Genomic DNA, 72089 nt, shown 5'->3' with positions numbered 1-72089 from the left:
CTGAGCATCTGTAGCTTTCTCTGACTTTGTTTCAGATTTCCAGCTTCTGCAATATTTTGCTTTTATGCAATTCTTAGAACCTCACAGGAAGAAGAATATTAAGACCATGAAAAAGGCACATTGAAGATTATTGAAATGATGCCTAGAATGAAAAATTGTGACTGTGAAGAAAGATTTGAAATGGTAGAATTTTTATTCTGGAATGGAGGGAGAAAGGAGCATCTTACAAAGAATTCAAGATGATCAAACACAAACAGTGAACAATTGTTTCCAATTGAAAGATTGGTAACACAATGGCATGGACTCAAGGAACTTGAGAAAAAGAGAGAAATTAGAAGATTATAATGGTCTCTTTGTAGATGTAAAATCTACAGTGGCAGAAGAGGAAGATCCCAAAGATAAAGACTTAATTTATTGGTATCGGCCTGGAAAAGCTTCTTCAGTCCTTCTGTTGCCAACCTTCCAGGATTCTCCTAGAGTCTCTAGAAATTGAAGTTTAATCTCCAGGAAACTTTACGTAATTCACCTCCTGACACTCCAATCTACAAGGCACAAGTCAGGAGTATAATGGAATACTTTCCACTTCCCTTGATGGGTACAGCTCCAACAACCTTTTAAGAAACTTGACACCATTCAGGACAATGCCATCCACTTCACTTAACAGACAGCTAAAACATTGAATTTGAAATTAGGTTCTTGCACATTAACTGCTTAATATAATTCAAATTTTTCATTTTTTTCCCACTATGCGCCACTCTTTTTTTGTAGATATATTGCATCACAAGAATGAATCCCAAGTTATTCCCAAATTTCCAGAAGGCTCACTTCTCCTTAGCGTTCCAGATTGCAACTTCTAAAGTTACAGAGTCATAGAATCATACAGACCCTTTGGTCCAACCAGTCCATGCCGGCTATAATCCCAAACTAAACTATTCCCATCTGCCTGTGCTTGGCCCATATCCCTCCAAACATTTCTTATTCATGTACTTATCTAAATGTTTTTAAAATGTTGTAACAAGAGCCACAACCAGCACCTCCTCTGAAAGTTCATTCCACACATAAGCCACTCTCTGTAAAACAAAAAATTGCCTCTCATTTCTATTTTAGTTTTTCTCCTCTCACCTTAAAAATATGCCGCCTGGTCTTGAATTCACTCATCCTAGGAAAGAGAAACTTGACATTCACCTTATCCATGCCCCTCATTATTTTATAAACTTCTATAAGGTCACTCCTCAATCTCCTACGCTCCAGTGAGAAATGCCTCAGCCTATCCAGCCTCTCCTTATAACTCAAACCATCCATTCCTGGCAACATCCTGGTAAATATCTTCTGAAACCTCCCCAGCTTAATAAAATCGTTTCTACACAGGGTGACTGGAACTGGACACAATACTCCAGAAGAGGCCTCACCAGTGTTCTGTATAATCTCAAAATATTGTGCCTTCTCCATGCTTCAGGCTCACTGCCTTTATTCCTGATGAAGGACTTTTGCCTGAAACGTTGATTTCGCTGCTCGTTGGATGCTGCCTGAACTGCTGTGCTCTTCCAGCACCACTAATCCTGTATTTGCTTTCCAGCATCTGCAGTTATTGTTTTTACCTTTATCCTTAATCAGTCCTTGCCTTTCTAAATGTATGTACACCCTGTCCCTCAGGATTACCTCCAACATCTTGCCCACCACCGACGTCAGGCTCACTAGTCTATAGTTCCCTGGCTTGTCCTTACTACCCTTCTGAAAGAGTGGCACCACGTTAAGCAATCCATCTTCCAGCACCTCACCTGCGACTATCGATGATACAGATATCTCAGCAAGAGGACCAGCAATCACTTCTCTAGCTTCCCACAGAGTTCGAGGGTACACCTGATCAGGTCCTGGGGATTTATCCACCTTTATGCGTTTCAAGACATCCAGCACTTCCTCCTCTGTAATATGGACATTTTGCAAGATGTCACCATCTATTTCGCTACTTTCTATATCTTCCATATACTTTGCACAGTAAATACTGATGCAAAATACCTGTTTAGTATCTGCCAGCACTTGGTCCATTTCCCACTGAACCCTTCCTATTCATATACCCATTTGGATGCCTTTTAAATGTTGCAATTGTACCAGCCTTCACCACTTCCTCTGGCAGCTCATTCCATACAAGCACCACACTCTATGTGAAAACGTTGCCCCTTAGATCCCTTTTTTATCTTACCCCTTTCAATCTAAACCTATGCCCTCTAGTTCTGGACTCCCCCCACCCCAGGGAAAAGACTTTGTCTCTTTATCATATCCATGTTCCTCATGATTTTATAAATGTCTATAAGGTCACCCCTCAGCCTCCGGCGCTCCAGGGGAAACAGCCCCAGCCTGTTCAGCCTCTCCCTGTAGCTCAAATCCTACAACCCTGGCAACGTCCTTGTAAATCTTTTCTGAACCCTTTCAAGTTTCACAACATCTTTTCGATAGGAAGGAGACCAGAATTGCACACAATATTCCAACAGTGGCCTAACCAATGTCCTGTACAGCCACAACATGACCTCCCAACTACTGTACTCAATACTCTGACCAATAAAGGAAAGCATACTAAACGCCTTCTTCACTATCCTATCTACCTGCGACTCCACTTTCAAGGAGCTATGAACCTGCACTCCAAGGTCTCTTTGTTCAGCAACACTCCCTAGGACCTTACCATTAAGTGTATAAGTCCTGCTAATATTTGCTTTCCCAAAATGCAGCACCTCGCATTTATCTGAATTAAACTCCATCTGCCAGTACTCAGCCCATTGGCCCATCTGATCAAGATCCCATTGTAGTCTGAGGTAACCTTCTTCGCTGTCCACTACACCTCCAATTTTGGTGTCATCTGCAAACTTACTAACTATGCCTCCTATGCTCGCATCCAGATCATTTATGTAAATGACAAAAAGTAGAGGACCCAGCACCGATCCTTGTGGCACTCCACTGGTCCCAGGCCTCCAGTCTGAAAAGCAACCCTCCACCACCACCCTCTGCCTTCTACCTTCGAGCCAGTTCTGTATCCAAATGGATAGTTCTCCCTGCATCCTATGAGATCTAACCTTGCTAAGTAGTCTCCTATGGGGAACCTTGTTGACCGTTGTAAATAAGTCCAGACAGATCATGAGACATGATTTCCCATGCGGAAAGCCATGTTGACTATTCCAAAATCAGTCCTTGCTTTTTCAAATACATGTAAATCCTGTCCCTCAGGATTCCCTCCAACAACTTGCCAACCACCGATATCAGGCTCACTAATCTATAGTACCCTGGCTTATCCTTACCACCTTTCTTAAATCGTGGCACCACGTCTGCCAATCTCCGGTTTTCTGGCACTTCACCTGTGACTATTGACGATACAAATATCTCAGCAAGGGGCCCTGCAATCACTTCTCTAGCTTCCCACAGAGTTCTAGGGTATACCTGATCAGTCCTGGGGATTTATCCACTTTTATGTATTTCAAGACATCCAGCACTTCCTCCTCTGTAATGTAGACATTTTTCAAGATGTCACCACCTATTTCCCTCCATTCTATATCTTTCATGTCCTTCCCCACTGTAAACACTGATGCAAAATACTTGTTTAGTATCTGCCCCATCTCCTGCGGCTCCACATAAAGGCCACCTTGCTGGTCTTTGAGGGGCCCTACTCTCTCTATCTAATTACCCTTTTGTCCTTAATGTATTTGTAAAAACCCTTTGGATTCTCCTTAATTGTATCTGCCAAAGCTATCTCATGTCCCCGTTTTGCCCTCCTGATTTCCCTCTTAAGTATACTCCTACTGCCTTTATACTCTTCTAAGGATCAACTTGATCTATCCTGTCTATACCTGACATACGCTTCCTTCTTCAAAACCAAACCCTCAATTTCTTTCGTCATCCTGCATTCCCTATACCTATCAGCCTTTCCTTTCACTTCAACAGGAATATACTGTCTCTGGATTGTCATTATTTCATTTCTGAAGGTTTCCCATTTTCCAGCTGTCCCTTTACCTGCAAACATCTACCCCCAATCAGCTTTTGAAAGTTCTTGCCTAATACCATCAAAATTGTCTTTTCTCCAATTTAGAACTTCAACTTTTAGATCTGGTCTATCCTTTTCCATTAGTATTTTGAAACTAATAGAATTATGGTTGCTGGCCCCTCAGTCATCTGCCCTGCCTTATTTTCCAATATTAGGTCAAGTTTTGCACCTTCTCTTGTAGGTACATCCACATACTGAATCAGAAAATTGTCTTGTACACACTTAACAAATTCCTCTCTATCTAAATCTTTAACACTGTGGCAGTCCCAGTCGTGGTTTGGAAAGTAAAACTCCCCTACCATAATCACCCTATTATTCATATAGATAACTGAAAACTCATTGCAAATTTATTTCTCAATTTCCCGCTGATTTTTAGGGGGTCTATAGTACAATCCCAATAAGGTGATCATCTTTTTCCTATTTCTCAGTTCTACCCAAACAACTTCCCTGGATGTATTTCCAGGAATATCCTCTCTCAGTACAGCTGTAATGCTATCCCTTGTCAAAAACCCCACTCCCCCTCCTCTCTTGCCTCCCTTTTTGTCCTTCCTGTAGCATTTGTACCCTGGAACATTAAGCTGCTAGTCCTGTACATCTCTGAGCCACGTTTCTGTAATTGCAATGATATCTCAGTCCCATGTTCCTAACCATGTCCTGAGTTCATCTGCCTTCCCTGTTGGGCCTCTTGCATTGAAGTAAATGTAATTTATCAGTCCTACCTTGTTCTCTGCTTTGTCCCTGCCTGCCCTGACTGTTTGACTCGCTTCTTTTCTCAACTGTACCAGTCTCAGATTGATCTCTTTCCTCACTCACTCCCTGGGTTCCATTCCCCCACCTCACTAATTTAAATCATCCTGAGCAGGTCTAGTAAATCTCCCTGCCAGTATATTAGTCCCCTTCCAATTTAGGTGCAATCTGTCCTTCTTGTATAGGTCACTTTTACCCCAAAAGAGGGTAAAATAATCTAAAAATCTGAATCCTTCTCCCTTACTCCAGCTCCTCAGCCACATATTTATCTGCTCTATCTTTGATTCCTACCATCATTAGCTCATCGCACTGGGATATTACTACCCTCAAGGGGTAGTAATCCAAATATTACTACACTCAAGGATCTCTTTTTTTAAATTCCTGCCTAACTTTCTATATTGTCTCTTCAGAATCTCATCCTTTTCTCTTGCTATGTCGTTGGGTCCATTGCATACAATGACCTCCTGCTGGGCCCTCTTCCCTTTGAGAATATTCTGCACCTTTTCTGAGACATCCTTGTTCCTGGCACTAGAAAGGCAATGCACCATTCCGACTTTTTGCTGCTGGCCACAGAAACATCTGTCATGCCTCGGACTAGACAGTCCCCTAAGACAATCGATCTCTTGGAACCCAACGTACCCCTAATTGCATTAGAGCCAGTCTCAATACCAGCAACTTGGCTGTTCATGCTATATTCCCCTGAGAATCCATCACCTCCTACGTTTTCCAAAAATGGGGATAGCCATAGAAGACTACATGCATTACCTGACTGCATCTCTTACCTTTCCTGGAGTTAACCCATCTATGTGACTGCATCTGCAACTTTTCTCCCTTCCTCTAACTGCCATCCATCACACTCCTATGCTCTTGTAAATTCCTCATTGCCTGTAACTGTCTCTGCAACTGATCCATTCGATCTGATAGGATTCGCAACCAATGACATTTATTGCAGATATAATCCTCAGTAACATGTAAACTCTCTCTAAACTCCCACATCTGACAATAAGAGCATATCACTCCACTAAAGGCCATTTTTGCTCCTTCAATTTACAGACCCAGAAAATAGTACTGTCGTACTGCTTCGCAACACACTGCTCCAGACTAACTTAATACTTATGGCTTATGTTATTAAAAATGTAATCAAGAGACAGATCTCAATAAAGCATATTATCAAGAAAGAATCCACTCTACTCACTATTGTAGCTTTACAGCAAGGCTACACTTAAAAATTATACTCGTATCTGTTTCTATGCTGTGACCTCTCCCAAACAGGTTCCTCCAAGATCAGTTGTGAATTTCACTGTTCGTTAAGCTTTCCTCAATGCACTCTGATGTCCAGCGATACATGAATTCAACAGCAAAGGCAGTAACAGCGCAGATTCACTGCTGTGTCAGTTAGTAATGTGGGTTTCTTTCTCTCTCTCTCTCTCCTTCACTGACCATATGCTGCCTATTGTCTGCCTGCCTCCCTTTTAAAAGTGCTGTTGTTTGACTTTTCTTTCTCCAAAGTTCTGAAACAATGCAACAGGTTATAAAACAGTAATTGCTGCTCCTGGAATTTGAGGAAATAACTTCCAACACTTAAATTGCCTCAAAAAAGAAGCAGCTTTTACAGCCACAAGGTTTTCCCATTCGTAACTGTCTTTGTTTGTTTTACCAAAATATAATAGTTTGTATTTATCCAAGTTAAATTCTTTACAAGTTGATGCTGCCAGACTTTGAACAGAGAAATGAGTTATTACTGACATTGAGCTGCTACACAGTACTGTCTTCTTTGGCTCATAAAAGCACCTGTCCCTTTCTGGGTCAGGAGCTAAAGACTGTCACTGGACTTTCAATGCTTTCCATTTGGTTTACATTCTCCATGATAAATAGAGTTCATGGGTCTGTCTCCTGGCAGGTTAGTTTGATCATGATCTCCCATTAGCCAGAACATTCTGCTTTATCTTAACTTGAAGGAGCCATGTCGAAACATTGTCAATTCCCCTCAAATTAATTGGCTGGGGAAGGCAGTGGTGGTGATGAGAATGAATGTATTTGTAGTCTAAAGGTGGGGTGGACACTAGGAAACACAAAGTTACATAGGGAAACTTTCAAGAACACACCGAACCAGAGCTGGTAACCCCAATATTGGCCCTGATAGAAATGGTTTAGCCTTTGCAATATGTATCTGCTCACTTTTACTCCCTGTAGGCCTCTGGTTTCTCTCTGAACGCTGGTGAGTGATTTATGGGATGTCAGCTCTTTGCCATGACTGCAGTAAGTCAATGTCTTTAGTTTTGTCAGGCAGAGGCTTGCAAAATGCTGACATTTTTGAAATTGGCTCAGACTTCAGAGCCTTTTCTGCTCAAGAAGTAAAACCACTATTTGAATAAGAAATATGACCATGATGTCTAATTGAAACTTCACTTGGTTTTTGAGTTCTGCTGTGGTGTCTGGGGTCATTTGCAACTTAGATTAATTTTGCAAAATAGGAACACTGTTTCTCACTGATAGGATGTATCAACAAACATTACAATCATGACATCCAGTATTGATAGAATAACTACTGCAATCAACGTCACACAAATTAGAAACTCCTGCTTCCCCCAATCACATTGTGTATACATTTATGCACATAAACATGGCTTTTTAAAAGAGGGTTGAGATGGAGAACATTTTGAGGGTTAACAGTTAGGTGGTGAGCAGTAGGAATTATTGAGCTACTGTGGTCTGCTGGCGATTGTTTGACTATTTTGAGTCGGGGTGAGGAGTGGGGCTGAAAGCGGAGTCTTTTCAGTTCTTCCTTAGTTGGTGTCGTGTTTTCTTTCTTTCTGCCTGTTTCAGAAGATAACATAATTTGGAGCAGTGCACATAGTGCACTCGGGATGCATCTGGATAGAGTCAATGCACCAGGGGTGATCCTTTCTGTCCTTTTCTTTATACATTCCTTAGCTTTGTAATTTACTTATTGCTAAATAAGGATATTAAAATACGAGCATGAATGGGCCATATGGCTCTTCATGTAAGCTTCATCATTCAATACAATCCTAGATGGTTTTCAGCTTCAATTTCCCAGTGTACTTTGTATATCCCTTGAGTTCCTGACAGACCAAAAATCTGTCTTACTCCAGCATTAAGTATAGTTGACTATTTTGGGATGGGGTGTTCAATATTACTCTAAGTATTAGTGCAGTTTCATTCCTGATGAAGGGCGTTTGCCTGAAACATCTATTTTCCTGCTCCTCAGATGCTGCTTGACCTGCTGTGCTTTTCCAGCACCACTCTAATCTAGACATTAGTGCAGTTTCAGCCTTTCTTTCTTCTGAAGAGACCATTTCTATTTCGTGATTCAAATGGACCAACATAGCTGTTCCACAATGTGACTCCTTGAAATTGTATTTTTAAAATTCACTCATGGGACATAGGCATTGTTGGCTGGGGCAGCATTTATTTCCCATCCCTAATTGCGCCTTGAGATGGTGGTGAGCTGCCTTTTTGCACCGATGCTGTTCATAGAACATAGAACATAGAACAATACAGCACAGAACAGGCCCTTCGGCCCACGATGTTGTGCTGAACTTCTAACCTAGATTAAGCACTCATCCATGTACCTATCCAAATGCCGCTTAAAGGTCGCCAATGATTCTGACTCTACCACTCCCACGGGCAGCGCATTCCATGCCCCCACCACTGTCTGGGTAAAGAACCCACCCCTGACATCTCCCCTATACCTTCCACCCTTCATCCTTCATATGGTGTCGATCATCCAACAATGCCCTTAAGAAGGGAAATCCAGGATTTTGACACTGAAGGATATATTTCCAAGTCAGGATGGTGAGTGGCTTAGAAGAGAACTTACAGCTGGTGGAGTTCCCATGTACGATGGCATTCTTCTGTCTTTCATGGCACAAGTACACAGCTTCCATAACACACTGGGGTAGACAATTCAAATACACAGTCCTCTGAGCAAGGAAATGTTACTCTTCTCAACCTTAGATGACCAACCCCTTACCCTCAGATGTGTCTCCATGTTCTGGATTCCGCAGTCAGGTGTATCAACCTCTCGGTGCTTATCTTGTCAAGAATGTTGTATACTTCAATGTGATCATCTCAGATTCTTCTAAACCACAGGCAGCATCACCTGATTTACTTAGCCTCTCATTGCAGAACAATTCTCTGCTGATACTGACTCCAGTAGACACATCATAAATCTATAAAATTATGGAAATAGCTTATATGAGGTGAGTAAGAAACTGAGAGTGCTGGAAATTGGATAAAGCTATGAAACATAGCTGTTTAGTGAGTATCTAAAAGAGGTAAGTCTCCTCTCTCTGAAACTGTCTACCTGCTAGCCATAACCACGTGCACATTCCACATTGTCTTTCATAACGATTTGTTGCGATGGTCCATAAATCAGAGCCAGATTAAGCAATACTTGTTATCCAAACACAATTCAGCCTTCTCCAGTCCAGAAAAGCAACATGTCACCTGCTCAGAATCTTGTTTCTTTTCTTAAGACATAACAAGTTCAATCCCTTTTGTGTTAAAAAAGGAGAACTATCGGTCAGCGCACATCTGTTCAGAATCTAGGGATGACATGGTTGTCAGTGCTCTGCTTTCAGTTTGTTATTAAAGATTAAAATAATGAAATATTGAAGATGACAGAAGCAATAAGTTTTTGTCTGGAGAAATACATACTATTAGAATAGCAGAATCTGAGTGGGATATGTTTTCAATTTATGCCAGTATTGTCAATAAAATTGGCTCCTTGCTGTTTAATCGTAGTGCACTTTAATACTGTTTCTTCGAACATTTGCCTGCTATGGTGTTGACATTTCACCAAACGCAAATTCATGTTTGTATATGAATAGCATCATTACTTACACCACATAATGGCTTCACATAAAACATCGTAAGCCGTTTTAGATTCTGTCATGTTGGAGATGGTCATTGCCTCATACCTCACAGTGAGAATTGTAATTGCCACTTATCAGCCCAAGCTTGGCTGTTGTCCAGATCTTTCTGCAAAAGGGAACAGACTGCTTCAGTATCTGATGAGTAGCAATTGCGACTAAACATTGTGCAATCTTCAGTGAACATCCACACTTCTGATCTTATGATGGAGGGAAGGCCATTGATGAAGCAGCTGAAGATGGGCCTGGGACACTACCTTGAGGAACTCCTGCACAGGTGTCTTGGAGCTGAGATGGCTGACCTCCAACACCCACAAACATCTCCCTTTGGGTAAGGTATGGCTCCAACCAATGGAGGGTTTTAAGCTTGATTCCCTTAGGTTCCAGCTTTACTAGGGCTTCCTGAAGCACCACTCTGTCAGTTGTTGCTTTGATATAAGGACAGTCACTCTCGTCTCACATTACTGATTTAAAGGAATTCTCTCATCGTTATTGGTGTGGCAAGATCACAGGTCTAAAGAGCACTAAACTCTTGGCCAAGCTTTTAAGCAAAGGCAATATGCTAATTTGGAACAAGCCTGACATTGAGGCCACAAACATGGAATTAGCAGAAATAGTACTTGCAATTTGCAAAGAAGTTGCTTTCTTGAGCCAGCTGGAGAGGTCTATCTGATTTCAATGGAATACAGACCAAGTAGTGGCCAAGTTTACAGTCTCTGACTAATTTAGGTGCTAACATTGCCACTAGCCACTTAAATGTCCCCATTTCCAGGCAAAAGGCTGTCCCTTTGAGAATGTTGGTCATATTTAGATGGTATGCCGGAGTAAACAGTATTGTTCAAGATAGTGGCCACGTTCAAGGTTATACCAGGCTTATACCAGGTTGAGGTAATTGTGGATGTAAGATTAGGTGTCAGGAGAAACCCAAATGGGCAGATGGTAGATATGGGAGCAGAAGGTGAGGTAAGCAAGCATGAAGATCAAGAGTTGTACTCAGTCAGAGAGAAAGGAAAATGGCAAACAAATAATGGAAAATTAAAACAACAGGACTAAAGGTGTAATTCAAGCACTCACAGTAAAAATGGAAGTTGGTTATTCATAATATACTTTCATTGGAGACAGAACCACAGCAGTGTCCTTTGTCTTAGATAGAAAGGACAAGAAATTTCCAAGTCATATTTCTTTACAGAAACTAATGTAGTGTGAAATTTACTAATTATTCCAGCAACTGTACCCCAGTGTTAGGTCAAGGTCATGCTAGAGTGGAATCTGATGATGCAACTTCTTGCTTGCTATTAGAAGGAAGGGCAGTAATGGGAAAGAATTGGCCTCAGAGAATACTGTGAAATGGGGTCAGGTAATTTCCAGTAGGGATTGGAAAGAATATGTCTACTATTGAAGAAGTGCCAAGAGAGTCTAACATGGCCTTTGAGTAAGAAGGACCAATTTAAAAAATGATCCTTCAGTATGACATTAAGTACTATTAGTCAGCAATCATGTTAATACAGATTTACTTTTGAGGTCTCCCATGCCAACTGATTTGTTTTTACATGTGGAGATAGCTGTGAATCACATTAAAAAACTGTCTGCCAGAGAAATAAATATGGAATCCTACAAGGCTGTGATGCTGAGTAAAGTTTTCAATCACGTCAATGACTGTCTACAGTGCTGGACGTCATATAAAATGGCCTCCGATAGGACCCTTAGTTATGCAAGTTGGATCCTTGGAGCAGGATAGATTCTTGGATCTGCCTTGCAATTGAAAGCTGGATGAATTCCCTATACCCATCCACCAATCCCAATGTGGGGAAAGTAGCAAGAAAGTACTGTCCTTGATTTTCAGTCAGCCAGTGAAAAGATGCTTTGGAGTCCTTCCCTCACTGGGAACAATGTCCTTGGCCTTGGTTGACCTGCTTTCCCCCAACCCAGCCTAGCCAATTCTCAGCAGTGCCTGTGGGTTTTGAGATCATTCTCAGGGGTCGGAAAAACATGGTTGCAACTGAGTCTTGTGGGTCAAAACCCTCTACCAAGATGTTAATCATCCCTCTCTACCCTGCACATACTGACTCCCTTGAGTCAAAATAGCCCTTAAAAGATTTTATCTGAAATCTGTGAGAAGACATTTACTCACTAAAACCCAAGGAAACAATAAAACAAGGTTTCAAACTCAGCAAAGATAGAATAAAAACCTAAATCAAATGAAAAATAAATTCAATGCATTTTTTGCACTGAGAAATTGTCTGTTTTCTTGTACAGTTGAAGATAAGATGGCCTCTCTCACTGGCAGGAAATCCACTCAACTGTCATCACAACCAAATATTGAAACTGGAATCTAAGGAAATGACCTTCACTACAATCAATGGAGTAGACTGCAGGTCAGTTGGCGGGTGTTAATGGCTGATATTGTCTGCTTTCAGCAGTGGAATTGGGAAAACTGGCCACTGCTGAGGCCTCAGGCAGTTTCCAAGGAATAGGGAGATGTAGACCAGTTAAGACCCGTGTCTTGCTGGGACCAGGCTGGTAGGTTTCAGTGAGGAGAGTCTGGGACTAGGATTGACAAGACAGGGGAGGGGAAAGGCTGACAGAGGGGGAAAAAATTTGGGGAAGGACATTCAGGAGGCACAGGGTAGCCAACATTGCTGCACCACTTAATAAAAGCAAAATCTGAAATGAACACAAAGAATTCTGAAGAAACCCAGCAGGTCTGGCAGCATCTGTAGAGAGAGAAACAAAATTAATGTTTTGAGTCCTATACGATTCTTCTTCAGAACTAAAGTTGCCCAGGCTTCTTGACCAGACTTCCCCACCACTTCCTCCACCCAATTACAATGTTACCAACTGCCTGGACACTTGCTGCTGGTTTCCCACACTCTGGGTGAAAATAAGAGGCCATTTTAAGGCCTCAATTACATCTGACCTCTTCCCCCAGTGCTGGTAAAATAGATACAGATGGGAGCAAGTGGGTGACAGCAAGGCATTCCTAGCATTATGCCCCAACGTTATATTCCTTCCATCTGCCGACCTGCTCCAGTTCTGATGAAGAGTCACCGGACTTGAAACATTAATTCTGCTTTCTTCCAACTGATGCTGCCAGACCTGCTGATTTCTGCAGCAATTTCAGTTTTTGATGAAATAAACTATACCTAGTTAATCAATAGCCTCTTCTTGTTGTGAACATTGAGTGGTTTGTGCTTCGCCCCTAATAACTTGGCAGGTTCTTCAACTCTGCAGAAAAGGGAGCATTGGTAATAGCCAGCTACCCAACCACCAGTGGTTAGTACCCAGAGCCCAGTAAGACGATTCTAATCTATACAGCGATAAAATGTGGATCATTCTATGATCAGGTGATTTCCCTTGGTGTAACAGAAATTGTGAAATTGTAAATTCTAAAAAGAGTGCTTTGACTATTTTGCCACATATACCCCACAAAGGAAATCATCTCACGCAGTCAGCACCTAGCAACAATTACAAATGTTTGGCACAGCTCTGGGGCTTGGGGCTGTCAAGTGTGGCCAGATGGTGGATTGTTTGGGTTTTGTGGAGGGTTTGGGGGTAGGGGGAAGTGGAATGAATCATGTAGACACAATGGGTATGACATAAATCTGAAGAAAAATAACAAAGTGAACAAAAAGGAAATGTTCTATTTTGGCTGTAATTCAAAGGTTTCTGGAGTAGTTCCTTTGGCACTCAATGGGTGAGATGTAAGGAAATTCCCTGAACTTGCTTTGGAAGTGGAAAAGGAGCATGTGGAGCTGAGTGCGTGGTTAGGAATACCTTACACTTTTACCAGGCTGACCTGAGCTGATTAAGTCTTATTTGTCTGTTTGTGTGACCTGTGTGACTAGGGGCTTAGGGGAAATGAGATGGTGGGAGGGGAATATTAGCACGGAGGTGGGGGATGGGTGTGCTAATGAATGGACAGTACAGCAGGAACTTGGAGCAGAACATGGAAAAGAGCAGCACCCAAGTTGAACAATTCCCTGAGGAGATTTAATATTTCACACATCAATGCAATTGTGACAGGGCAATGTCACACAACTCATTACAGCTGCTTCTCGACCAGTTTCAATTTCAAAGAGGCTCCCTCTGACCTTTGCTGAAAATAAATTTAATTGTTTTCCTTCCTCAAATCTCTGGCAGATCCTACAACTCCCCAAGGGTTGTAGAGGTCACTCTTTCATCTGGATGACTTAGGAATGAGCTCCTGGGATCTGTGAGCAGCTTCAACGTTTGAATAATTTGCACTCCCACCTCCAGCATGCAGGCTCAAAAATTCAAAAGCAAAAATTAACTCAGTAGGCTCTGTAGAGTACAGACCAATGACCACACACAAAGTGTGTTTGTGAAAGGTTGGTGTCAACAGCTATTTATGTTGGATGATTTAATGTTAGTCACTGCCCTCCTCCTCATTACATAAACAATATTGCAAATTTGTTTTGATGCGCTTTGCCTCAAGTATATATTTAAGAGGAATGAAACACAATAGAGGAAAACTATTCATAACAGATATAATCCAGAATCATTTTTAAACTTAACAAAAAGTGACACCTTTGTGAAAAAATTTGCATTTTTTCAGTTTGAGTGCAATGAGGACTGTAAGCCAGGACACTTAATACAAGGCCGGAATGTATGGCACTGGAATTTACTCAATCGATTCTGATCTCCAGCATCTGCAGAGCTCACTTTCTCCATTTATCACAAGGTGCTCGTCGAGTCATAGAGAGGTACAGCATGGAAACAGATCCTTTTGTCTAACTCGCTCATGCCAACCAGATATCCTAAATTAATTTAGTCCCATTTACCAGTACTTGTCCCATATCCCTGTAAACCCTTCCTATTCATGTACCCACCCAGATGCCTTTTAAATGCTGTAATTGTACCAGTCTCCACCACTTCCTCTGGCAGCTCATTCCATCCACGCACTACCCTCTGCATGAAAACGTGGCCCCTTAAGTCCCTTTTAAATCCTTCCCATCTCACCTTAAATCTATGTTATGATTTTATTATTAACTTGAGCAAGAAGTTGCCAGGTCATGCTCTACTATAAAATAATGGAATGTAAGCCACTTTGTAGTTTGAAAGGAAAACTCAGGAAAAGCTCAGTTGTTGTGGGGTGTAAGAGACAAGACTGTAAGGTATCACCCCATAGGAGTTGCAGCAGTTGCATGGTATATGACCTTGATGCTCTCTCTGAGGATTTCAGTACAGGGCTTCCACTGCTAGAGCCCATTCCTGCTGGTGCTGTTGCCTTTCACCCGTTGCTATTCTTTCTGAATCAAAGCAATGCAGATTCTGTGTAGGAGGACTTAGAAAGGAGCCAAGAGCATTTGGATGGCTCTGTGCTATTGGAACAATCTTGGAAAGAAGTTCTAGGAATTATTAGGCTGCTAAGTGTTGGAGTTAGGAATCAGAAAATGTCTTGGGGAGGGGAACTGAGAAAATGGACAGGTTGGTGGCTGTGTGTTGGAGATGTGAAGGATCTGAAAGAAACCTGGAGCTTCAGTGCAGCTGAATGATTGCAAGGAAATCTCACAAGCAGAATGTGCTTATTGTAATTTGAGCAACCTTGGAGCCTGAGAAAAACCCCACGGCTGCACTGGCTTGGTGAAGCTAACTGTCAGTGAAAGAGCTGTTATACTTTCAAATACGCATTGGAGTGCAATTTGGGAGTTCGGAGGAGCATAGATTCGGGAAAGGAGGGAGATTAAGCAGGAGGAAAATACATGTTGAGGCAGTCCACCATGCAGTGACGACACCCTCCCATCCTGAACAGAGTAAGCAATGCAACTGTTGCTTCAGTAAATCATGACTTGTTCCATGATATTCCTAACTGGTGCATGGCTCTCAATGCAGACACATTATCAATACATGGTTGGATGGTAAAGAGAAGTCACTTATAAATGGGGATATTTCCATGTCATTGAGTAATGCTGCTTCTTTGTGATAGGCCAAAAATGATGCATATGACAGTTGCCTCAGCGGGAAAGAGTAGTAAAGTCATACAGCACAGAAACCCACAGCCCAACTTTTGCACGCTCACCAGATTTTCTAAACTGACTAGTCCCATTTGCCGGTGTTTGGCCCATATCCCTCTAAACCTTTCCAATCCATGGACTTGGCCGAATGTCTTTTAAATGTTGTAAGTGTACTCGCCTCTACCACTTTCTCTTGCAGTTTGTTCCAAATATGCACCACCCTTTGCGTGAAAAAGTTACCCCTCGGGTCCTTTTTCTTTCTTTCACCTTTCATATTAAAGCTATGCCCTCTGGTTTTATTCTCCTCTACCCTGTGGAAAGGGCTTTCAATAGTCACCTTAACTATGCCCCCACCCCCCCCCATAAACCTCTTTAAGGCCACCCGTCAGCCACCTATTCTACAAGGAAAAAAATCTCGGCCTATCCAGCCTCTCCTTATAACTCAATCCCTCCAATCTGGAAAACATTCTTGTAAATCTGTTTTGCACCCTTTCCAATTTAATAACATCCTTCCTATAGCAGGACAAACAGAATTGTACTCAGTACTTCAAATGTGGCCTTACCAACATCTTGTATAATTGTAACATGACATCTCAACTCTTGTATTCAGTGCTCTGACTGAAGAAGAGAAACATGCCAGATGCTATCTTCACCACCCTGTCTACCTGTGATGCCACTTTCAAGGAAATATGAACCTGCATCCCTGGATCTCTCTGTTTGACAACACTCCCCAGGGCCTTACCATTAACTGTATAAGTCCTGCACTGGTTGTCTTACCAAAATGCAATGCCTTGCATTTATATAAATTAAACTTCATTTGCCATTCCTGGGCCCACTGGCCTAGTTGATCAAACTCCTGTTGTACTTGTAGATAACTTTTTTCACTGTCCACATACCACCAACTTTTGTGTCATCTGAAAAATTATTAACCACATATATATTTAACTCCAACTCATTTATATGAATGACAAACAGCAATGGATCCAGCTTCGATCCTTGCGGCACACTGCTGGTCACAGGCTTTCAATCTGAACAATTCCCTACCACTGCCTTCTGTCTCCTACTGTCAAACCTATTTTGTATCTAATTGGCTAGCTGTCTCTGGATCCTATGTGATGTAACCTTGCTAAGCAGTCTACCATGCAGAACCTGGTAGAATGCCTTGCTTAAGTTTATAAATACATCTTCCACTCTGCCTTCATTTATCTTCTTGGCCAACTCTTCCCAAAATTCAATCAGGTTTGTACTTTCCACACACAAAGCCAGGCTGACTATCCCTAATCAGTCCTTGCATTTCCGAATGCAAGATCCTGTCTCTCATAAACCCCTTCAACAACTTACTCACCACTGATGTCAGGCTTAGTGGCCTGTAGATCCCTGGCTTTTCCTTGAAGCCTTTGTTAAATAATGACACATTAGCCACCCACCAGTCCTCTGATACCTCATGCATAGCTGTCCATGATTCAAATAACTCTGCTAGGGGCCCTGTAGTATCTTTACTGTCTTCCCACAACACCCTGGGATACATCCTGGGATACACTTGATAGGTCCCAAGGATTTATCTACATTTATGCTTTTTCAGATCTCTAGCACTTCTTCTGTAATTTGAATTCTTTCCAAGACATAACTATTAATTACACTGAATTCCCTAGTTTCTATGTCTTTCTCCACAGCAAATACTGACGTGAACTATTTATTTAGGATCTCACCCATCCACACATGGATGACCTTACTGATCTTTAAGGGGCCCTATTCACTCGTAGCTACTTTTATGCCCTTAATATACTTGTAGAGTCTCTTTGGATTTCTCTTAATCTTAGCTACCAAAACAATCTCTCATGTCCCCTTTTCGTCATCCCAATTTCCCTCTTAATTGTACTCCTGCAGCCCTTATATTTTGCAAAGGATTTACTTGATCCCAGCTGTCTACACCTGACATATGCCTCCTTCTTTTTCTTGACCAGAGCCTCAATAACTCTAGTCATCCAGAATTCCCTACTCCTGCCAGCTGTGCACGAGATGGAACACCTTTAAAAGCTTCCCACATGCTAGATGTCCCTTCACCTGTGAACAGCATCCACCAGTTGTAGATATACCACAGTCTCCAACAGAATCATCTTAGGCATTTGAATGGAAGTTTAAAAAAAAAACAGTAGATTAGCAGTTTCTGGACATCTCCAGATTGATTTGTGACTTGCATCATTGTGCATTTAGTTTATTATGCATCATTGTTCTCTGTACTCAATCCAATCAAATACCTCATCTGAAGCCTCCACAGCAGAACTCACTGTACCCAGTCCATTCATCGAAGTGGTTATTACAGATTAGTTGGGGGCCCAGGACATCTTTGCCTTTTCAACTCCATCATGAAGGTTTCCAATATTGTATTCAAATGCCTAAACACATCCCTCTGGCCTGAGAAATTTCACCCAGGAGTGGTGAGCCTGTGGAATTCTCTGCCTTTACCTTCCAAAACAAGTCTTCCGAAACCTCTAACAGGAACTCCTCGCTCCCCCTCTCCCTGAAGTATTGCCATTATGAGGTCCAGGCCAGTTGTAATTCTGCTAGCTACACACTTTGCTGAATCTCCTGTGAAGTTTCTGTGGCCCTTTCAACAACCCATTTTGCATCAGGCTGCAAGTTACAAACATCAAAAAGCAGACAACAAAACATTACGTCTCAATAGGGGCAGGAGTTGGCTAAATGTGCATTGGGATCACCCACCCAAAAAATGGCCTCAAATAATCTTTTTTACAAATCCTATCAGTGGAATACAGGAATTTTCCCTTCTGTGAGGTGATTCCGAATCTCATAGATCAATATGTATCCCAGCAAAGTCTCTGAAATTAAAAAGGTTCTGTTTGGATAACAACCTACTCAAAAATAAATTCCATTTGTGATCCTGAAGGAAAATGGCACAGAGATCAAATGTCAACTGACATACTAAGATTGCAAAAAGGCACCAGCAAAGAGAACTTTCAAAATCCAGCTAAAGAAGGCTGTAGGAATGGCCTTTTGCCTCTATTGTACACTCTAGGCTTGAGTACATCCGAGGAGTCTGCATTGGATTTTTGTGCAGTGCTGATGAGATGTCAAAGCCAGTTTGCATCAGTTTGCTCAGGACATGGAGTACAGTCCCACTTTTCAAAATACAGCCTGTTCTCCCAGTGTCCTTTATTAACATTTCTCCCTCAACACCAGCAAAAACATTCAAACTGACCGTTCCTTTTATTTGCTGTTTCTGGAACCTTGTGTTTCTTGTAAATTGACTGATGCATTGGGCCAAAGTGTTCCAGTAATTTCAGCACTTGAAAATAATCCAGTGTTCCTAAATGTTTTGTCAAAGCAAGACAGTTGGCAGAACCGCCGGATCGAATCCGGCTGAGTTACCCTGCCCCGAAGTCTCAAAGTCAGTATGAGCAGTCACATTCACTCCCATCCCCATTTGGACCACTTCCCACGATTGGAAATCGATGAAACTCGGCCAGAACCTGGAGAACACTCCTGGCTCTGCCAGGGTTGGAGGATCTGAGCTACAGGGAGAGGCTGAACAGGCTGGGGCTGTTTTCCCTGGAGTGTCGGAGGCTGAGGGGTGACCTTACAGTGGTTTACAAAATTATGAGGGGCATGGATAGGATAAATAGGCAAAGTCTTTTCCCTGCGGTCGGGGAGTCCAGAAATATAGGGCATAGGTTTAGGATGAGAGGGGAAAGATATAAAAGAGACCTATGGGGCAACATTTTCATGCAGAGGGTGGTATGTGTATGGAATGAGCTGCCAGAGGAAGTGGTGAAGTCTAGTACAATTGCAACATTTAAGAGGCATTTGGATGGGTATATGAATAGGAAGGGTTTGGAAGGATATGGGCTGGGCGCTGGCAGGTGGGACTAGATTGGTTTGGGATATCTGGTCAGCGTGGATGGGTTGGACCAAAGGGTCTGTTTCTATGCTGTACATCTCTATGACTCTATGACTCTAAGTTCTTAGAAGATGATCCTGCTTCCCTCATTTCTCTTCTGCTGAAAATGTTTTCCATCTTCTAAAGACTCAGAGCCTGTGCAGTGAGGAATGGGTGAAGGGAATTCCTGCTGAGCTGATGTCCACGTTTGTGTGAAGTTCAATCTAATTATTTGAAAGGTGCCATGAAAAGTAATAGTAACCATGGTTGGATAGTTTTGACTAGTAGAGAGGCACAGTGGTTCAGTGTTTAGCACTCCTGCTTCACAGGGCCAGGGACCCAGGTTTGATTCCAGCCTTGGGTGACTGTCTGTGTGGAGTTTGCACATCCTCCCCATGTCTGTGTGGTTCCTTTGGGTGCTCCAGTTTTCTCCCATAGCCAAAGAAAAGCAGATGAGGTGGATTGGCCATAGTGTCTTTGGATGTACAGGTTAAATGGATTAGCTATCGGAAATGCAGGGACAGGGTGGGGGGTAGATCTGGATGGGATGCTCTTTGGAGGGTCAGTGTTCTCAATGGGTTGAATGGTCTGCTTCCACACTGTAGAGATTCTAATCTATGATTCCTATAGGAATAGACACGGTAAATGTAGGATGTGCATGATGACCAGTGAGTCCAGAAACAGGAATCGTATTTCAAGGATATGAGGTGAACCATTTAGGACTGAGATGAGGAGAAAATTCTCCATCCAGAGAATAGTTGCTCCAGAAATTGGTTGAGGACAAAATATTGAATGTTTTCATTCAATAAGACCAGGTCTACACAGAGATGACTAAATGTTAACAAGCATCATTAACCATAATTATATACAGGTATGGTAAAAGATCACATCTCAAAAACCCTACAGACTTGGTCAAAAATATACATGATATCACTATGACATAGATCCTTGTGCTTGTACTCAGTTGTAATTCTTAGACTGAAGTATAGTTAACCTTTTACTTTATGACAATCCTGGACAAGTTTCTCCCTGGGTTCTGAAATGACTCTGCAGAGGCTGGGCACCCCGTCACCAGATCACCCTTACTTTACATGTGGAGAGGCCTTGACACTGATCCAGCTCCCTCAGAGCCAGCTGTCAGACTGAACAGGATGTCTGACAATGCTGTTTCTATCTGTCAGACAGGGCTCCCTGATTGGGGCTGTTAATCTGATCCAATCAGAGAACTCACATTCTATGAGGTCCACCCGGCCTCATAGAATCACCACAGATTCAAGGTTCTCATCAAAACTGCTAAGTGAATCATCAAGCATGAAGGCTAGCTCTTTCTTTAACCAGCATCCCCAGACCCAAGTTTATCATAGAGAATTAACTTTGTGACTGCCTCATGTTATGAAGTGTAGAGGTGTACAGCACCTTTAAGAGAGAGAGGAAGCTAGCAAGAACTGACTGAAAGCATAGAGTGTCCTGAACAATGTAAAAATGTAACAATTGTTGAAATAAATGCCCCAGAAATCAAAATCAATTCAAATTTAAATTTAGTGTTTTGATGACACCAAATCAATGAAATGATCTGATGTTTTGGGGTATACAACTGGACATTTTGAACAGTTAGAGGGAGAATTGTCAGCAAAACCAACAAGTACAGATTGCCAGCCAAATAAATCTCTGAAAGGTATCTGTTCATATGAAAGACCTGCGAAGCAGTATACTGAAGAAAAGATGACAGAGGAAAAGCTACAGAGGAAGATACAAAGAGAAGACTCGACAGCTGGCTGGTTTTGAAATTTGAATATTTTTGTAAATCTTAATCGGGGTTTTTATCCGACCAGTATTGGAGAGTGGGAGGTAAAAGATAGGTTTAAGAGAAAGGAGTTGTAAGTAGTTGTTGGTTTAAATATTCTCTGTTGGACTTAAAGAATAAAATTGTTAATTTTTACTTTAAATAGTGATCTCTGGGATAGTTCTTTGCCTCTCACATTTTAACAGATTACTGCCTGAGGGGAGCTTCTCTGTCTATCAGGTTTAAATTAGCAGAGGGGGTTTACCTGGTGTTGTAACATTCAATAAGGTATACATGTTTGCCAGATCAGTTTGGGTGAACAACTCAGTAGCTGCTATCTGACCTTCAGCACTTTCTGAAGGCAGCTCACACGAAAGTGATGGACTTTGATAGTATGCCAGCATTGAACCAAAATTCCAACTTACAGTCATCTGAGCTGACTTTGGAAAATAAGCTATAAGGAACATTGTAAGGATGAAAGATAGGTAGAGAGGGCAGGGGTGGAATTCCAGAGATTAGGGCCTTGCACTGAAGACTTGGGTCAAGAACTGTGAATTTGATGAAGATCAGGAAATGGACAAAGGTCCAGCATTGAAGGAGCTTAGAGGTCCCAGAATGTGGTCATTGGAGGGAATTACAGAGATAGAGCAGATCAAGGCTTTTGAACGATTTGAAAACAAGAATGGGATTTTAAAATAGAGATGTTACCAGACATGGAATCAAGGTAAGTACAATTCATACTTCATGTTCTGAGCTGACTGTAACTGGAGGTCTACAAGTAATTTTTGAATCTGTTCAGCATTTTATTCTGTACAAAATTACAAGTTGCAGAATCCCATGATGGTACACATAAAACACTTGCATTGTTTCTAGCTGTTATACAATTGCCACCATGGGTCACTTTTGTTTAATGGTGTTTTTACATCTATAGTTTGGAGACGATCTTTTGAAGTTTTACCTCGGGGATGGGGAATGTCTTTACAGCAAATCCAACTTTACTATAATCCTGTTTCCCCATGACCTTCCCTTGGAGGCATTAATTAAAGAGAGACATTGTTGCTCATTCAGGATTGAGGGCTTATTGTGAGTTGGGATTTTCCCTGTAAAGGATTAGCATTCTATTTGATGTTGAATTTACTTGATGCGCTGGTTGCGTATTCAGTGAAAAAAATGAATTCAAGCTAATAGTGATCGGCTTTGGTTAGTTGCTTTCTTTCCTTGCTGCTGAACACAATTTTGCAAGCGACCATCAAATAGCGTCACGTGCATCGACTGAAATGTGTCATTGAAGTCGGAGGGGATTTGTTGCTCATCCGACAGAAAAGATTAGTGGGGCAGGGCAACTAATCCCTTCAGCCCACCTTCAAGATGAATGGAAGGTTTGGGGTTTAAATACAGGCCGTACTATATTTTGACATTGGTCCAGTCTTTCTAAGAGCCCTGAGAACAGATGACACTGAGTCATGTGCTTTTACTCACACCAATCTCTTGTCAAGCAAGCCCTTCTCTGCACATTTGTACTGAACCTCACACAGAGAATATTAGAAAAGGGCAAGAAGGTTTCACAAACCCAACTACAACTTGTGTTCATTTCACACCAAGAGAGTCATAGAGTCGGAGAATTACACATCACAGAAACAGACCCTTTGTTCCAACTCGTCCATGCTAACAAGATATTCTAAACTGATCCAGTCCTATTTGCCAACATTTGGCCCATATCCCTTGAAAAAACCCTTCCTATTCATGTACTCATCTCGATGGCATTTAAATGTTGTAATTGCACCACTTCCTCTGGCAGTTCATTCCATACAAACACCACTCTATGTGTAAAAAATGTTGCCCCTCAAGTCCCTTTTAAATCTTTCCCCTCTTACATTAAACCTATGCCCTCTAGTTTTGGACTTCCTTACCCTGGGAAAAAGACCTTGGCTATTCACACTATCCATGCCACTCATGATATTACAAACATCTATGAGGTTCCCCCCCCCCCCCCCTCCCTATCCTCCGACACTACAGGGAAAGTAGCCCTAGCCTATTCAGCCTTTCCCTATAGGCAAAACCTTCAATTCTGGCAGCATCCTTATAAATCTTTTCTGAACCCTTTCAAGTTTAACAACATCTTTCCTAGACCAGAATTCAATGCGGTATTCCAAAAAAGTGGACTAACCAGTGTCCTGTACAGCTGCAACATGACATCCCAACTCCTATACTCAATTTACTGATCAATGAAGGCAAGTATGCCAAATACCTTCATCACCACCATGTCTACTTGTAACTCTGCTTTCAAGGAACCCCAAGATCTTTTTGGTTAGCAACATTTCCCAGAGCCCTACCATTAATTGTACATGTCCTGCCTTGATTTGCCTTACAGAATGCAGCACCTCACATCCATAAAATAAAGTTAAAAATCACACAACACCAGGTCCAACAGGTTTACTTGGAAGACCTAGCTTTCAGAGTGCTGTTCATTCATCAGGTAACTAGTGGGGAAGGATCATAAGACACGGAATTTATAGCAGAAGATCATAGTGTCATGCAACTGATACAATATATTGAACAAACCAAAATGTTAAGTCTTTCATCTTTTAGAATGGGTTGCAGGTTTCGATTCATTAATCTGCAAATCCAAGAACTTCTTTCAAGTCACATTCCGGATAACTTAAGGTTTTAAAAAAAAAGATGACATCTCAGCTCAGACAATGCATTAAAGGTGTGAGGTTAGAGTTTGTCTGTATACCAATCTTGAGTCAGACAGGTTCTGTTTCCAAAGTAGGGATTCATAAAGTGTCACATGGATTGACTGCCTGCAGATTTTTGAACAAAATAGAAGTACCTGCAAATGCAAATTCACCATATAGACTTATATGTGTGTATGTGTATGTGAGGGAGAAAGAGAGAGAAAGACAGAGAGAGAGAGTTGTGTGTGTGCATGCAAGTCTATGTGTGTGTGCACACGTGCGCAAGTGTGTATCGCTTTCCTAATTATCTTTCACCCCCAGTCCCAACCCCATTTATCTCTCAGCCCCCTCAGGAACCCCAAAAACCATTCTCATGACTGTACTGACCTCATGTTTTATCATTGATCTACGCAGTCAGTCAGTTTGTGAATGCATCTCTGTGTTCAGGTACCTTCATATCCATTAAGTTTGCAACCTCCTCCAGCTCTATCATCAGATACTTAAGAGAAAGAAGAATATCAAAATATGTTAACGGAGAAGCAAAAGCTCAAAGGCAGCATATTCTCCAATTGCTGCCTGAAAGATGACTAGACATTAGCAAGGAACATATTAAATACCTTACACCTGAAGTTAGGGACAATCAAATAAAACAAAAACTGTGGATTCTGCGGCTTTCAGCACAGCCAACCTATTTTCACTCACCCCCCCCCCCCCCATCCCCATTATCATCTGTATAGCTCCCATAGCTTACTATTAACAATCCTTTTGTCTGCCTACCTTTCTTTTTTCTCTCTCTCTGAGCTCTCTCTCCAATGATCCTTCAATTCTTTTGCCTTCCACCTCATGTCATCAGCATAAATACCACCTTTTCCATGCTGTTATCATTTCCGAATAGCGGTCATTTGACTCAAAATTCACAGATGCTGACAGAGCTGCTGAATTTCTCCAGCATTTAGAATCATAGAGTCATAGAGATGTACAGCATGGAAACAGACCCATGCCGACCAGATATCCCAACCCAATCTAGTTCCACCTGCCAGCACCCAGCCCATATCCCTCCAAACCCTTCCTATTCATATACCCATCCAAATGCCTCTTAAATATTGCAATTGTACCAGCCTCCATCACATCCGCTGGCAGCTCATTCCATACACGTACCACCCTCTGCGTGCAAAAGTTGCCCCTTAGGTCTCTTTTATATCTTTCCACTCTCACCCTAAATCTGTGCCCTCTAGTTCTGGTCTCACCGACCGCAGGGAAAAGACTTTGCCTATTTATCCTATCCATGCCCCTCATAAATTTTGTAAACCTCTATAAGGTCACCTCTCAGCCTCCGATGCTCCGGGGAAAACAGCCCTAGCCTGTTCAACCTCTCCCTATAGCTCAAATCCTCCAACCTTGGCAACATTCTTGTAAATCTTTTCTGAACCCTTTCAAGTTTCACAACATCTTTCCGATAGGAAGGAGACCAGAATTGCATGCAATATTCCAACAGTGGCCTCACCAATGTCCTGTACAGCTGCAATATGACCTCCCAACTACTGTACTCAGTACTCTGACCAATAAAGGAAAGCATACCAAACGCCTTCTTCATTATCCTATCTACCTGCGACTCCACTTTCAAGGAGCTATGAGCCTGCACTCCAAGGTCTCTTTGTTCAGGAAAACTCCCTAGGACCTTACCATTAAGTGTATAAGTCCTGTTAAGATTTGCTTTCCCAAAATGCAGCACCTCGTATTTATCTGAATTAAATTCCATCTGCCACTTCTCAGCCCATTGGCCTATCTGGTCCAGATCCTGTTGTAATCTGAGGTAACCCTCTTCGCTGTCCACTACACTTCCAATTTTGGTGTCACCTGCAAACTTACTAACTGTCCCTCTTATGCTCGCATCCAAATCATTTATGTAAATGACGAAAAGTAGAGGACCCAGCACCGATCGTTGTGGCACTCCACTGGTCACAGGCCTCCAGTCTGAAAAACAACCCTCCACCACCACCCTCTGTCTTCTACCTTTGAGCCAGTTCTGTATCCAAATGGCTAGTTCTCCCTGTATTCCATGAGATCTAACCTTGCTAATCAGTCTCCCATGGGGAATCTTGTCAAATGCCTTACTGAAGTCCATATAGATCACATCTTCTGCTCTGCCCTCATCAAAATTCCTTGTTACTTCTTCGAAAAACTCAATCAAGTTTGTGAGACATGATTTTCCACTCACAAAGCCATGTTGACTTTTATTTGTTTGAAGACTGGGACAGCTTTGCCATTATAAATCCCCATGTACACATTTATAATCAGAAATGGGTCATTCTGCAGTTATCCTTGCCACTACATAAAAGCTAAATGAGAATGATTAAATTGAAAATAATTTTCTTTGCTTTGATTAATTCACTTCTTCTCTTGGCATATACTCCAGACAGATGATTCAGCATTTGTTTGTTGGGGTTCAGTCCTTTGTGGAATGTGTATTAAAAGTTCATTTGGTAAGGTAAAGGATTACACCCCAAACAATCGCCTCTTTACCCCTTTAATTGTTGAATGAAATAGTATATGTTTCAAACATTTACATATTTCTCAACATAACAAATGTGTTGTTTTTAATAAGAACCAAATGTTTAACTTCAAAAGAATTTTTAATAATGGCAACAGATTAATTCCCACTTGCAGAGAGTGCTATACCTTCCGTTATAACAGGCTGCACTAAAAATGTGGTAAGAATATAAGCCGTAAGTATTACGTTAGCCTGGAGCAGTGTTTTATAGAGGAATAGGTCAGTGCTACTTTCTGGGTCTGCAGCTTCAAAGAAGTAAAAATGGCCCTTAGTAGAGGGATATGCTCTTCTTGTCGAACGTAGGAGTTGAGCGAGAGTTTACATGTTACTGAGGATTATATCTGCAATAAATGCCGTTGGTTGTGAATCCTATCAGATCGAATGGAGCAGTTGGAGTGGTAGTTAGAGGCAATGAGAAATTTACAAGAGCTAGGGAGTGTGTGGATGGCAGTTAAAGGAAGGGAGAAAAGTTGCAGATGCAGTCACATAGATAGGTTAACACCAGGAAAGGTAAGAGATGCAGTCAGGTAGTACATGTAGTCTTCTGTGGCTATCCCCATTTTTGGAAAATGTAGGGGGTGATGGATTCTCAAGGGAATGTAGCATGAACAGTCAAGTTTCTGGTATTAAGAATGGCTCTAATGCAATTAGGGGTACATCAGGTCCCAAGAGATCAATTGTCTTAGGGGACTGTCTAGTCTGAGGCATGACCGAGATTTCTGTGGCCAGCAGCAAAAAATCAGAATGGTGTATTGCCTCCCAGGTGCCAGGATCAAGGATGTCTCAGAGAGGATGCAGAATGCTCTCAAGAGGGAGAGGGCCCAGCAGGAGGTCATTGTACACATTGGAACCAACGACATAGGAAGGGAAAAGGATGAGATTGTGAAGGTAGAATATAGAGAATTAGGAAGGAAGTTAAAAAGGAGGTCCTCAAGTGCAGTAATATCTGGATTACTCCTGGTGCTATGAGCTAGTGAAGATAAGAATCAAAGTATAGAGCAGATGAATGCATGGCTGAGGAGCTGGTGTATGGAAGAAGGTTTCCCATTTTTGGATCATTGGAATCTCTTCTGGGGTAGAAGTGACCTGTATAAGAAGGACAGATTGTACCTGAATTGGAAGGGGACTAACATACTGGCAGGGAGATATGTGAGAGCTGCACAGGATGATTTAAACTAGTAAATTTGGGGGTGGGAGGTACCCAGGGATAAACTGAGGCAAGAGATCAATCTGAGTCTGGTACAGTTGAGAAAAGAAGCATCTCAAACAGTCAGGGCAGAAAAGGACAAAGCAGAGAACAAGGTAGGACTGATAAATTAAACTGCATTTACTTCAATACAAGAGGTCTAACAGGGAAGGCAGATGAACTCCGGGCACGGTTAGGAACTTGGGACTGGGATATCATTGCAATTATAGAAGTCTGGCTCGGAGATGGACAGGACTGGCAGCTTAATGTTCCAGGATACAAATGCTACAGGAAGGACAGAAAGGGAGGCAAGAGAGGAGGGGGAGTGGGGTTTTTGACAAGGGATAGCATTAAAGCGGTACTGAGGGAGGATATTCCTGGAAATACATCCAGGGAAATTAGTTCGGTGGAACTGAGAAATAAGAAAGGGATGATCACCTTATTGGGATTGTATTATCGACCCCCTAATAGTCAGCGGGAAATTGAGACACACATTTGTAAGGAGATTTCAGTTATCCATATGAAAAATAGGGTGATTATGGTAGGGGATTTTAACTTTCCAAATAAAGACTGGGACTGCCATAGTGTTAAGGGTTAAGATGGAGAGAAATTTGTTAAGCATATACAAGAAATTTTTCCGATTCAGTACGTGGATGCACCTACTAGAGAAGGTGCAAAACCTGACCGACTGTTGGGAAATAAGGCAGGGCAGGTAACTAAAGTGTCAGTGGGGAAGCAATTTGGGGCCAGTGACCATAATTATATTAGTTTTAAAATAGTAATGGAAAAAGATAGACCAGTTCTAAATTGAAGAAAGGCCAATTTTGACAGTATCAGGCAAGAACTTTCAAAAGCTAATTGGGGGCAGATGTTCGCAGGTAAAGGGATGGCTGGAAAATGAGAAGCCTTCAGAAATGAGATAACAAGAGTTCAGAGACAGTATATTCCTGTCAGGGTGAAAGGGAAGACTCATAGGTGTAGGGAATGCTGGATGATGAGAGAAATTGAGGGTTTGGTTAAGAAAAAGAAGGAAGCATATGTCGGGTATAGACAGGATAGATTGAGTGAATCCTTAAAAGAGTATAAAAGCGGTAGGAGTATACTTAAGAGGGAAATCAGGAGGGCAAAAAGGGGACATGAGATAGCTTTGGCAAATAGGGTTGAGGAGAATCCAAAGGATTTTTACAAATACATTAAGGACAAAAGGGTAACTAGGGAGAGAATAGGGCCCCTCAAAGATCAGCAAGGTGGCCTTTGTGTGGAGCCGCAGGAGATGGGGGAGATAATAAATGAGTATTTTGCATCAGTGTTTACTGTGGAAAAGGATATGGAAGATATAGAATGTAGGGAAATAGATGGTGACATCTTGAAAACTGCCCATATTACAGAGGAGGAAGTGTTGGATGTCTTGAAATGCATAAAAGTGAATAAATCCCCAGGACCTGATCAGGTGTACACTGGAACTCTGCGAGAAGCGATTGCTGGGCCTTTTGCTGAGACATTTGTATCATTGATAGTCACAGATGAGGTGCCGGAAGACTGGAGGTTGGCTGACGCGATGCCACTTTTTAAGAAAGTGGTATGGACAAGCCAGGGAACTATAGACCTGGGAACCTGACGTCGGTGGTGGGCAAGTGACAAAGAGGATTGATGAGGGCAGAGCGGGATTATGTCATCTATATGGGAGACTAGTTAACATGGTAACATCGCATGGAATACAGGGAGATCTAGCCATTTGGATACAGAACTTGCTCAAAAGTAGAAGACAGAGGGTGTTGGTGGAGGGTTGTTTGTCCAGACTGGAGACCTGTGATCAGTGGAGTGACACAAGGATCAGTGCTGGGTCCACTACTTTTTGTCATTTACATAAATTATTTGGATGTGTACATAAGAGGTATAGTTTGTAAGTTTTCAGATGACACCAAAATTGGAGGTGTAGTGGGAAGCGAAGAAGGTTACCTCAGATTACAACGGGATCTTGATCAGACAGGCCAATGGGCAGAGAAGTGGCAGATGGAGTTTAATTCAGAAAATTGTGAGGTGCTGCATTTTGGGAAAGCAAATCTTATGCATTTAATGATAAGGTCCTAGGGAGAGTTGCTGAACAAAGACCTTGGAATGCAGGTTAATAGCTCCTTGAAAGTAGAGTCGCAGGTAGATATGATAATGAAGGCGGCATTTGGTATACTTGCCTTTATTGGTCAGAGTATTGAGTACAGGAGTTGGGAGGTCATGTTGCAGTTGTACAAGACATTGGTTAGGTCACTTTTGGAATATTGTATGCAATTCTGGTCTCCTTCCTATTGGAAGAATGTTATGAAACTTTTAAGGGTTCAGAAAAGATTTACAACAATGATGCCAGGGTTGGAAGATTTAAGCTATAGGGAGAGGTTGAATAGGCTTGGGCTGTTTTCCCTGGAGCATCAAAGGCCAAGGGGTGACCTTATAGAGGTTTCTAAAATCATGAGAGGCATGGATAGGATAAGTAGACAAAGTCTTTTCTCTGGAGTAGGGGAGTTCAGAACTAGAGGGCATAGGTTTAGAGTGAGAGGGGAAAGATATAAAAAAGACCTAAGGGACAGCTTTTTCATGCAGAGGGTGGTGCATGCGTGGAATGAACTGCCAGAGGAAGTGGTGGAGTCTAGTACAATTGCAACATTTAAGAGGCATCTGGATAGGTATACAAATCAGAAAGGTTTGGAGGGATATGGGCTGGGTGCTGGCAAGTGGGATGAGATTAGGTTGGGATATCTGGTCGGCATCAATGAGTTGGACTGAAGGGTCTGTTTCCATGCTGTACATCTCTATGATTCTATGACTCTCAGAACAAATATAAACAGAGATGTTTATACACAGAGATCACCCATTTGATATGCTCCAAATTGTTAAGTCATTCAATTCTCAAATCTATACTTCTATTAAGTAAGGCTTTGTTTTGGGCACACAAGCAGTAGAAAACACGCCAAAGTTTAGACCTCAAGCTCAGTTTTTAGCAGCATTGCAACCACTGTTGAATTCAATTTAAAGTACATTGTTCAAAACACTGACTTCTTAATTTTGATAAAGAAGTCAGCACTGAAAAGTCTGGAATGAAAACTGAACTGATCCAGCAAGAGGCTTTAACATTATGAAGGAGTTCCACAGTGTAGACATTAAGCAGGTGTAGATGACTTGCTTTTGGGAGAATCTCAAACTAGGGGTAACAAATTTAATGCGTTCATTAACAAATCCAGCAAGGAATTCAGGAGGTGTTTATTTACCCAAAGAGTGGCTGGAATATGGGACTGACTACCACAGAGAGTAGTTGATGTAACAGCATAGGGATCTTTAAGGGGCAGCAAGGTAAGTATGTGAACAAGAAAGAAATAAAAATGTATGCAGTAATGGTTAGATTAATTGGGATGGAAAAGGCTGATAAGGAACATAAATGAGCTGAATGGCTATTTCTATGTTGTAAATTCTGTAATGCTACATCAATGCAAACACAATTATTTTACATATTACAGCAATATTATGAGAGGTTTTTACTGTCAGGACAAACAGAAAACATTTTACTGTGGAAATGTCCCATAACATTGTACTGTGTTGAGAATTGGCCTTGTACACATAAAGTCCATTTATGTTGTTACAATCAACATTTTATTCGTGAAGATTTCACACTGCCAGACCTGTGTGATGTTGGATATTCACCATTCCGTTTCAGGCACCTGTTAAACATGTGCTAATTTATATTGGCAATAGAATTGTCATTTTATTGATATATGAGTGTAGGCAGTCCCCAGGTTACGAACAGCTTCTATTCTGCAGTCAGTTTGCAATTCAATTTATATGCAAGTTGGAACACTATCAAGCCAGGGTTTACTTTGGGTCATGTGATGTTTTCAGCATTGTCTTCAGCTGAGATCATAACAATGGGAAGAGATTCCCCAGGAAGTGTTCAGCAGCTCTGACTATTGCTTTTCTGTTGTAGAATTTGATTCTCTTGAAATGGGTTATAGTCTGTCCTGCTGTACGTCTCACAAACTGGATTCACTTGTGGGCTAAGATGACGCTGAAAGCAGGAAAGGTAAAGATATTTGTGATGTTTTCTCTCAGTAACATTGACTTCAATAGCTTTGTAGAATATCTTCCTCATTGTTACCTCCACAGTTGCCTACTTCTGGAGCTTCCCACTGACGTCTAACTTTATTGGGCCTTCTTCCCAGGCCGGGTTCTGCGGACATAGTTATCCACACAAAAGTTGCTGTTATGGACCTCTATTCTCTGCATGAACCTGTACCTATCCCTTTCTCACTGTCTATTTCTCTCTCTCTGTCTGGAGATCACAAACTAAGTCACCAAACATCTTAGCAATTATCTCCCTTGATGACTTGCTGATCATTCAGCTTAAATCACATCTTGTAAATTATGTTTTGTGTTCACTGTTCAAAATAACTTCCTGACCATTTATTTTAGAAAACCAAATCAGACCTTCAAAGGCCTGAAAATTAAAATCCATAATCCTCCATTTTAGAACCCAAACCCCCAAATAATAATAATATGAACATCCATAACACCACCCAGCTCAATCTTTGGGGGTAGAGAGGAAGAATGAATTACATTCAGAGAAAATTCTGTCCTGAAGGCATTAATTAATGTTCTTCAGCATTCAGCTAATTTTCATTTCTGAGGCTAATCATGGAGGATTGTGCACTTGGGATGGAATGGATATTCCAGTGTGATTAGGTCATTTAAGCCAATAATATATTCATGTGCAAATAAAACACCAAAGTTTAGTGGCAGGTAGGCACAAAATAAATAGAGAATAGAGAACATAGCAAGTGGACAGGAAGTAGTTGGTGGGTGGAAAGTGGCTGGTGAATGGAAAGTAGCAGGTGGGCAAGAAGTGGCAGATGGGTAGGAAATAATGGGTGGGCAGTGTTATGGACTAGACCTAAACCCTCTCAGAATATATTTTAAAAATAGTTTAAACCCCGAATATATGGCATCGTGTTCTGGATGAAAGTCAATTGGTCAAACTACCAGACTTGAAGCAAAACAGACTTTATTCTTACACTGTAGTTAAAATACAAATAAAAGAAAGAAGAATTGGAATAACAACTCTCTTGGAAAATTTGACAGAATAGTGGACTATCTAACTACTGAACAGCAACTGTTCCAATGTAGTAACATCCCATAAACACACCCTTGTCAAAGGCAAATTCAGTGAAACAGATTGTCTCAGATGCAATGCTTCTCCAGACCGGAAGGTAAGAACATCAAGAGAAAACTCAGAGAGAGAGAGAGAAAACGCAAGTGTTTTGCTCTCGCAGAAAGCGATGTATAGCAGCTTCAAAATCTTAGCAGCTCCTGAAAGTTAAACTAAACTCATGGTTCTGTAGGAGCTTGATCTCACCCCTTCATGCTGCTTCTATTGTTCTAACTTTAACAAAATAAAACCCAAATCCTCACAAGCTGTTTACTTTATTGGCTTGGAACAGACCACTCACTATTTCTGTCTCAATCTCTCTTCTTAAAAAAAAACACCAGGATAAAAAAAAACTCTTAAAACCATTTATTTTGCTACAGGTAGGAAGTGGCGGGTGGGCAGGTTGTGGTGGGTGGGCAGAAAGTGACAGGTAGGCAGGATGTGGTAGATGGGTAGGAAGTAGAAGGTGGTCAGGAAGTGGCTGGTGGACAGGAAATAACTGATTGGTAGGAAGTGGCAGGTAGGTAGGAAGCAATAGCTGGGTAAGAAGTAGCAGTTGGGCAGAAAGTGGCAGGTGGGCAGGAAGTGACAAGAGGATAGCAAGTGGCTGGCGGGCAGAAAGTGGCAGGTGGGCAGGAAGTGGCACCTGAGCAACTAGTTCTGTCTCATGCAGACTTCAACCTCTGGATGCTGTTTTAAAAGGCTCAGGGTTTGTATTTCACTCTCTGCAACCCAGCAGTATTCATGGAACCACCCCCCCCCCCCCCCCCCCCCCGCCACACCTGTAGGAAATGTCTGATAGAAGGTAGCACCCTGAATCGATAGGTTTCCTGTTGCCAGGCATCCATAAGCTCAGGATGTCCCTTTTCCACTACACGGTAACAGGAGAATATCCCAAGGGGGAAGTGCTATATGTGTGGACGTAGCAGATGTGAACAGCTTCTACAGCTATCAGAGGCATGACTGGGTCAAGTGTTGCAAGTGGGTGAATGATCTCTTGTTCCTTGCTAGGCCATCTGCTCAATGTTTTATAGCCATACATGAGTGGACAGAAAGCGACAGGTAGGCATGAAGTGGTAACTGGGTAGGAAGTGGTAGCTGGGCAGGAACTAAGCTTGCCAACACACAGGACTGTACCATCTCAATGCACCTTACAGTATACCTTGCACCACAGTGCTGCTGTCTCTCTCGCTCTCTCTCTCTAACACGTCAACAGGAAAAGAGCCTGAACACTCAGCAGCTCACACACACTGGCTCATTAACCTTGCACTACAACCTGGAGGATGTACACATCATGTAACTTCTCAACAAAGGCATACATGAGGCAATGACACTACTGCAAAGTGAGATTTTGGGATGAGTATCAGGCCCACACATCATGTAGAATGTTATTGATCCCAATTAGTTCCAGCCTTTGACCAGACTGAACCATCTTTCATTCAGAACCCTTAATTCCATAACCAAAAGAGAAAATGCTGGAAAATCTCAGCAGGTCTGGCAGCATCTGTAAGGATAGAAAAGAGCTGACATTTCGAGTCTAACTAACCCTTTGACAAAGGGTCAGTTAGACTCGAAGCGTCAGCTCCTTTCTCTCCTTACGGATGCTGCCAGACCTGCTGAGATTTTCCAGCATTTTCTCTTTTGGTTTCAGATTCCAGCATCCGCAGTAATTTGCTTTTACCTTTAATTCCATGTTCATCTCAAAAGTAATGGATAAAGACGATCAGAACTCTAGGGATTTTTATCTCTATCTGTATCTAACAATGCAGACATGATGCTCATGACCCCGTTCTAATGTCGCTTAATGCTTTCAGCAGGAGACAAACACATATGACTACCACGAGTGTGCATAGGATGAGATGAGAATGATGTTGGAGAGAAAGCTCCTCATTGCCTTTGAGGAAAAGGACACTGAATGGGCAAGCAGACAAAGGGAGTGTGCTTGTGACAACAGGGAACTTGGATATGTCCAATTATCCAGTGACAATTCCACAAAGCATATAGCCATGCCTGGAGATGGTGTAGGGGGAAAACCTGGGAGGAACCTGGGAGTTGTGCAGGATCTGGGAGTTGGGTGGCACGGTGGCACAATGGTTAGCACTGCTGCCTCACAGCGCCACAGACCCGGGTTCAATTCCTGCCTCAGGCTGTGTGGAGTTTGCACATTCTCCTCGTATCTGCATGGGTTTCCTACGGGTGCTCCGGTTTCCTCCCACAGTCCAAAGATGTGCAGGTTAGATGAATTGGCCATGCTAAATTGCCTGTAGTGTTAGGTGCAGGGGAATGGGTCTGGGTGGGTGCGCTTCGGCAGGTCGGTGTGGACTTGTTGGGCCGAAGGGCCTGTTTCCACACTGTAAGTAATCTAATCTAAATCTAAGTGTCATGCCAATCCCCCAGAGAGTGGAACAGACCTGTGTTCAGAATTAACTGGACATTGAGAGAGTGCTATCCTGTTTTGTTGTGGGATCTGATTGGATACGTCCATGGAACTCTGACCACCTCATGTGTGCAGTGGATAGCTCCTTGTCCCTGAGGGAACTCAGCAATAGTTGCAATTCCCATAAGTTGGTTCTCTGGTTCCATTATGAACTGGACAAACTGAGTTGATTTCCTGTAAAGGGCATTGTTAACCTTACAAATGTAAGTGAGGTTTGAAAGGACCCAGTTGTGAGGAAGTTCAAATTCAGTGTAAACCTTACCTCTACTTGCATAGTGCTCCCTCCCAAGTTGAGTAGCCGCAGATATGCCTGCAAAAGGAACACATAAAGATCATAGTTTCCATAAACCTGCAAAGATGTTTTCTGCACCATTGATCATTTGTCTGGAGATAGTGTAACACCTTCTATATACCCCTTTTTTGTAGACTGCTCAGTGTCGCTGGTTCCCCTATTCATATGCTACTTGTCCATCCATACCAGTTGATCCCAAGCCTTGTGTCTCTGATTCTGCTGTCCTTGAACATAGGAAGTAGGATTAAGCACTTGGTACATTAAGCATTCTCAGCTATTCGATATGATTGTGCCTCTTACCTACTTCACTTTCATAATTTTGCTCTCTCTCCCCATACCTCTTGATGCCTTTAATGTCAAGGCATCTATCTATTTCTTTCATAAATACATTGAATAATTGAACTCACACCACCTTATATGGCAGAGAATTCTGGAGGTCACTACCCTCTGAGTGAAGAAAATTCTCTCATTCCAGTTTGAAATAGTCTAACCTGTATCCTGAGGCCATTGCACTTTATTCTAGGTCCCCCAGTTAGGGAGACTGTAGCTCTTTCTTTAATGTCCTCAGTCTCCTTCAGGTTTGATTGATGCTAAAACTACTGCTGGATTCCGTGGCTCAAACCTCTGGCATGGAATTACTGGCCTGTGAATAATAAACAGGAACGAAGTATGTGTTTTTCATTTGGCGTTTGTCAAAGTCAATAGGAATTTGCTGCCCTTATCGGGCTGCTCCTGTCTTGCTCTACAGCTACCTGTAGGTAGATAATGGTGATAGAGGTACAACTTCTATAACCCAGCACTGGTTCTCCCATTTCCTGGTGCTGCCACATGTAAGGTATTTGTTCTTGTTACGTTAATATTGCTGAGCCTGCATGTGCCAAATAGCACAAGTGTGGGTGGGGGTGTGGTTAATGTGCAATCAGCCATGCATAACGGTTCGTAGGCTCTTGCGTATGAAAGTGATCACTGTCAAAATGAAGCTGTCATGCCATCTGATCCTTCCAATTTGAAGGGCTCCTTGTTCAGAATTAGCCAAGAAAGACTTTCAACCAATTTCCTTTCAGCAAACCAAGGTCAGTCATTCGCTGCTTTTTCCATTAATCTGCTCTTTGTCTGTCTCTCTCTCTCTGTCTAAGACCCAAAGCAAACTGCAGACTTAACAGACAATTATTTTAATTTCAGAGCAATTGTACACATTCCCTAAACCCAGTGTGCAGCTATCCTTTACCCTCTAGCATACACTGTAACCAGATTGATTGATTTTCTAGATTGTTCTACTTCTTTGTCTATGTGTCATTGGACCCCTGTTGCTAACCAACAACACAGTTCTTTTCCTTTCTAATGCACCGAACTGTTCATCTCAATGGTTTGAAGTCTCATTAAAATGCATGACTACCAGACTTCTTTGCAACGAACCCCAAGAATACTCAATAATGGAACACATACTAAGTTAACCCCCACCATCTTTGTAACACACAAAATACAAAATATAAATTAAATTTAATCTCATACATTGCTCTCAATCTATTAATTCTAATGAATGCAACACAATTTCCAAGCTATGCAAGTCAGAAAGTATCTAAATGGTTCTTAGCACTTAATATGAAGGCAAACTTGTCATTGGGAGTAGATATTATATGTTCTGTTCAATTAGGTTTCTGATCCTGCCCTTGTGAAACATCTGGGCAGGCCCTAAAACTTTGGTCATTATATCTCTCATGATCCAATAGTTGCATTATTATAATGCCCAGAGCCAGAATAATGCAAGGTACATAAAACAGACCAAAATAGCAGTTCTGGCTGGATATTATACATCAAATAACCACAATATTGTGTGCATATTGCTGTGTGGATTTAATTGTAGACCATGCCAAATCTTTATTAGATCAGGAAGATTTCATATTATTTCCCTGTTCCCATCACTTGACCTCCATCACAATTTCAGTTTGTTTTTGAGTGAATGAACCCTTAGAACAGAGACAAAGATGAGAGAATTGTTGTGGCCAATATTTCTCGCCTCTGCTTTGATTAAAGGTAATGCAGCAAATCAATCACAGTTTTGAAATTACTTAAGAAAATTCCTGGAAATTGGGCAAGGGAACTGTTACCGTGCATTGCCAAAGATTTCTATCAGTGTTACTACACAAGGTTATACTGCAGCTCTGTTATACTCTGTGAGCAAGTACATTGGCATCAACAGTCCTAAAATGGATTGTCCGCTAGGAGGAGATAGTTAACATGGGGGGCAAGTCTATGATGCATCTGAGAGGAATAGGATTCGGCAGTGAGTTTGGGATGAGGAGCAGTGGAGGAAAAAAGAAAAAGAAATTAGTCCTCTGAAGCAAATAGACTGGCAAACACAGGAAAGCAACTGTATTTCTCGGGAGAGATCCTTGAGAAGAGCTGGAAAGAATTTGATTTCAAAGAACTCAGCAGCGAAACTGTAGCATTTGTTTTCAATTCAGCAGGAATGAGTGCACAGCTTTAATAATTTTTTTTTCGAGGCTCCTAGCCGTGAGATGTAACTCGTCTCAGCTGGCTGTATGGCAAGATCAAATGACAGACAATTTCACTTGAAGCCCAGGGTGACTTTCTGGCAGCCAGAAACTCAGAACATCCTCAAAAATCCGTTTCTCATCTGGCTGGAAGCAGACTACTTACCAAACAAAAGTTAGCATTGCCAGATGTTAGCTTGCAGGCTTGTCTATGCAACTAGATAGTTGAATAACAATAAAATAACAGGCAAATGTGTGTTTTGGTCTTATACAATGTAGAACTGTCTGTGCTACTGTTGAAAGATTTTATGTCCCAAACATTTACCTAAATGCAAGATATATATGAATGTATGCAAATGGTATCACAGTTCCTTTTTTTAAAAATAAAATTTGGAAGTGAAAGTTATGGTTAATGCCGTGCATCAGCTGTTTGAAAAGCTGTGAAGTTTGTGAAGGTCTAATAGTGCCAAGTATCGGACTGAGGGACACAATGCATTCCTCAGTTTTTGAGATTCTCCAAATGAATGAAGTGCAGGTGAAGAGAAATGGTGCTTTCAATATCGAAGATTGAGGATCTGTGTTTTGTTTAAGTTAAATTCAAATCTGAATTGAGTGATTGTGGAATGTTAGAAATCCCTGAATTTGTCCAGTTAAAATTATTGTGGAAGACGTGCTCTCCACCAGATGTTTTAAGTTATGAAATGATTGCTTAAGAATGGTTGCAGAGCAAAAGAAATTGAAATCAAAGACCATGCATTCAACCTCTTGTTACCATGTGCGATCGGTCTGGAACATCAGCAGAAATGTGTATTGGACAGTAAAATAAAATGTGCGATCCTTAATAGAAAGCTTGTTTTCTATTCTGCTTTCTCTGCTTTAATCAAACTGTTTGAACACATTATAATACACCTTCGGGACAGCTGTGATTTGAACCTTTGCAAGACTTTTATCCTTACATTGGATGATGTATGACCCCTGTCTATGACCAGTGCCTTATCCATCACTTCTATTCTGGTTCACTGTTTGTAACCTGTCCTGTCATAGTGATTGCCATTCCTTACTATAAACCTGTGGCCTCAATCAGAAAAAGTATTCTAAATAACCAATTCTTGACCCTGACACCTACTTGTTACTTCTCCTGAGTTGACTGGCTACTAATCAATCCTATAGCCCTCATTCCTAACAATAGGGGAACATTTAACTGCACCAGGAAAAGAACATGAACTAAATTCCAAGTTAAGACAAGCAGAAGGCTGGAAGAACACAGCAAGCCAGGGGAGCTGCAGATTAAGGGGGTTGAAGGGGCCAGGGTGGTGAAGTGGGGATAGGTGATGAGATAAGTATAGGGTATGACCTGGTTGGTCGATCGGAGGAATGAATCTGGTTGGTGGCTAGAAGGAAGGGTCGATGAGAGGAATGGAAGAGAGGGGCACGGGCTGGAAAGGGAGTCGGGGGATGGGAAGGGAGGTTAGTTGAAATTGGAGGACTCAATGTTGAGTCCTCTGGGCTGTAGACTACCCAGGTGGAAGTTGAGGTGTTGTTCCTCCAGTTTGTGGTTTGATTCATTATGTTAATGGAGGAGGCCAATGATGATCATGTCAGAAGGGGAGCGGGAAGGAGAATTAAAATGGGCAATGACTAGGAGGTCCGGTTGGCTGCTGCAAGCCCGGCTGAGTTTACGTTTGGTCTCCCCGATGTAGAGAAGACCATGTTGGGAGCACGAGAAGCAGGTGAACCTCTGTCTCACCTGGAAGGACTGTTTGGGGCCCTGGATGGAGGTGATGGTGGCAGGTCTTGCATACAGTTGCAGTGGAAGGTACCTAGGGGTTTGGGGGTGTCGGTGGAGAGAGTGGCATGAACCAAGGATTGGCAAAGAGAATAGTCCTTGCGGAAGGCAGAGAGGGGTGGGGAGGATAAGATGTTCTTGGTGGTGGGGTCTAATTGGAGTTGGTGGAAGTGTTTAAGGAATCTGCTTTGGTTGCGGAGACTGGTGGGGTGGTAGGTGAGAGTAATGGAATGGGGAATGGAGGCAGTGCGGTGGAGTACTGTCTGGATAACAAATTCCAAGTGGCACACTCAACCCTCATTGGTAGCCACACAGCTATTGGAAAGCTTCTATTTTTCCGAGTGTGTGCCTAACCCATATGTATATACAAATTGTGAATTTCAATCTCCTGGAGGGGATTCTGATACTACTTTAACTGCATAATGAACAGAAATCCTGCCACGTGCCTCTGCTTAGTAAAAGCTTTATCCGATTCAACAAAGATCAGCTAACTCAGACCAATGATTATTGTTGGGAGTTTTCACTCCTGTGTCATAAAACAACCAGAGTGTGAATCTGGTTTTGTGGCTTTGTTGATGAAGAGTTGCATAAACTCGATGAACTCATGCACTCAAGTGGCAGCCTTATTTAGTTGCTGTTCTGGGCAGCTGGATCATGTAATGACTTATTATGATAATGGTTCATGGACATTATGGACAGCTGCTTGAAACCTGTTGGATCCTGAGATTTTAGCGAAACCTATGTGGTGCAAAGGAACTCAAAATTAATGACTTTCAACATGTGATTCTAACAGTCAGTAGCAAGACTAATCTAATTACAGTGTGTTTTATTATTGCTCTTCCAATGCTTGTGGATGCTTGAGCTGAACATTGTTGCTTGCACATTAAAGTTGAAACTGATAACTGCAGACATTACTATTACAATTGAAATAACTCCACAGAGGTTGATATCCTGTCACCAAGTCACCCTTTATTTACATATGCATTGCATTTGGCACTGGTCTGGCTTCCACAGAGCCAGCTCTCAGAGTAAACAGAACTCCTGTTTATTTTTTTTTCTCTTTTTTTTTCGATTCCATAATATTATCACAAACTTGCTACAGGGTCCTGGAGCCCTTACAAAATGGATTTGACCTGACCTTGGCTGTTTATAGGATCCTGAACATGTTTGCCAGTTGACCAGCAACTAACTAGTTGTCGATGATACTTCTCTAAATGATCAGTACCTGCTTACTGGGCTGGTATTTCATCAATGCCACTGGGTGTGATGGTTTCTGGTGGGGTTGCACCTACTGAGGACCCAAGGTGGGAACAGGCTGTTAAGTGAGGTCTAGTCTTGCAGGGATGCAGTCAAGCTCGTCCCAGCAGAGAACTCCTGTTTATATCTGTCAGCCAGGGCTCTCTGATTGGACCAAATTACTGCCCCCAATCAGGGAACTCATATTCTATGAGGTCCATCTGGCTTTCCTTGTAACAATTACTATATCCTTCCCCCTATGTATGTGGGGACATAGCCCAGTTCTTTTCATTGTGGACTGTCCTGGAGCATTTTCCCACTGAGTCCAATTCCTCTGACCCAGGCTTGGATACGGGCAGTGTGTACCAGATCATAGCCTGTCTCTTGTGCCGGGAGCTTCTCGGAAGAAAATCATCCTTTTCTTCAGTCCATAAAGGTGTTGAGGCTGTAACATCTGCCTTGTCTATCTCAGACACTTCAGGATTCTTCAACACAAGATGGAGGGGGTGAACATACAGGTTCTGACAACATTTTTGGCTGCTCCAAGAAGCCAGGCATGTTTCACTCCTACCCCATTTATGAGTTTGCAGTTTTCATGTGGTCCATGTGCTTGTCAGGATAATCACACCTACCCGAACCTTGTACAACACAGGACCCGACCTTGTGTCGACCCTGGCCTTACCCATACATAGTTATTTCTGTGCTGTTGGCAAAAAACAGCATCCCATGAAATAAACTATCATTCCTGATGCCGTTTCACCCTCTTCCCCCCGACAAATCCGGGAAGATCAGATTTAACCTTGTCTAGACTCTCCTCCCCATTAGCAACTCTGCTGGAGCTATCCCTGTAGTTGTATAAGGGGCTGTATGATAATCAAATAGGAATTGGGACAAAACGTGTGGTGCTGGAAAAGCACAGCTGGTCAGACAACATACAAGGAGCAGGAGCATTGTCGTTTCAAACAAGCTCTTCGTCAGGAATATAGGGGTTGAGGGCCCAAGGGGGCTGAGAGATAAATGGGAAGAGGGTGGGGCTGGGGTGAAGGTAACTAGAAATGCGATTGGTAGATGAAGGTGGGGGGTGATGTTGATAGGTCGGAGTGGAAGGTGGAGTGGATAGGTGAGAAAGAAGATGGACAGGTAGGACATTTGAAGAGGGCGGTGCCAAGTTGAAGGGTTGGATTCGGGGTAAGGTGGGGATAGGAGAGATGAGGAAACTCTAAGTACTCTTTATTGGTCTTCTCTGATATTAGCACGCTGTCCAGATAAATGGTGATCTGGGAGAAAATGTTCTCCATTGTCTGCTGATACATTGCATGGGCTGATGACACCCCAAATGGCAATCTTGTATATTGGTACAAACACTTATGGGTATTAATTGTAACATACTTCTAAGAATCCTCATCTAACTGCAATTGCAGGTACGTATGGCTCATGACCACCTTCATGAAAAATAGCACCCTAAACCCCATTCCCCCACTACCAGTTTTGTGTGTAATGCCTCTATGCAAGGGATTGGATATTTATCAAGTTGTGAGAAACTAGGTTTACCATTTGTTCAATGATCCCACAAAGGCGAACCAACATATTGAGCTTCAGAATCAGTACGACTGGGGCAGCCCTTTTCACAAACTTTACTGGTTTGACAATTCCTTACTTTCCAGCTTCTTGATTTCTGCCTCTACCTTTGCCCGTAAGGCAATGCTGCTGGCTTTGCAGAATTGTCGAATTGCTTCCTAGTCAATGTGCAAGGTGGCCTTGGCTCCTTTGATCATCCTGAGACCTTCCTGAGAAAGCTCTGGGTATTTAATTACAACTTCGCATGGGCAGCCATTTTGTAATAAAAAAATGTATCTTTCTCACCCAATTACAACTCATCAAGCTTGGGATTAAGCCTCTTGCTACAATCAGTGGTAACTGAATCAGCTCCTTCTTATGCGAGACCTAAACCGAACTTGTACCTTTAATTTGTAAATGTTCTCTGGTATAGGTTCTCAATTTAGTCAAGGTCTTATACAAACTTAAGGATTGGAGTCCAGCGTGAATTTTGCTAAAGACTGGTTCTGCAATCACTGATACAGCCACCCCGCTATCAATTCCATTAGAATCGAGTGACCATTTAACCAGATGTTTACTTTAATCAGTTCTGATTTGGATATTGAGTTCCAATCAAGGTGTAGGAGGACTTTCTAATGTGTGCACTCTCCTGGATACTGCTTATGGGTTCTCTTACTCAGTTTAGGCTGAGTGGGACTCTTTTGCTGTTTTGAATTCAGATACCAGCAACAACTACAATGGCTTGCCAGCACAAATCCTGAAGAAAATGTTAACCATTTGGCCAAGGCTTGGTTTGGTTTTGGGGCTTTGCTGTGGGCTGATCTAGAATCCTCCATTCAGGATATGTCCTGACTGAGGCTATGCAATTGCCTTCACTAAGTGGTGTTCCCCAAGCTCAGTTGATATGGCGAGGGTGTCCACTTCCATCGGCACATCCTGTAACTCATCTGCTCCCACTTGCCTCATTTTCCAAGGGTAAAGCCAGTTGCAATGATTGTCTGAAGTCCAGTTGGGCTTCAGCTAGTAGGCATTTTTGCTTGGTCACATTATTAATCCCACATACCAAACATTCTCTCAGTAACTCATAAAGAGTTTAACAAAAGTCACATGCTTCTGCCAGTCTCCTTAACCTCATTAAAAATCCCGACACGGATTCCCATGATTCTCAAACTGCTGAGTTAAACCAATAGCATCTCAGAATTAGGGGAGGCTTGGGGTCTTAAAATTACTTAACTAAATCTGTCAAATCTTGAAAGGTTTAAGTACCTGGTGCCTCAGGAAATGTAAGGCTCCTTATAACTGAAAAAGCTGTGGGTCCACAAATGGACAGGAGAATTGCTCATTACTTTTCATCTGCCCCAATGTTATTTAGCTGGAAAAGTAATGCATTCTTACCACATATTGGGCTCACTCTTCAATGTCAGGATCAAATGCGTCAAACTTCCCAAGTAATTGCATGATGCTAGAAATGCTTACTCCGACTCAATGATACCTGTTGAGAGCAAATTTCTTTAGGAACACATTTTTCTCACTCATTGTCACTGAAATAACCCAACAGAGGCTAGTATCCTGTCACCAAATCACCCTTGATTTGCATGTGCATAGAACTGGTCTAGCTTCCTCAGAGCCAGCACTCAGAACGAACAAGATGTCTGACACTCCTGTTTATATCTGTCAGCCAGGGGTCCCTGATTGGATCAGATTAACAGTCCCAATCAGGGAACTCATATCCTATTGGATCCATGTGGGTGAACTCATTACAAACACTACAACAATATTATGGATTATACTGGGATGGATATAGTTAATGGTTGACAAGCTACTGAATAGTTTAACTTCTGTTTATTATGAATTCATTTGTTGGCTCCAGGAGTTTTCCCTTTAACTAGAATTGTAATTTTATGGCATAAATGAGTATTTGTGTGGGTTGTAATGATAAATCAGTTTATTTTAAAATGGAACATGCTTGAAAGAAATAAGGCATTTATGAACCGGAGACAAATAGAAAGCTAGTGATTAGCAAAGAGTTGGAGCAGAACCACAAATAAAGCTAATTTAAAATTTGGCCAATCAGAACTAAAGTTTTTCTCTAAATTGTATGATCTCATGTCAAATTTGCAAATTTGTTGACATAAATTTTGTACAATCCCTGCCATTTTTGCCCTGTTAAAGCAGCTTGGTGGCTAATAAATACTCACCCCACTATTCAAGCAGGAAGCGGAGAGAAAACAACAAAAAAAAGACCTGTTTTATGTTAGCAGGAGGGAAAATACTAGAATTGATTATAAAGGATATGCTAAATAAACAGTTGGATAATGATTAATTGGACATAGTTAGTATGAATTTGCAAATAGGTAATTGTTTTTGATGAACTTGTAAGGGCTTTTTTTAAGATGTTAAAGAAGCGTCAATGAATGCAATATACTTACATTTTCAGGAGATTTCTGATAAAGTCTGCCAGAGACATTGGTGAGAAAAATTAAGACACATGGCATCAGAGAAAGTGTATGACATTCATTAATGGTTTTCTAAAAGACAGAAAACAGAATTTAGAAATAGATAGGCCACTCTCAAATTGGCAAGCTTTTTCAAAAGGAGTACTTAAGAATCAGTAATTAGTATACACAATGATATTTAGTTGGGGACCAAATGTATACCCAACACAGGCATCTAACCGACAATGTGGAACATTTTCCAGGTATGTTCTGTATACATAAAGCAGGACAAATCCAACCCAGCCAATCACCACCCCATCAGTCTACTCTCAATCCCCAGTAAAATGATGGAAGGTGCCATCAACAATGCTATCAAGCTGCATTTGCTCAGCAAAAGTCTGCTGAGTGACACCTAGGCTGTATTTGACCAAGTGTGGCATCAAGGAGTCTCAGCAGAACTGGAATCAATGGAAATTGGGGGAAACCCTCTGCTGGTTCAAGTTTTAGCTGGCACATAAGCAAATATGGTTATTGGAAGTCAGTCATCACCACTCCAGGATATCTCTGCAGGAGTTTCTCAGTGTAGTATCCTAGGCCCACCATCTTCAGCTACTTCATCAATGACTTTCCCTCCGTTCTAAGTGGGATGTTTGCTGATTATTGCACAATGTTCAGCACCATTTGTGGTTCCTAAGATTGTGAAGCAGTCCCTGTTCAAATGCAACAAAATTTGGATGATATCCAGGCTTGGACTGACAAATAACATTCGTGCCACACAAATGCTAGGCAATGACCATCTTGAATAAGAGACAACGTAACCCACCTCCCCTTGAGTGGACATTGAACAAAGAACTGTACAGACAGGAATAGGCCCATTTTCCCACCATGCCTGTTTCAATATGTAATACTTTCCTAAACTAAAAACATTTTGCCTCTACAGGGTATGTATCCCTCTCTTCCCTGCCTATTCATGTATCGGTCAAGATGCCTTTTAAATGTTGTTATTGTATCTACTTCTACCACCTCATCTAAGGAGGTACTAAGGGTTATGCCATTTACTCCTGCATTAAATCTTCAAAAATGCATCACCCCACATTTCTCTGGATTAAGCTCCAACTGCACTTTCTCCACCCAAGTCCATATCCGTATCCTGCTGTATCCTCGAGCAATCCTCCTCACTATCCACAGCTCCCTCAATCTTTGAGTCATATGCAAACTTACTGATTGGGCAATTTACATTCTACTCCAAATCATTTGTATATTACATACAGCAGGGGTTCCAGTATTGATCCCTGTGGAACACCACAGGTCACAGATCTCCAGTCAGAAAACATCTTTGCACTGCTACTCTATGTCTTCCACGACTGAGCCATCTTACCAGATCACTGCGAATTCCATGCAATTTGGCTTTTGTATTAGCCAACCATGAGGGATCTTGTCAAAGGCTTTGCTAAAGTCCATATACAAAACATCTACTGCCCTGCCCTCACCAATTATTTGTAAGACATGACCTCCCACACAAAGCCACATTGCCTATTGCTAATATATCCATATTTTTGGAAGAATGGTGCACTGAGAACAACTTAACTCTCAATGCCATTATTGACTTCGACGAGATGTTACTCATGCCCCCCCCCCCCCCCCCTACATATTAACAGCACATAGGTGCAGTGAATGGAGAGTGTGAAGCTCCTGGGAGTGGTCATCCACCACAAGCTTTTTTGGACTCTACATGTGGACGCACTGATTCTCTTCTTCCTCAGGCAGCTGAGGAAATTTGGCACGATGGTGAATACCCTTGCCAACTTTTACAGGTGCGCCATTGAGAGCATTCTGTTGTAATGTATCACTACCTGGTATGGCAACTGTACCATTCAAGATTGGAGACGGTTACAGAGAGTGGTGAACTCAGCCCGGACAGTCACAAAGGCCAACCTCCCGTCTATAGAATCTATCTACCAGGCCTGTTGTCAAGGAAAGGCCACCAGCATTCTTAAAGATCCATCCCACCCTGGCAATGTTTTTCTACAACCTCTACCATCGGGGAGAAGTTACAGAAGCCTGAACACACTCACCAGCAAGTTTCAAAACAGTTTCTACCCTACTATTGTTAGAATACTGAATGGACTCACAAACTCTTAATATTCGCCTGTACCTGTGTTTTTGTTTTTGCCGCTGTTTACCTATTATTTACTATCTATGCTACTTAACTAAGTGATCTGCCTGTATTGCTCAAAAGATAAAGCTTTTCACTGTGCCTCAGTACACGTGACAATAAATTCAATTCAATTCAATTCAACTAAATTTTTCCAAATGTGAGTAAATCCTATCACTAAGAATCTTTTCCAATAATTTTCGTACCACTTTCGTACAATTAACTTGTAATTTCTTGGATTATCCTTGTTGCCCTTCTTAAACAAAGGAACAACATTGGCTATTCTCCAGTCCTTTGGGATCTCTCCTGTGACTAAAGAGGACACAAAAAATTCATACAAGGCCCCAGCCATTTCCTCACCTGTATCTCTTAGCATTCGGAGATAGATCCTGTCAAGTCCTGGGGACTTGTCTACCTTAAGGCTTTTCAAAATACCCACCTCCTTTTATATATTGACATGCCCTAGAATATCAATATATCCCTCCTGAGACACTCCATCCACCACATTGACCATGTCCATTGGACCACTTGAAAATGAGGCTGGAGAAGTAGTAATTAGGTACAAAGAAATGGAGGAGTAACTGAATCACATACCTTGCATTAGTCTTCATGGTGGAAGACATCATTAGCCAGAACTTCAAGAGAGTCAGGGGTATAAATAGATATAGTGACCATCACTAAAGAGAAGATTCTGGAAAGCTGATCTTTCAGGAATCACTGAAATCAGGAAGGGTCCCAGAGGACTGGAAAATGACTAGTGTAACACCCCTGTTTAAGAATGGAAGGAGGCAAAAGACAGGAAATTATAGGTTTGTTAGCTGGACCTCAGTCATAGGGAAGATGTTAGAGTCTATTTTTAAGGATGAAATTGCAGAATACTTGGAAGTGCATGGTAAAACAGGGCTAGGTCAGAATGGCTTCGTTAAGGAGAGATTATGCTGACAAATCTGTTAGAATTCTTTGAGGAGGTAACAGGCAAGTTACACAAAAGAGAGCCAGTGGACATGATCAATTTAGATTTCCAGAAGGCCTTTGACAAGGTGCCACACAGGACACAACTAAATGAGTCCATGGTGTTAGGTATAAGGCATTAGCATGGATAGGGGATTGGCTGACTGGTAGAAGGCAAAAAGTGGGAATAAACAGGTCTCTTTCGGGATGGCAGCCAGTGACTAGTGGAGTTTCGCAGGAGTCAGTGTTGGCACCACAACTAGTTCCATTATACATTAACGATCTGGAGGCAGGAACTAAGGCATTGTTTCAAAGTTTGCCGATGACAGATAGATAGGCAGAGGGACAGGTAGTGCTGAGAAAGTGATGAGTCTGCAGAAGTATCTGGACATATTAGAAGAGTGGGCAAAGAAGTGGCAGATGGAATACAAAGTGGGCAAGTGTAAGGCAATTTTCTAAATGGGGAATGGCTTTGGAAATCTAAAGCACAAAGAGACTTATGAGTCTTAGTTCAGGATACTCTTAAGGTTAAATTGCAAGTTCAATTAGGAAGGCAAATGCAATGTTTGCATTCATATGACGAGCGGTTGAGGACTCTGGGCCTGTTTTGATGGAATTTAGGAGGATTTGGGAAATCTCATTGAAACTTACAGAATACTAAGAGGCATGGGTAGAGTGGACATGGAGAAGATGTTCTCACCAGTAGCAGAAACTAGGACCCGAAGGCACAGCCTCAGTGTGAGGTGGCAACCCTCTAGAACAGAGGTGAAGAGGAATTTCTTCAGTCTGAAGGTTGTGAATCTGAGGAACCCGATGCTTTAGAGGTCCAGTCTTTAAGTGTATTTAAGACAGCAATAGACAGTTCCTTGATTAGTGAGGGGATTAAGGATTACGGTGAGAAGGCAGGAGAATAGGATTGAGAAACATATCAGCGATGATTGAATGGCACAGCAAACCCAGTGGGCCAAATGGCTTAATTCCACTCCTATATATCATGGTTTTATGGTCTAATACCATAATACCATTACCATCATTGAATCCCCTGCTATCAGCATCCTGGAGACCACCATTGACCAGAAATCCACTGGACTCTCATCTAAATACAGTGACTACAAGAGCAGGTAGAGGCTAGGAATATTGCTGCAATTAACTCACCACCTGACGTGCCAAAGTCTGTCCACTATCCACAAGGCACAAATTAGGAGTGTGATGCCTGGATAGGTGTAGCTCCACCAATACGCAAGAAGTTTGACACTATCCAGGACAAAACAGTCCACTTGATTGGCACCACATCCACAAGTATCCACTCTCTCCAACACCAATGCTCAGTTGCAACAGAATATACTATCCACAAGATTTATTGCAGAATTTCAGAAAGATCCTTAGTCAGTATCTTCCAAACCCACAATCACTTCCATCTGGTACAAGGGCAGCAGATACATGGGAAGCCCACCTGGAAGTTTCCCTCCAAGCCACTCATCACCCTGACATGGAAATATATTGCCGTTCATTCACTGTTGCTGGAACTCCCTCCCAAAGAGCATTGTGGAACTACCTACAACATATGTACTGCAGCAATTCAAGAAAGCAACTTAGGATGGGCAATAAATGCTGGCCAGTATGCAACACCCACATTGCATGAGTGAATAAAAAAGTTTCCAAATTTGTGGGTGATAGGAAGCTGTATGGGAATTTGTGTTGTGAGGAAGATGTAAAATAGATTCAGGAGGACTTGGACAGAATTAGTGAATTGGAAAGAACATATGAGATGGAATATAATGTGGAAAAATACAAGGTTATCCACTTTGTAGGAGGAACAGATTTCAGAAATGTTAAGAAGTTGGAAAGTGTAGATGGAGACAAAAGGACTACAGTGCCCTTGTGAATAAATCATTGAAGACTAATATGCAGGTGCAGCAAGCTACTAAGGATGTTCATGGAATTCTAGTCTTTATTTCAAACGGATGTGAATATTTGATTTGATTTAATTTATTGTTATCACGTACCTAAGTACAGTGAAAATACTTGTTTTGTGAACAGTACAGACAGATCATTAAAAAAACAAGGACATTGGGTACTTAGACAGAGTGAGGCATACAAGGTTATGTTTGCACAGGAAGTGCACAAAAGCAAGGTCAACATCAGATTTGAAATTAGAGAGGTCCATTTAGCAGTCTAATAATAGAAGGGAAGAAGCTGTTCTTGAACCTGTTAGTGTGTGTGTGTGTGTGTGTGCTCGCGCGCGTGTTCAAACTTCTGTATCTTCTGCTCAATGGAAGAGGTTGGAAGAGAGTACTACTGGGATGTGTTGGGTCGTTGATGATGTTGGCAGCCTTTCCATGGCAATGAGAAGTGCAGATGTAGTCCATGGACGGGAGATTGGCTTCCATAATATTCTGGGCTATGCACACAACTTTCTATAGTTTCTTACAGTATTGGGCAGAGCAGTTGTGGTACAAAGCAGTTATACACCCAGATAGAATGCTTTCTATAGTGCATCTGTGAAATTTGGTAAGGGGCCTTATGAATATGCTCAACTTCCAAAGTTTCTGAAGAAGACATGTTGTTGTGCCTTCTTGACCATTGCATCTATGTGGGAGGTCTAGGACAGATTGTTGGTTATCGTCACTGCTAGAAACTTGACGCCAGGACTCGACCCTCTCCACCTCATCTTTGTTGATGTAGTTAGACATGAGCCCTCCTCCTTTCTTCCTAAAGTTAATGACCAGTTCTTTTGTTTTGCTGACATTGAGAGAGAGATTATCATTGCACTGTGATACCAAACACCGTATCTCCTATTCTGAGTACAGGAGTAGGGAAGACTTGTTTCAATTGCACAGGAGCATGGTTAGACTGCACCTGGAGCACTGTGTGCAGTTTTAGTCTCCTTATCTCAGGATGGGTATTATTGCCATAGAGAGGTTGAAATGATACTTCACCAGATTTGTTCCTAAAATTGGATTAAGTGGACCTGTACTCTCCACAGTTTTTAAGATTGAGAGGTAATTGCATGGAAAAGTATAAAATATTAAAGGGATATACAGGGTAGGCTCAGATGTTTTCCCTAGAAGGGGAGCCTGGAACCAGGGGCTCAATTGAAAAATAAGAGAGTACCGTTTAGGTCTGACATGAGAATCTTTTTCTACACAGAGGGTTGTGAATCTCTGGAATTCTCTACCTTAGAGTGCTGTGGAGGGTCAGTTTCTGCGGATATTTAAGAGAAAGTTTGATAGATTTCAGGTTTCCAATGGCGTGCAGGTTATGGTGTACAGGATGGGTAAAATACATTGAGTGTGGTGCTGGAAAAGCACAGCCGGTCAGGCAGCATGCAAGGAGCATCTTGCTCCTTGCATGCTGCCTGACCGGCTGTGCTTTTCCAGCACCACACTCTCGACTCTGATCTCCAGCATCTGCAGTCCTCACTTTCTCTGGATAAAAGGCATTGCAGTGTTCGCACAGTTATGTTCATTCTGAATGGTGAGGCAGGCATGATGGACTGAATGGACTACTGCTGTTGGTATGTTTCCATGTTATTGCTACTTGTGCAGGCTTGCTGTGTGCAAATGATTACCACAGTAATTTGAAAAGTACCCATTCAACAGTAAATTATTGGCATGCTGTGAAAAGCGCTATGTAAGTACAAGTTTTCCACATTTTTCTCAGTGCTGCTGTCTGCTGCTGCGCATCAGGTACTAGTCTTAAGCCCGATTTCTGACATGATACAGAATGTCTCTGTTGTGGTGAAAATACCAGAACAAGTCTGTATCCAAATCCAACCCTAAACCTGTCTTCTTTCATTTTTGTGGGGTTGAGATTGGAGATGGGCTATGGATCAATCATGTGCAATTCCTAGAAGCAGCTGGCTATTTAAATGGCTGACTTCAAATAGTGAAATCAGAATTCAGAGTCTATGGCGTATGGAACTAAGAATTTGGAGTTTACATCAGATAATAGCAGGTTTATTATAAATGCATTTCTTTTGGAGGGTTAAGAAACCTCTACTGATATTAGCCCATGACACCCTATAGGTGGGTGTCAGGGATTCTTTAAGGAACAGGGATGGAGTATTAGATATCCTTTGGTTGTCAGGGTTAGGGTTTCTTTGGGATTATGAATTGTGAAGAATATTATATGCAACATTTACATAAATGTCTTGGAAACAACATGTCAAAAACTCCACGTATCAAGTGCTGACCTTTCAAGAAGTGTCAATCTGTCAGGAACTGTAAGAAGTGTCAAAATGTGTTTTTTTGAATAATGATGCTTGCCTCAAAACAGTATAGTCCACTGGATTGAACTTTAAGCATTAAAACCATATTTTATCTTATGTCTTTGGGTGCTTGTAAATACCGAATCATTTATCACAATAGCTAAAGAGGGAAAGGGGTGGATGAGAGCAGGAACTAATTTGGCATAAGAGTATGAGGCTGTGGGGTTTGGCTATGGGGCAAAGGTTGGTACAGGTTGGCATAGTTGTGAAATTGAGAGTGAAGGGAGTGAGAGGAGGAGACCAGGAAGGATTTTTAAAATTTATTAACTCTCATTTTAAACTGTGAGCACAATGCCAGAGTCCCTGCACTTTTCCTGGATCACCTGCCCAAACCAGCCTGATCCCCGGAACTAAAGATGTGGGTGGGGGGGCATTATTATAGGTAGAATTGCAGATTCTGGATTCACCCCGACTCTGTGAACTTGACTTGAAAATAAAAACTGGGGCCTTAGTTTTAAATATAAACATCATTGCAGTTCCTTTCTTGCACTGGCAACACGAGAGCAGGCTAAACCTAATGCAATTTTAAAAACCTTCAGATCAAATATTCAATATCAGTACATTCACATGCAATATGAAACAATATTAAGAACTCCCAGACCAGGAATGAACATATATCACTAAATTTAGATTTACAGTTAAAGAGTTTGGTAAAAATTGGATTGGATTTGACTGTGAATCATTTGAAATTTGAATCCATACCGAAGGTTGCATTTCAAAATTAATTGTCTGTTTAAAAAAGGGCAAGTCTTTGACAAACCTTTCAGAGAGATCCTAGAGTTTCTTCATCATAGCAAAGCTCCTCTCCAAGTTTCTGATCAAAGTCCTAATTTTGCTAGGTCCGACAGGTTTATTTGATATCACAAGCTTTGTCTTCATCTATGAAGGAGTAGCACTCTGAAAGCTTGTGATTTCAAATGAACCTGTTGGACTATAACCTGTTGTTGTATGACTTCAGACTTTGTCCACCCTAGTCCAACACCAGCACTTCTACATCATGGCAAATTTCTCTAGTTTGGGTATATAACCTTGTGCCAACATCTCACCAATAACATCTTGCATTCATATAACCTCTTTAACATAGCAAAGTGTCCCAGGACACTTCACAAGAGTGTTATGGGAGAAATGTTTGGCTTGGAATCAAATAAGGCAATGCTGGGGGAAATGACCAAATTGTTTGTTCAAAGAGGTGGATTTATAGAGCTTCTTCAAGAAATGTGCTACAGAGGGGATTTAAGAGTAAACTCCAGAGCTTAAGTGTGTTGGTTGATGGTGAAATAACTAAATAGATGTGGGGCAAAAGTTTAGAATTGGACAAGTGCAGATATCTAAGGGCACATTGCTCAAGGAGACTAAGAGATTGGGATCAAGAAGGCTTGGAGAAATTTCAAGTAAGGATACAAATTTTAATATTGTGGTTTTGCCAATACATGACCCACTGCAGATTAACAGGCACAGAGGTTGAGGTGAATGTGACTTTGCATGAGTTATGGATAAGAGAAACAGAATTTTGAACTACTTTATGGAGTGGGAAATGGGAGGCAAGCCAGGAAAGAATTGGAATGATCAAATCTAAAGGTAACAAAGTTTCAGTTCAGGTTGAAATACTGCTCAGAATTACTCTTCCTATGGAATTTATTTTCAATCTGCTTGTCCTTCAGTTACCCTGTTTCAAGTTGACGAGTCCACTTCTCAGGTGTTTTCTCATTATTCAATCCTTTAACACTAAGAATCAGTTGGACTATCTTTTGAATTTGGGATTTGATAGCACAGTAAGGTGGGGGAGGTGGTGGTGTATTGGTTATGTCACAGGACTAGCAATGCTGAACTCCAAGCCAATGTTTGGGGACACATGTTCATATCTTTCAATGCTTGAATTCAATAAAATCTGGAATAAAGAGCTGACATTATGGTGGCCATATAACCGTCATCAATTGTCATTAAAAACTCATCTGCTTCACTAATATTCTTTAGGGAGGGAAATCTGCTGCTTCAACATAAACTGGTCCACATACCCACAACAATGTGATTAACTCTTAAATGCCCTTTGAGCAAATACTGATGGGCATTAAATGCTGCCCTAGCCAGCAATGCCCATGTCCTGTGAACAAATATGTACAGCATTTACCTGCTACATTGAAAATGAAATCGAAGAAATATTAAATGTGTTGAATTATAAATGCACCACTCTGTACAATTTTCCTTCTTGCTGTCAATCCAGGTAATTCTCAATGCTCATGTTGTACAGACAATACTCTGTCCTCTTATTGAAACCCAAATCTCACATCTGATCTGGACCAAATTTAGATATTCAGGAAATTAACTTGGAATATTTGAAATGTAATCAAAAATCATTGCCAACTAAAGTCTATCCCCATCCTCCATTTCCAGACCACAATTACTTCAGTGCACGCAACTCCGTTAGTTTGTATGTGCGCATATGCACTGTGCCCCTTGTGAGGGTTTATGTCACTCAGCGATGACCATAATTTGTCCATTTGTCTGCTGTAAGACTCTACAATTCTGCCTTTCTTTTGCAACTCCAATCTTCTGCGTTGTAATTTCAATACATTTCTTGAAAGTATTCCTATTTTTCTAACCATGCAGTTGAAATTATTTCCAAGTTGCCAGCTGTATTTGATTTTTCTTGCCATCAAGCATTTTGCTTCATTTCCAATTTTTTTTATGAAGTTTGATTCTCCCCATGTAACTGTGCACAGTATTTATACAGGTGCAAATGAGGTATTGTTTGGAATTTGCAATTATCTGTTTATCAACCATGAGTCATAGAGCTGAAATGTTAAGAAATAGACCTTTTTTGGATCTACTGGTAGTTTGTGCAAAATGCAGCATGCTGCATTTCCCTATAGATTTGACATTTCACATAACATTAGGCCACTCCTTGGCAACGTGCTAAAAAGTGAATGCTTTTTGTTTGGTTTGCATCTAATGCTGAAGGTACAGGTCCCATGTGATCTCATGCGAACTATGGCTACAAGAAGGCTATTTGTGTACCCCGGAATTGGCTGAGGATCTTTATATACTGGGTTCACTGTTAATATTGTGGCTCCCAGGCTACCTTGAAAGAAAGAAACCTCTGCTGATCCATTACAACAAAAGGGATCACTTAATATCAGTGGCCCAGGAAGGATATAGGACAATAAGGATGCCAATAACTAGCAAAAACAAGTGTTTGCACAAAGCTGAAAAGACTCTATCAATTAGTAGGAATCAAACAAATTACATAGTTGTTACAGGGCAGAAAGATGCTATTAGGCCCATTATGTCTGCAATGGTTCTACGAACAAGCTTCACTACCTAGTGTCCATCCCCAGTTTTTCTCCTTATATTTATACACTGCTTCCATCCAAATAATCATCCAAAGCCCTCTTCAATGCTTCAATTGAGCCTGCCTCCAACACACTTCCAAGTAATGCATTCCACACCCTAGCTACTTGCTGTGTGAATAAGTTTTTTTTCTTACATCACTCTTGCTTCTTTTGTACTTCACTTTAAATGTATGTTATTTCATTCTTGTTCCTTCTAAGAGCAGGAACAGCTTTACCCTATCTACTCTATCCAGCGGCTCATGGCATTGAAAACCTCTGTAATATTTCCTCTCAGCCTTCCCTCTAAGGAGAACAGTCCCAATTTTTTCAATCTATCTTCAAAACAATCTTCTCCCTTCTGGAACCATTCCAGTAAATTGCTTCTGCATTCTCTGAAATGCATTCACATCTTTCCTATAATGTGATATCCTCAACTTTACACAATACTCCAACACAGTGTCTTGTACAAGTTCAATAATGCATCCTTGTTCTTGTATACTATATCCCCTTAACAAAGCTGAGGGCAAAATGCTTGATTAACTGCTGTCTCCAGTTGTCCTGCTGCCTTCAATAATGTGTATACATAGACACCAAGGTCCCTCTGCTCCTGCATATCCTTTAGAATTGTATTCTTTATTTTGTATTGTCTTCTGACCAAAATGCATCACTTTTTTTCCGCATTAAACCTGATCTGCCATCAATGCATGCATTCCAACATTTGTCTATAGCCTTTTGAAGTTTCACACTGCCTTCCTCAGTTTATAATTTTCCCACTTTTTGGTCATCTGTAAACTATGAAACTGTCCCCTGCCCACCAAGATTCAAATCATTAATATTTATCAAGAAAAGCAAGAGTCCCAATTCTGACCCCTGGGAACTCCACAATATACCTTCTTCCAGCCTAATTGACCATCATTCTCTATGTCTTGTCCCTCAGCTAATTTTGTATCCATGTTACTACTGATCTTTTATACTAGGACAGATAACTTTCCTCATAAATCTGTGACACTCTATCAAATTACAGAATTACTATGAGTGGAAAGAGGCAATTTGGCCCATTTATGTCTGTGATGGTTCTTCAAACAAGCATCACTATCTAGTGTCCATCTCTGGAAATCCATGTATACCACAACAACAGCATTACCCTTTTTGCTATGTTTGGAAAAACTCCAACAACTTAGTTAAAACACAATTTACTCTTTCGAAATCTATGCTAAATCTTCCAAACCAACCCACCTTTCTCTGTGTGACTACCAATTCTATCCTGAACAATTACTTCTAGAAGCTACCCACAATTTAAGTTATATTGCTTTATAATTGCTGAGATTATCCTTCCAACTTCATTGAACACAGCCATAATGTTTGCAGTTCTCCAGTCTTCTGGCACCAATTGAGTCCAGGGAAGATTGTAAGATTATGGCCAGTACTCCCACAATTTCTATCCTCATTTCCTTCCAAGTCCGTAAATGCATCTCACTGGGTCCTGGTTCCTTGTTCAAGTACCAACAGTCTATCAATGACATCTTCCCTATTCATTTTGATCCTTTCCAGTGGCAGAGTTCCCTCCTGTCTTTATGGCCTGGGCAGCTTTATCTTTTGTAAAGACTGCTGTAAAGAATTCACCTCCAATGTGCAAATCACCTTTTTGGTTCTCTGATCAGCCCTAGCCCTCCTTTAACTACTGTTTTACTATTTATATGCCTATAAAAGACTTTCTGATTCCCTTTTATGTGTTAGCTGCCAAGTCTTTTCTGATACTTCCTCTTTGCTTCCCTAACTTGCTTATTCACTTGTCCTCTGAACTTCAATGCTCCGGTTCTCAAATAGATTTTCTGCCTCACGCCTGTCACAAACACAGTTTGTCTTTGTAATGTTAATTTTTACCTCCTTTATCATCCAGGGAATTATCAATTTGTTTGTTCTATCTTTCTCATTTGCAGGAATATACCTTGACTGTACCTAAACCATCTCTTCTCTGAAATAGCCTATTGATTGGTTACTGTTTTTCCTGTCAACCTAATATTCCAGTCAATCCTACCCAAGGTGAGAAGTGAAAAATTTAAGGGGGATACACATGGCAAGTACTTTACACAGAGGATGGTAGGTGTCTGGAACACTTTGCCAGCAGAGGTAGTAGAGGCAGGCACGGTACATTCATTTAAGATGAGTCTGGACAGATGCATGATTAGGTAGGGAGCAGAGGAATATGATGCTTAGGAATTGGGCAACAGGTTTCGACAGTAGATTTGGATCAGCTCGGGCTTGGAGGGACGAAGGGCCTGTTCCTGGGCTGTAAATTTTCTTTGTTAACTTTGTTCTTTGTCTTCTTCTTACCCTATTATAAAGTCAACTCTCTGCCAATTTATTTTTCTTTCTCATTTTCCACCGCCATCCTGAACCTTATTTTTTAGTGAATAGAATCCCTAAAGTGTGGAAACAGGCCATTAGGTCAAACAAGTCCACACCAACCCTCGAAGAGTAAGCCACTCAGATCCATTTACCACTGACTAATGCACTTAACACACTCATCCCTGAATAATGTAGGCAATTTAGCATGGCCAATTCACCTAACCTGCACACCTTTGAACTGTGGGAGGAAACCCATGCAGACACGGGGCAAACTCCACATAGACAGTCACCTGAAGCTGGAGTTGAACCCAGGTCCCTGGCACTGCAAGGAAGATGGTAACCACTGAGCCATCATGTCGTCCTAATGATTACTGTCTCCTTAATGAAACTTTATCCACACAGCCCATTTCATTTCTGAGGATGGGATCCAACAACGCATGGATGGATGGGATCCAACAATGATGGATGGGTCCTTCCTTGTTGCACTGGACACATACTGCTGTAGGGATCTCTCTAATGCAATCTCATGCATTCAAAACAAAATTTTGGTCAAGAACGAGTTGAAAATTAGCTTGACTTCCTTGTAGCCATGATACAATCCTCAACTATGGGCTCAAGTTGAGAGTTTGAGGCAATCCTCCTCACAAACAACTCATGAAGTACCACTCTCATTTCAGCAATCCATAAACAGGAAGTCAGCTAGGCTGTAACAACATTTGCCTATACAGTAATACTTCCAGAATCCTCCATTCTTTCCATCTTACCTGGCACTTGTCAAACTTCTGCCTCTTCAGCCTTTGCATAAATGACTGATTTATTGAGTCGCCCTTAAAGGCCTTCTAAAATGTACTCAATTTCTGTCTTCACAAAGTGACACATAATTCGCCTTTAAACCAAACTTATGTACAGAGTTGAGTGTGGTAAAACACAGCAGGTCAGACAGCATCCGAGAAGCAGGAGAATCAACATTTCGGACATAGGCTCTTCATCAGGAATGAGGCTGGTGCGTCGGGGCTGTGAGATAAATGGGAAGGGGGTGAGGTTGGGGGGGAAGGTAGCTGGGAAAGTGATAGGCGGATGAAGGTGAGGGAGAAGGTGATAGGTCAAAAGGGGGCAATGATGGATGGGGCTGGAGGGCAGTACCGAGTTGGAGGTTTGCGACTGGAATAACATGGGGGGACAGGAAATGAGGAAGCTGTTGAAATCCACATTTATCCTGTGTGGTTGCATGGTCCCAAGTCCCAAGGCCGTTCCTCCTCCAGGCGTCGGGTGGTAACAGTTTGGCGGTGGAGGAGGCCCAGGACCTGCATGTCATTGACTCATTGGGGATACAGAGTCGTCTGTCACACTACGCATATCATCTCTAGACCCAGGGAGGTGAATAGTTATTCAAATCACTGATACCTGGTTAACAGGGAATAATTCATCTCGTCCGTGCTTGGTCAGTAAGCCAGCAGAACTCCTCACCCCTCTGTAATAAAACCTGCATATTAATTCATTATCAATGGGAAATGGGCAGTTTTTACAAAAGACTTCCTGCCCAAACGTGGAGATGAAGATGGCTCTTCTTGACTGCTACTGCCTATCCAGATGGATTCACAGCAGTTCCAAACCACTCTATTTAGAAGTAATTTGTAATTGTTAATGTATATTTGGCCACATATCCTCCTTTGAAGAGGAACGGGGGAGGGAGGGGAAGACTTGGGAGAAAGTTCTCAATATTCCCCACCCCCTTCCCCAGTCCGATCGGCCCGTTCACTACGGTCTATCCAGCTGGTCCACTGTCCTCACTGAACTCTCCCCGCCGCCGAGACCCAGCTCCAACGGTGTCGTTGCTGCACATGCGCAACGCGAAGCATAAAATGATGACGTAACGCGTCCGAGACCATGCGCGAGTGACCGCGCAGGCGCCGTCGCTCCGTAGTTGGGTGTTAGGCAGCACCGTCCAGCTCGTGCTGGAGAAACTTCCTGAAGTGTCCGCGCGGAGAGAAACGGAGTTAAGGATCCCAGATCAATATGTAAGGCTCGGTCTGGTTTTGTTTTGAAATTTCTATTTCACGGCATCTGACTCCAGATCTGCTGGGACCACAGGCAAAGAGAGGTTATGGAGACTGGCTGAACAAGCCAAAGGTGTTGGTAGGGACCAGTGAGGAGAGAATGGTGCTGGAGAATTGGAGTGGAGGCCTGAATTGAGATGCTGGAGTGGAATAGTCATATCATTTTGGGGAGGTAGGATTGATAGGTTCAGGGAGCCCTAAGGGGGACGACCCCGCACAGCCCAATACCAACTTACCAGTAGAAGCTACCACACCGGTCATTGTGGACCACTATATTGCCAGGAGCAGAATAAGATTTGTAAAGGGCCCTTCAGTGGTTATTTAAAGCTCTCATCAGGATGAAAGGTTTGAAGGTCATCTCACCTCTTCACTGTCTTTTGAGAAATAGAGGACAGGTCAAGTAGATAGACAATTATGTGCTATTTCTGCCTGAATGGGGGAACCCCATCAGATGTTCATCAAAATTAAAAGTCGCTACAGAAGAAGTACTGTCTTATTCGTGCACTATTTTAAACATTATTTACAGCTACATTGCTCTTGAAATGTTAGTGCCAGTTCCACAACCCAACATTGTGATTTTTGTTTAGTGTCAAGAACAATTTTAAATTAATGCAATGGAACAAAGTTGAAATTAGTAAAAAGAAAATACAGTACTTCTGTTAACAAACCATATGTGTTCCATGATGTACAATAGAAAAGTTGCTCAGATTCAGCAAATTGTCCAACACAAGTGCATGTGATAATTCCTTTGCAGTGGTATTCACTGAAAGACCAGTGTATCTTTTGTCACGGTCTCTAGAAAAAAAAATTCTAACATCATGTAAATTGTATTATTTTAATATATGGGGCATTGGCAAATTGAATTGTTGACAGCTGCTTTATTATGAAAGATTTGTTCAAATTTAGGTCAAGTTCAAACTCTACTAGCGCTGATTTCTGTGAACAACTGACAGGAAGAAAAGGGGCTTATTTTGATATCTCCTGAAAACAGGCATGGATTCGCAGTGTGATTAACACACCTGCTGACTGAAGGCAGCAAGTCAGCTTGATGTCACCTGCTCATTTCAAAGATCAGCGTTCAGCCTGATCCAAGCAGGCTGTGTAGGAGGGGCCCAAAACTATGAAGGGCTAGCATCAGTTTAAAGCTGCCAGTGCCTGAAGTGGTGATGAATCTCTTAAAGGGGAATTGCATTGTCTAAGGCTTCCTATACAAGATTTCTACCCAACACCTGCCCCAAAAACAATGATACAATATGAGCTGCAAGGGTTTGCATTGGAAAAGGAGGTGGGAAAAAGGTGAAATGTTCGGAATCTTGGGCCTGATAGCACACCAGACACAGGGTCAGGAGGCAACAGGAAGGAAGGTACCATGGAGGTCATTGCCAGTTAAGCCCTGAGGATCTGGATGTTGTGCTACAAGTCCCTGTGGGGGGCTGATCCAATTACAATATTTAAAAGGCATCTGGATGGGAAATAATTAGGAAGGGTTGAGAGAGATGTGGGCCAAATGGTGGCAAATGGGACTATGTTAATTTAGGATATCTGTTGACTTGATGAGTTGGACCAAAGGGTCTGTTTCCATGTTCTACATTTCTGTGACAGTGCAATGGTCAAGGTTGGTGAAGCTGTTTTCAAATTCCACATTCTACCTTCGCCACTGGCCCCAGGCTCAAATCACATCCTCACAATGCCATCACTCACCTATCAAAAGTCTTGATTCATTAAAATTTGGACCTGAAATTGAAATGTCTCACTACATACCTACACTTTGAGCACTACTGCAAGCCTTGTGCCCATTGATGTTGGATGAAATAATTCATTTCATGGCCCAGCAGTTAGCTATTAAATGTTCCTGTTTGAAGTTAATATCATCCAGGGTTTGAGTTCTGGATCGAAGCTCAATCTCCATCTTGTGTTACTGTCCAATTGAGATTTTGTTAATTTTACCCAGCTGGAAAACATCTTACAAAATGTTAGCTGCCTCCCAGAGGTGAGATTTTGATCCTTTTGATTCCCTGTGGCAGCCACTAGGAGGAAAATCATCCTAATGCATTACTTGTTAATTTGGTATTACACTGCGTAAAAAAAAGAGGCAGGATTTAGGTACTGACACTCTCATTCGTTTGGTCAAACTGGTCCTCACCCTTACAGTTTCTCCTTCAAATCCTCCCACTTCCTTCAGACCAAAGGGGTAGCCATGGGCACCAGCTATGCCTGTCTCTTTGTTGGTTACGTAGAACAGTTCATCAGTGGCACCACTCCACCTCTTCCTCCGCTACATTGATGACTGCATTGGCACCACCTCGTGCTCCCGTGAGGAGATTGAGCAATTCATCAATTTCACCAACACATTCCACCCTGACCTTAAATTTACCTGGACCATCTCTGACACCTCCCTCCCCTTTCTGGACCCCTCCATCTCCATTAATGATGACTGACTTGACACTGACAATTTTTACAAACCCACTGACTCCCACAGCTACCTGGATTACACCTCTTCCCACCCTACCTCCTGCAAAAATGCCATCCCCTATTCCCAATTCCTCCACCTCCACTGTATCTGCTCCCAGGAGGACCAGTTCCACCTCAGAACACACCAGATGGCCTCCTTCTTTAGAGACTGCAATTTCCCTTCCCACGTGGTTAAAGATGCCCTCCAACGCATCTCGTCCACATCCCGCACCTCCGCCCGTAACAAAGACAGAACACCCGTGGTGCTCACCTTTCACCCTACCAACCTTCACATAAACCAAATCATCCGCCAACATTTCCGCCACCTCCAAACGGACCCCACCACCAGCGATATACTTCCCTCCCCACCCCTTTCCGCCTTCTGCAAAGACCGTTCCCTTCGTGACTACCTGGTCAGGTCCATGCCCCCCCCTACAACCCACCCTCCCATCCTGGCACTTTCCCCTGCCACTGCAGGAATTGCAAAACCTGCGCCCACACCTCCTCCCCTCACCTCCATCCAAGGCCCTAAAGGAGCCTTCCACATCCATCAAAGTTTTACCTGCACATCCACCAATATCATTTATTGTATCCGTTTCTCCCGATGCGGTCTTCTCTACATTGGGGAGACTGGACGCCTCCTAGCAGAACGCTTTAGGGAACATCTCTGGGACACCTGCACCAATCAACCACACTGTCCTGTGGCCCAACATTTCAACTCCCCCCTCCCACTCAGCCGAGGATATGGAGGTCCTGGGCCTCCTTCAACGCCGCTCCCTCACCACCAGATGCCTGGAGGAAGAACGCCTCATCCTCTGCCTCGAAACACCTCAACCCCAGGGCATCAATGTGGACTTCAACAGTTTCCTCATTTTCCCCTTTTCCCCCACCTCACCCCAGTTCCAAACTTCCAGCTCTGCACTGTACCCATGACTTGTCCTACCTGCCTATCTTCTTTTCCACCTATTCACTACACCCTCCCCCCTCCTGACCTATCACCTTCATCCCCTCCCCCACTCACTTATTGTATTCTATGCTACTTTCTCCGCACCCCCACCCTCCTCTCATTTATCTCTCCACCCTTCAAGCTCTCTGCCTGTATTCCTGGTGAAGAGCTTTTGCCTGAAATTTTGATTTTACTGCTCCTCGGATGCTGCCTGAACTGCTGTGCTTTTTCAGCACCACTCTAATCTAGAGGCAGGATTTACCCCAGTGGTGCAATTTCTGCCATGTCATCAGTTGATCGGGTGCCAGTATCAACTGCTTATCAGCCATTTCAACTCCTGAAACAGTGTTAGTTAATTAGAGATGAGACTTCGCCTTCTCTTAAGAATTGAATGTCCTGGCTTTGGTAACCGTTGGCCAGTTTGATTCACTGCCAGTTTTATAGTGTCAGTGGTTCCACTAAAGGTTCCTCCCAGATCTGAGATGAAGGTAAGTGCCAAGGAGTGCTACAGAGGAGACAACAGGAAATGGGAGGGGACTGGAGAAAAGAGGGAGATTGGGATCTTGATGGACAGACCAGGTAACAGGGAGGACCCAGGCTGAAGCAGTAGGTGGCAGACTTTTCTGGGGGAGTGGGGGAATGACATGAGGGAACTGCCTCCTCTTTGTAAGTCCCCACCAGGATAACTAGCTTGGCCTCTCCATTCCCCACCCCCCCAGAAGGAAGTGACACTTAAATAGTCACTAATTGGCCACTTAAGGGCCTCAATGAGTGCAAAGATGGCTAGGCTGCCTTTGGTTTTGTTCATTGGCAATAAAATTGTAGACAGGTCTTTGGTGTCAAGACCACTCAAGTAACTTAATGACCCTCCCTTCCTCCTCGCTACCTGCTTGTTAAATTTTGCCCAATGTGTTAGTAAATTAACAAACATAAGCAAAAAAAGACACATTATTTCATAGATGTTTACAACACAGAATGAGGCAGTTGGCCCATTGTGACCATGCTTGTGAACAAAGACTTGACTACACTAATTCCATTATCTACCATTTGGCCTATAGCCCACTGAGCTAAGCGAATATTGAAATACTACTAAAATGTTATAAGAATCGAGAAATCTGATGGATTACTGTTACACTGGATATTGCCTTGAGAATCCTGATTTGAACTTTCTGACTTATGAGAAGAATGCCATCCAACTTAAAAAAGAAACATCTACATGGTAATCTCCTGATCTCAGGGAAATTCATCTGTAAACAACCTCCCCTCCATTGAGCTAAATTCTATTCCTGATGAAGGGCTTATGCCTGAAATGTCTACTCTTCTGCTCCTTGGATGCTGCCTGACCTAATTTATTGTGACATTGAATAGAATTTCCCAAGTTGAACCAATGGAAGAAAAGTAACACCTACAGTGAATTATTATCAAATAACTATTACAAAATCCTGATCTTAGCTCTGGGACTTAATGAAGATATTTATCTTTTGACAACATGATTGTACTTTCTGAGATATTAGTAGATGGTGAAATACAACTTCAAAAATGGTGTAAACTGGGCAGCAGTGACGGGCTGTACAATGGCAAATTTTATTTAGCGTGATGATAGAAGATGAGAACGTTTTCAAGAGCTTGTTGTTTTCGGTATCCATCCATACCTGCAGTAGACAAGTGCCGGAGCGGATGACTACCCATACCCTTATGCAAAGACCATAAAAATTCTAAATGATGGAATGGGCATGGGAATCCCAAAATTAGGTCCAACTACCATTTGAAAAAAACTTCATTCTGACATGGACTGAACCATGAAAACCTGGCTGTGAGAGGTTGTTTTCACTGCTAGGGAATCCAGAACATGGTCACTGTCATGGTAAAGAATCAATCATTCAAGATGGATCACAGAAACATTTTCAATGAGTGCTGAGTGAATCAGTTGAATTCACCATGTCATCGCGTAGTGGAAGTCTTATTATTGTGTGTCTGAAATCCAAGACAAACAGATCCTTAATCTATCAGGGGAATCAAAGATATAGGGGCGTGGAGAGAAAGTGGAGTTACTGCAGAACATCAGTCATGATCCCAATGAATAACAGAGTAGGCGCAATAGGCTATAAGGTCTATTCCTGCTGCTATTTGTCATGTTCTTAATTTACTTGTGCAGGACAATATCTGGGGTTATGTTGATGGGAATCCACAATCTATAAAAATAGAAGCTATGAAATGTATACGATATAGCAGGAGACAATTCACTCCATGAGTTTAACAAAGGTATTATTTGATAACTAAAGCTCTATTAACAGCCATGGACCAATATTTATCAACCAACACCCAAAACAGATCATCCACTTATTTCACAGGACTCTTGTGGGGAACTACAGTATGCAGTTTGGCTGCTGGATTTTGACAACACAGCAATGGCTGCACTTAAAATATATTTCATCGTCTGTAAACCGCTTTAGGAAATCTTGAAGTCACGGAAGCTGTTACAAACATGCAATCTTTTCCTTAATAGAACATGAAATATGTACCACATGGCTCATTATTGAATAATCTTTATCCGACACTACTATGTGAACCAAGATTCCCTTTGTTGAGCTTGTCCCTCACAATAACTAAAATGAAAATTGGGAAGGGAATTGTTAGTACAGCATCATCTGTGGCTTTGAAATGAAGCCCTGCCTGAGACCATTTTGTGTTGCTCAGCCACTGGCCTCATCATTCTCTGAGATGTTTTCAACTTTTGAAATAAGTAATTTGTATTTTTCTTGAAGCTGGATTTCTGAGAATCCCTGGAGTATTTATAGAGCAAACCAAATACTGTTTTTATTAAAATCTGATCTTTGCCATTTTTAACTCTGTCAGAAAGAGCACCAATTATATGCTAACATTTACTGTGTGCAAACATAAGCTCCACTTTACATCTGGCTAGATTACAGATGGCTGACACCCATGTATCTCTGATTTTTTTTTCCCAGGATTTTTAGACGTTTATATTGATGATCTCATTTAATTAACTTGCTACACATGGTAGTACTGGAATGCTACACCTTTAATGAAGCTTTAATTCCCAACTAATTTAATTAGTGACTTCAAGAACAAAGGAAGGATTGAGTAAAGGGGTACAGGGAATGGCTGTTTTATTTATTTATTTATCCAGAATGAAGAGCCTTGGACACTCAATTAATTACATTGGGTCACTGGAGCATAAACAATATTCATGCTGAATTATAAAGTCTTTTGTACAAAATGAACTCACTGACTATCTGCCAGGTTTATTCATACAAATTCAAAACCTGAACCCGATATTAGGCAACTTTAGTCAAGCCTGCACAGATTAGCTGTGTTAGTGGTGTTTTCAGGTGTAGGGAAAGCTGGAATGGCAGAGTGCTGACAGTGTTGAACAGAGCTGTGCTTGTGTGCAGCATGCACATCTGCTGCCTACAAACAATGGCATCACTGATTCATTGAGATCTTTTGCTCAACAGTTGTTCAGGTTCCCAGTTACTTTTTACGTGCCAAAAAGTAAACCTAGTCAATGAGCGCCATCCCATTCTGTTTTCAGAGAAACTATTGAAAAGGCATGAAAGCAGTTTATAGGTTGAGTATTATCGTTACCTCCCTCACATCCCCTCTCCCCATCACTACCCTCCTTTCCCTTGCAGGGATTGTCCTTCCCATGGGAGTAAAGAGCATTATAAATTTATGAAACACCCTCCAATTCTCCCTCAGGTGATGTTCCATTTAAAAAAAGAGGATAATTGCCTTTTAAACATAGCTTGTGGCAAAAATAATATACCCTTCTTCAAGTCCTTCTCAGTAAAACAAACTCATTAAAATTTTGCACGTTTTACATTGATCTTCACTGCAGTAACATGTTCTCTGAATGCCCCAGTTTTTAATTCCAGTGTTAATGTTTTCATTAGATGGCATTGGTCTTGACTCGCTGAAAAATGTAGAGAAGTGTTTATAGTAGTGTAGCAGTTAGAAATTTTGGAAAATCCATCCAAGCATATATGACTACATTTGTGAGTCGTAATGATTGGTATGTTGAAGTTATTTTGTTGCCAGTTAGCTTATTTATGTTGCCAAACATTATCTCATGGAGATCGGAAATCCTTTCATGACAACAGACTGGGGCATGTGAAATATGACATGAATGCCGAACTTTACTAGATGGTTACTTTTGAAATGTACATTTAATTCAGAATTCCAGATAAACAATTTACTTTGGAGAAAGGTTCATGCAATCCAGTTGCCACAAAGAGAACCTCAAATAGGAACCCATTGAGATTGGATCATAGTTTTAACATTTTATAATACCTCATACAGAACATGTGCAGCTGTTGTTTAAGATGCAGAGTTTCTGCTGATTTGGAAAAGCATTGGGATCTGCTTCATGTTAATGACCAAACAGGATGCTTGTTAGAGTTGGACTCTGTTTAAAAGAAAGGGAATAGAACAAAAGGGCTCAGGAAGATCCAAGGAACGAGGGGAGTCACTGTAATGTGCCTAGTTGGTGATAACAGTATTTTAGCAATCTTGGGTGGAGTAGACCAATTGTTGACCAACTTTGTGCCGTCTGAGATCTTAGATTGTCTTTGACTTCGTGAATTGTAGTAAACAGGTGAGACTTTCAAAGTCAAGCATGACTCCTCCTGTTCCACAGCGACTAATATGTTCAATCTGTAATGACTAATGACATGTTTAAGATTATTTGTGATCAGGATTTCTGTCCCACCTAATTGGATACTACACACATTTCACAAGCAAGGAACTATGATCACAGATGACCTTAACCTGTATTGCATAATTGCTTGATTAATGTAACTAGGTCACACAAATACCAGGCAATGACTGTCTCTAATGAAAGAGAATTTAACCATCGTCACTTGATACACAATGGCATTACCATCACTGAATTCTGCCACAACCCCCCTCCCTTAATAACCTACTGGCCTTACTATTGATCAGAAACTCAACTGGACTAGCCATATATGAATACTGGCAACAAGAGCACGTCAGTGGCTCAGGTCCTGCAGGGAGTAACGCTCCTCCTGACTCTCCAAAACCTGTTCACCATCTACAAGACACAAGTCAGGAGTGTGATGGAATACTCCCCATTTGCCTGGATAAGTGCAGCTCAAATAATACTCTCAAATCTTGGCATTATTCACGATAAAGCAGCCAACTTGATTGGCACCAGATCAACAAACATCCACTCCTTCCACCATTGAAGTTCATTAGTAACAGGGTGCCCTGATGCACCTCAGAAATTCACCAAGGTTTCTTTGACAGCATCTTCCAAACAAATGACCACTTTCATCTAGAAGGATATGGACTGCAGATACGTCGGAACACCTGAAAGTTCTGCTCCAGAACACACTTCATCCTGACTTGGAAATATATCAGGTTTCTTCAATGTTATGGGGTAAAAATTCTGGAATTCCCACCCCACTAACTGCATATTGGGTCTACCTACAGCACATGGAATGTAGTGGTTCAAGGAGGCAGCTCAACACCATCTCAAAGGCAACTAGGAACGTGCAATAAGTGCTGGGCTAGCCAGTGATGCTCATATCCAATGAATGCCTGCAAAAAAATAACCTTTTGAATGACCTCACATCACAAAAATAGAGCCTGCATGCTCAGATAGAAATGAGAATACTTACTTGACTCACTCCAGGTATGTTTGTAGCCATTTTCCATTTTCAAAGTGCATTAATTATTTGTAAGTTTAGAAAGCCATGCAGGCCACACTTGGCATAAAGAGTCACTGGCTCAGCCTAGTAACCAAATGACTTTGAATCCAAAAGCCTAAACACCCTAAACCACGACCCACAGTTTAGCCATACCAACTGTTGTGTGCACTGTTCCCCCAGTGAATCCAAAGTAGATGTGTTCATTAATGCCCACTCCTTCCCACAGTACCTGTAGTACCCTGGACAGTTGCACTGAACCTGCAGGACTACAGCCCAATCCCTGGGCTGCAGTGATATAGAACCAAGGACACTGACAATCCCACTATTAGTCCCTAATCCACTGTACTGAGATTGGACACTGATCCTGACTGACAAGAGTCCCTCTTGACTGGACGGAACTGTTTCCCTTAAACGTGGAGATGGCCAGTTGGTTGAAGCATATGCAGGGTGCTTGCTACATAACCTGCTGATGCATGCTATTGGTGTGACATTGAATAATTCCTCTCAATTCACCGTATCAGATCCTTGAACCATCTTAAACAATTGAACTAGGTCATGTCTTAACATGGGCACTGAAGAGACCGCAAGCCGAATCTATGTAACTTAGCCTCATCATTTAACCATTCGTCATTTTAATGAATGTCTACATTTTCTGATGTTAATGTATTCTTCCTCAGGAACCATGTCCAAATGGAGTTAGATGGAACTTTAATTTCATGCAAGTTTCATCCTTTAGCATTTCATAAACGTTGGACCACCGGAGTATGGGACAGAAATAATTCTGGGCTTGAGGACACTTAAACTTTGGCCATTGGGCCTTTAAAGAATGGTGAGCCCCCTTTCTCTTTCCACCTTCCTGCCTGCTGTTGATAACCTTTCATCCACTTGTTTCTATCCTCCTCTGCCTTAAAAGTATTCTCTACTCTCCTTTCACCAAACTGGATAAGGATTTAAGATACGGAACAATCACGATTTAATTTAATAGCACACTAGTCTTGATGGGGTAAAGGATATATTACTGCATGTGTATAGATTAGAAATATAAACGGTCACAACAGTTTTATCTTTTCATATGAATGGTTTAACAAATTCATCAAAATAGTTGAAATAGTGCTATAAAGGTATGCTATATGTTACAGTAGAACAGTAAGCATACACCAAGGTGGGTCTTTATCTCTGCTTTCAAGATAAAATGACTGAGTTATTTTTTTTTGTCCAAGCTCGGCTGGAAACACAATATCAATTTTGATTAAGATTTGTGCTTGTTCACAGAAATCATTTGCTGAGCTGCTGCTTTTGGCTGCATCTCTACAGGAAAATGAGTTTCAGACCACCGTCTGGATGGCAGATCTCTGGGAAATTCTGGAAGGGGTTTTTGTAAATGAAAAGGAGCCACATCCCTAGTTTGAAGGGAGTCTTCTGTCACTCTTAACTCCACAAGAAGGAAAGGTCTAGATTAGAGTTTCCTGTAGTTGTCAGTGTCAGGGGTAAGTGTTACCAGCACCCCAGGAATGGCCTGAAATTTCCAGGAATTAAAGTCTCAGCTTCGGGACTCTGTCATAGGCAGCATTCAGGAGAAGATAAACCATAAAGGCAATGAAAATGTGTTTCCAAACAAAACTACATTGGATATTTTAGTTATTAATTTAAAAAATGATGAGAAAGGCTATTTGATTGACTTTTGGATGACAATATATATGACCAGCAGCAAGTCCAGGTGAGTCCTAGAGGTGAGGCCCGGACCGGGCTGGCATGGTAGGAAGTGAATTCAGGCGAGTCTTGGAGGTGAGACTCAGGCCAGCACCACACAGGCAGCAAATCCAGGCAAGTGCCAGAGGTGAGTCCCAGGCCAGCATGGGGGTGACAAGTCCCGGTGAGTACCGGATGCAAGTTCTAGGCCAGGCCAGTGTAGGGTGGATGCAAATCCAGGTGAGTCAAGGAGGTCAGTAGAGCAGAGGCCAGTGCTAGGGTGGTGGTGTGTCCCTTGGGGACTGCAAGCAAGGCCTCCAGGATTGATGGCCAGCATCTCCTATACACGTTACCCAGTGGTCTGAATGCTAGCATTGGATTTGGTTAAATGACTAAAGTGTGAGACTGTTTTAAAAGAAAGCGTTAACATTTATTCTTATTGGGGGGGTGCACTTTTATTTATGATTCTCTCAAGTCTTTAACAAGTACTTAAGTATTCTGTACCTAGAGATGGAGTGTGGGTGTGTAGTTCCCTGAAAATAGTGTCACAGGTAGACAAGGTAGTGAAGAAGGTGTTTGGAATGTTTGCCTTCATTGATCAGAACACTGACTATAGGAGTTGGAACATCATTTTGAAGCTGTACAAGACATTGGTGTGACCACTTTTAGAGTACTGTGTACAATTCTGGTTGCCCTGCTATAGGAAGTATGTTTTTAAGCAGGAAAGGGTGCAGAAAAGATCAGTTAGGATGTCACCAGGACTAGAAGGTTTCAATTATAGGGAGAGGCTGGAACTTTTTTTACTTTTTTAGAGGCTGAGGGGTGACCTTTTATAAGGCTTGTAAAATCATGAATAGATTAAATAAGGTGAATACCCAAGGTCTTTGCTCTGGGGTAGGATAGTCCAAAACTAGAGGACGTAGGTTTAGAGTAAAAGATATTTGGACAGGTATATGAATAGGAAAGGTTTAGAGGTAGGCAAACGGAAATAGTTCAGTTTAGGAATCCTGGTTGGTGTAGACAAGTTGGACCA

At 41.9% G+C, this 72089-nt stretch overlaps 1 long non-coding RNA gene across 1 annotated transcript; it reads right to left on the bottom strand.

Moving 5' to 3' along the window:
• Positions 1-31330: 31330 nt before the first annotated feature.
• LOC140476918 (uncharacterized) lies at positions 31331-60033 on the bottom strand. Its single transcript, XR_011960626.1, has 5 exons — positions 59625-60033; positions 45161-45259; positions 44127-44223; positions 35628-35675; positions 31331-31791 (listed from the first exon to the last, which is right to left on the bottom strand). It is a non-coding gene; the product is annotated as an uncharacterized lncRNA (long non-coding RNA).
• Between the last annotated feature and the right edge of the window lie 12056 nt (positions 60034-72089).

This window comes from Chiloscyllium punctatum, chromosome 5 (assembly GCF_047496795.1).
Source record: "Chiloscyllium punctatum isolate Juve2018m chromosome 5, sChiPun1.3, whole genome shotgun sequence".
Lineage (NCBI taxonomy): Eukaryota > Metazoa > Chordata > Chondrichthyes > Orectolobiformes > Hemiscylliidae > Chiloscyllium > Chiloscyllium punctatum.
The sequence above is the reverse complement of the archived record's forward strand: the minus strand, read 5'-3'. Positions and strand labels throughout refer to the sequence as shown.